This window comes from Solanum dulcamara, chromosome 7, assembly GCF_947179165.1.
Source record: "Solanum dulcamara chromosome 7, daSolDulc1.2, whole genome shotgun sequence".
Lineage (NCBI taxonomy): Eukaryota > Viridiplantae > Streptophyta > Magnoliopsida > Solanales > Solanaceae > Solanum > Solanum dulcamara.
The window spans coordinates 40,360,648-40,432,736 of NC_077243.1; positions in this window are offsets into that span (position 1 = coordinate 40,360,648).

Genomic DNA, 72,089 nt, shown 5'->3' on the forward strand with positions numbered 1-72,089 from the left:
TGGTCCGTAGTGATCGACTTGAATATGAAAATTTGGGGGTATCAGGGGTGTGTCCACCACAAAGAGTACCACGGACCATGGTCTTTGTCATGAATCCCACCTCTGAAATCCTGAATTTGAGGACTTACACCATGGCAGCCAAGACGAACCATATGGAGTAACACAGTCTGGGAACTTGGTCCTTCGTGCAAAAGTTGAGATTTTTCTGTGGAACTTTTTTTAAACCTCGTTTTATGACTTTTCAATTTCTGGGGTCTTACAATATCTCCCCTTTGGGAACATTCCTCCTCGAATGGGATTTAAACTAGCATGAATAAAATAGGAAAGGAATATAGCAGCCCAACATTAATGCAAAACATCTCAAAAATGCGTAAAATATGAAATCTTCAATCTCAAGCTAAACATGACTTTTAAAACTCATTTCATGAACATGAATGCACAGAAAAACATATGAGTAAATGAAACACGTGATTTGGGTTGGTTGGATCATGAAGAAACTAAATACCTCAACTAGGCACGAAAGGAAAGAGATGAGAATATCAGAACACCATATTGGCTTCGGCCTCCCATGTAGCACCATCAACCTCTTGATTCCTCCAAACACTTTAACTGAAGCTATTTCTTTGTTTCTCAACTTTCTAACTGGCCGGTCCAAAATCTCAATCGGAACCTCTTCATAAGAAAGACTCTCCTTAACCTCAATGTTGTCCAATGGCACAATAGTGCTAGGATCACTAACAAACTTTCTCAATAGTGACACATGGAACACCGGATGCACCGATGCCAAATCTGAGGGCAAATCCAATTCATAAGACACCTTACCAACTCACCATAAAATCTGATATGGGCCAACATAGCGGTTTCTAAGCTTTCCTTTCTTACCAAAATGCATCACACCCTTCACGGGTGAAATCTTCAAGTAAACCCAATCATTAACCTCAGATTCAAGTTCCCTTCTTCTCATATCTGAATAGGGATTTTATCGGCTTTGGGCCATTTTCAATCTTTCTCTAATGAGTCTAACCTTGTCTATAGCCTCAAACACCGACTCAGATCCTATCAAAGAAAATTTACCTACCTCAAATCAACCGATAAGGGATCTACACTGCCTACCATACAAAGCTTCAAATGGAGCCATTTCAATGCTTTAGTGATAAGTGTTATTATAAGAAAACTCTATCAATGATAAATGATCATCCCAATTTCCTTTAAAATCGATGACACATGCTCTCAACATATCCTCTAATATATGAATAGTATGCTCAGCCTGACTATCCATTTGTGGGTGAAAGGCTATATTAAGCTTCAATTAGGTACCAAGACAATTTTGGAAGGATATCCAAAACTGAGTACTTCGATCCGAAATAATAGACAACAGAACACCATGAATCTTAACCAACTCTCGAGTGTACAATATATCATAGTCCTTGGTTGAATATGAAGTCTTAACAGGAAGAAAATGAGCCGACTTAGTCATTCGGTCAATAACCACTCAAATAGATTCATGTTGCCTTCAATTTGCTCAGCGTAAGTCATAAACCTAGAGATATACATCTCTTTGATTAGCATAACTGTTTGGGTCTCTTTCATAACTAATTTTGAAACTCCTGAAATAAACTTGCTCATTCAGGCTCGAGAGTCGGCTACCAAAGATGAAGCATATTTGGACAACTTTGTGAATTTGAGGACGTACTCCCTCCCACTCATGTTCCCTTGCTTGAGGTTGATAAATTAAAACACCTTAGCCTTGCCCAACTCAAATGGAAAGAAGTAGTCAAGAAATACCACTTTGAACTCTTCCCAACCTATGGGACCATCTTCAACCCTTTTGGCTATCCATTGGTTATACCAAACTTTAGAGACACCCTCGAGTTGGTAGGCTACCAATTCCTCCTTTTCCTCCAAGGACACACCCATGATACTAACAATCTTGCACAATTCATCCACAAAGTCTTAGGGATCCTCATCAACCTTGGATCCATGAAACTCGGAAGGGTTCATCATTATGAAGTCTCTTACCCTTAAAGCCGGAGTAGTCACATTTGGAGGAGCCACCACCCCTCGATTCACTTGGATAGTCACAACTTGGGCCCATATTTGAAAAGCTACTCAAAACTCCACATTTGACACCTGATCATTCACGAAGTCATTTGGAGAATATTGCTCCTCATCAACAACTTTTCTTCGAATGGGGTATCTTTGTGGAGGCATGATTCTATACTCATAAAGAGAAAATGATAGAGAAGGAAACCTTAGAGTTAAACTCTATAGCATGATAAGAGCATGAAAGAAGTGAAGTGTTTCCTAAGATGCCTCATAGCCTCCTACTCATAGATGTGGTTCTCTTCACACCGATGAATACGACTCTACTTAACGCGGTATGTTATTCTCCCTAAGACACCTAAACGTTATGCTCTAATTCCAAGTTTGTCATAACCCGACCTAGGGCCTAGTTGTAACATGATGATTAGAATCCCAAAGGAATCCAACCAAGCCTCTTAGCATAACATACATGAGCATATATAAGGAGAATGGAAATAAAGATTGAATTATAATATGGAAGAAATATCTCAAATAGGGCGTAAGTCGTAAGAAGAATAAAATGACAAACTTAGACGGCATAGTATCTAACATGTCTCTACTACTACACAGGGGCATGAGACAATCTCCTAGCTCACCCAAAATAAAATGTAAGGAAATTCATAAAATCATAAGATAAAGCAAATGTCTCATCTTCAAAACATAAGGACTCACCACAAGAAGCTACTAGCTCAACTCTAACCACGAGCAAGAGGAGGATGAATGTCATCGCTGGCCCCTACATTATGATATAATGTAGGCAAAAAGTATGCGTTAGTACATCAAATGCACTTAGTATATGAGAAGATGCATGAACAAGAATCATAAGGCATAATCAATATGGCTCATGGATGCAAGACCAATGTCATTAAAGTATGAATAAAGATGAAGATATTAGAATATTTACCTCATTGGTCAATGCATCAAAAAAATCTCGTAATCATCATAAACTCATAACTCAACTGAAATTGTATGGGATAGGACCTTTAACCAACATATAAGATCATTAGAGATAATATATGGAATCTGATGACTACTGCATCGAGACAGGAGAGGCTACCTTGCCAAGGTATACTCTTTTAACTGGCTGTGTAGATCCATTAGCTTCTCCATATTCGCATATGTAAACCTATGCGGGTAATATAGTTTAGGACTAAAGGTTTCTACTAGGATTCTCTTGGGTAACTAACTACGTTATCAGACCAAACCCCACCTAAAATTCCTCTCGGAGCTTAGTCAATATCCAAACAGAATTCAAAAACATGATCCTAGACATCATAAGGAAAAATAATTACTTATCAATCCATATTTATAAACATCATAAGAATATCTCATCTAACATCATCATAGTAAAAACATAGGATTATCTCATCTTTCATATAACTCATGCAATGTGGGTGTAGTCCTTCCATCATTACATATCTTTGATCATAAACATCTTTAGGGATTTAACTTGCCCTATCTTTAATTTTTTTTGAAACATCATAGAATCATCATTCATAAACTTCTTTGCATAAAGCATCTTTAATTCATAGAATAAATCTTTCATAGAATATAACTTGAAAATCATGATCATATCTCATAAATGATACTTGAAACTAGCATATAGCATGAGTCATTAGAATTCAACTTAAAATTATACAATATGATGTGAATTATGCATAATTAGACTTATATCATTGAATAATATCATAATTATGAAGACTAATGCAAATCATGAAATTAAGACTTTTAATTGGAGGAATCATAAGAGGATTGAGAAGAATTTATTGGGATTCCATGGGTGAAAGGTACCCATGGATAAAGTTCCACATACCTTAACCTTGATTAGCCTTAGATTGTAGAGATTGAAGGCTTAACCTTGAAGAACCCTATTGAATTTTTTTGAGAGAGAAGAAAACCTTAAAAGAAAACTTAGGAGAAAAGACTGTGGGGTTTTTGGAAGTTATGGAGAGAATGAGATAGTTAGAATGTTTTAGAGTAGTTAATAAGTAGAAATCTAGTCCTAAAAACCGTCCATGTACATTAATAAAATATAGGTAATGACTAAAATAACCTTAACTTGAAATTGATTTTGGGTACCTGGATGGAACATCACTACGGACAATGTTGGGCAATATGGTCCGTAACCCTGGTCCATGATGATAGACTTAAATTTGCAAATCTGGGGGTCTCAGGGGTATGTCCACCATGAAGGGTACCATGGCTCGTGGTGCTGACCGCGGAAGATGGTACCTGTCATGAAGGCCACCTTTGAAATCCTAAATTTGAGGACTTCCACTACGGGAGCCAAGATGGAACATACTAACATGGTCTGTGTACCTGGACCATGGTGAGAGACATGAATCTAGAAATCTGGGGGTCTCAGAAGGATATCCACTATGAAGGACACCACGACTCGTGGTGCTCACCACAGACCATAGTCCCTGTCATAAATCCCACTTCTAAAATCTTGAATTTGAGGACTTCCACCACGGAAGCCAAGACGTACCATACTGAATACCACGGTCTATGAACCTTGTCCCTGGTGCAAAAGTTAAGATTTTTCCTTGGAACTTCTTTTGAACCTTGTTTTATGACTTTTTAACTTTCGGGGTCTTACAATTATGAGTCGTAAATATGTCTTGTAACAAAAGATCAGAGACTTATTTCTTAGGTCTTTATTAGATTCTGCAAGATGAGTCATTCCTAAGACTCGTCATTGCTTCTACGAATCATACGATCAAGTCATAAAAGTGCCTGATCAAAAATTTAATGAGGGGCAGTTTGGTATTTTGTATATATTCTAATAATGTGTGTGGACATTTTTAAGAAATAGATTCATTACGAATTGTATCCTAAATACCCCTAAAACTCCTTTACTCCCTCATTATTCCCCAAACAAATTCTAGACTTATTTCCCAAAGTTCCTCAAGAGTTCATCAAGTTTTTATTAGGGTTTCTTTAGGATCAATTCTCCTTTCTCAAATTCAAGTTTAATTTTAATCAAGGTATGTGTGGATTGATTCATGAGTCCCTTCCACTCATGGAGTCCAAGGTTTATTTCAAAATTTCATGAAATCTCATTATTTTTAAATTTCAATTTTGATGAATTGTGTTGGGCTGATTCAATTTTATTTTAAATCATTATTTATGATCATTATAAGTATGTTTCTATGTAAATTACATGATTTCAAGTTGAATTATGAATGTCCATGCATGAAGCTATTTTCTATGATGAATTATATAAATTATGATTATGGAGTCCTATGTTTTCAAGGTATTCTTATGGTTTTCATTTAAATTGATTAGGTATATAATTTTTACTCTAAATTTAAGTATGAATTATAATCATGAATTGTAAGTATGTTCAAGTTATGATTTTCATGCAAGATATGAAGGTAGGTGACTTAGGATCCTATGTGGTGACCTAGGACCTAATGATATGAATTATTCAAGTATAATTTGTAATGTGGAAGGCCAATACTCGCATTGCACTTATGTTATGAAATGAGCTACTCTATGGATTTCAAACCTATGATCAAGCTCATGATATATGTTAACTATGAATATTTTTGCTATGATACGTATTCCGTGACATTTGACTTAGCACCGAGTGGACTTGAGGTGGGGGCCCTACCAAAAGCCTTAGTAGAAGCCTCATGTCTCTTAAAATATGTGCCATCATAGGTTTACTTATGGATTAGCTAGTGGATGCCCATATAGCATATGTACATGACCCGCCTAGCAGGGTAGAGTTTACCTTGGCAAGTAGATTCTCCTTTTTCTTCGTTGTATGAGGAGACAACGAAATTCTATGTTATAGATCTCATGGTCATATTGTCGATTATGGTTCCTATCCCACATATGTATATGAGCATTATGTTATTTTATGATCTTCAACTACGTCTTTAGCACTTTGATCATTATGGTATTCCTCGTGACTTTACTTATCCTCTTTATTATGTATGCTCTTGATCATTGTATTTTATGATTTATATTATATTTCATGCTCACATACTTAGTGCATTCAAAATTACTAACGCATATTGTTGCCTACATTATCTCATAATGTAGGGGTTGAGGTTGAGGATCATATCCATTCACGTGGTTAGTTGAGCTTTCTTACCGAACGAGTTATAGTGAGTCCTCATCTATTGATGACCAGTTGTGAGAAGTTGTTTTCTTACTTCCAAATACATTTATTTATTTTATATTGAGGGTGATCTAGGGACATGTCTTAGACCCCGCCAATATTCATGATTAGAGACATTAGTTGGACAAATGTTTGAGTCTATGTTGTCAAGTTACATTCTTTGTTTGTGATTCATATTCTAGACTCTCTTATGATATTTTCGCATTTATTCTAACTTATGTATGCTCTATGATATGGAAAGAGGTTGGTTAGAGATCTTTGGGGTTTCGATCACCATGTTACGACTAGGCCCTAAGTGGATTGTGACAAACTTGGTATCAAAGCACAAGGTTGAATATGTCCTAGGGTGTCAAACATGCCGGACAAGTAGAGTCTTATTCATGATTTTGAAGCGCACCACACCTATCAATATGAGGCTATAATATGTTTTAGAAATCCTCACTTCTTTCATGATCTATGTTGTGCTATAGAGTGTGTTCTAAAACTTTCTTTCCCTAACATTTGTTCTTTGCAATTTTCAGAAAAATGCCTCCAAAACTACCATTATTGCTAAGAGCAAACAATACTAATGAGACCCAAGCTCCTCCGGCTCCTCAAGAAAATGACCCTTTGCCCAAGCAAGTTTTACATGTGGAGTTCTAGACTACTTTTACCATGCTAGCCCAAGTAGAGGCCAACCAAGAGATTTTGGCTCCTCATAATATTCCTACTCCGTTTTTTAGAGTGAGAAAATTTGCATGAATGAACCCTCTAGAGTTTCATGGCTCAAAAGTTAATGAGTATCCCCAAGAGTTTATTAATGAGGTCTACAAAATAGTAAGTATCATGGGGGTAACTTTGGAAGAGAAAGCGGATATGGTGGCTTACCAACTCAAGATTGTTGCTCAAGTTTGGTACACTCAATAGAAGTTAGAGAGGGCAGATGAAGGTCCTATTGAATGGGAAGCCTTGAAACTTGCTTTCCTTGATCGTTTTTTTCCTCTTGAGATAAGGGAAGCTAAAGTATTGTAGTTTACTAATCTTCAACAAGACAATATAAGAATGAGGGACTATGCCCTCAAGTTTACTAAGATATCCAAGTATGCTCCTTCATTAGTTGCCGATCCATATTACTGAATAAGTCAATTCATATCAGAGGTATCCGACTTGGTTGCTAAGGAATGTCATATCGCTAAGCTTGTTAAGGAGATGGACATATCTCAGCTTATAACGTTTACCAAACAAATTAAATTAGAAAAGCTCAAGCAAATAAGAGTGAGGGATTCTAAGAGGGACTGATATGAAATGGGTTCTCAAATGCTAGGACCGATAGTTGTAGTAGTGGCCGCTCTCAGTAAGGCCAAGGTTTGGGGAAGAAGTTTGCAAATAATAGGGTGCCATACCCTAAATTTCAAGGAGGTGGAGGCATGAATGCTAGTATCCCTTATTTCCCTAAATGTGCAAAGTATGGAAAGAATCATGGAGGTAAATGCTTGATGGGAACGGGTGCTTGTTATAATGTGGCAAGATGGGCCATAAGAAATTTGAGTGTGTGCATGTTGCTAACAAAGGTAGATAAGGTCGTCCTCAAGGAGGACAAGTGAAAAAAGGCACCCATGCTCAACCTAAGGGTGGCCAATGCAACAACTGATTATATGCTCTTCATACTAGGCTAGATGTGGATGAGACTCCCGATGTGGTCATAGATATGTTACGGGTCTTTAACTTTGATGTTTATGCATTACTTGATCTGGGTGCCAACTTGTCTTTTGTTACTCCTTACCTTTTTCAGTTTATACCCTCGTTGGTGATTCAATATTAGCTTAGAGAGCTTATAGAAATTATCCCATGATGGTCTTGCACAAAATTATTCCATGTGATCTTTTTGAACTTGACATGACTGATTTTGACATCATTATTAGTATGGATCGGTTACATGCCGCTTATGCATCTATATGTTGCAGGACCCATATGGTTAAGTTTCACTTTCCTAATGAGCCTATTCTTGAATAGAAGGGGAATGATTCAGTTGTTAAGGATCGATTCATCTTATGTCTTAAGGCCTGGAAAATAATTTCCAAAGGGTGCATTTATCATGTTGTGCGAGCTAGGGATGTTGATTCCGAAACTCCTACTCTTGAGTCAGTCCCTATAGTTAATAAATTTCCCGTTGTGTTTTCCGATGACTTACCCGCTATTCCTCCAGAAAGGGAATTGACTTTGGAATAGATTTCCTTCCCAATACCCAACCTATTTTTATTCTTCATTACCGTATGGCTCCGGCAGAACTTAAGGAGTTGAAAGAGAAATTGAAAGATTGGTTGGATAAGGGTTTTATAAGTCCTAGTATTTCACTATAGGGTGCTCTCATATAGTTTGTTAGGAAGAAATATGGGTCATTCTGAATGTGTATAAACTATCGGCAATTGAATAAGGTCACCATAAAGAACAAGTATCCAATTTCAAGGATAGATGACTTATTTGACTAATTACAAGGAGCAAGTTACTTCTCTAAAATTGATATACATTCTGATTATCATCAACTAAGGGTAAGGGAGTGTGATATTCCCAAGACGACATTTAAAAAAATATATGGTTATTTTGAATTTATAGTAATGTCATTTGTTTTGACTAATGCTCCTGCTATCTTTATGGATTTGATAAATCGTATTTTTAAGTCATACTTAGACATGTTTGTAGTGGTGTTCATTGATGACATCTTGATTTACTCTTGAAATGAGGAAGATCATATGGGTCACTTTAAGAATTGTGTTGCAAACATTGAGAGATAAGCAACTATTTTTCAAATTTAGTAAGTGTGAGTTTTGGTTAAGGGAAGTTGCATTTCTTGGCGATCTGGTGTCCGGTGATGGGATTAAGGTTGATCCAAAGAAAATAAAGGCGGTAAAGAATTGTCCTAGACCATTATCTCCTTCAGATATTAGAATTTTTTTGGGCCTAGCTGGATACTATAGAAGATTTGTTGAAGGATTTTCTTCTATTGCTTCTCCTTTGATGAAGTTGACCTAAAAAAGGTGAAATTTCAATGGTCTTACGAATGTGAAAAGAGTTTTCAAACGTTGAAGGATCATCTTACGTAGACTCCTATTTTGACATTGCCCGAAGGTTTGGATGGGTTTGTGGTTTATTGTGATGCTTTATGTATTGTTTTGAGTTGTATTTTGATGCAACATGGTAAGGTTATAGCTTATGCTTCTAGACAACTTAAGGTACATGAAAGGAACTACCTAACCCATGATCTTAAACTTGCGGCAGTTGTGTTTGCTTTTAAAATATGGCATCATTATCTTTATAGGATACATGTTAATGTGTTTACTAACCACAAAATCTTGAAATATGTGTTTAGACAAAGGAACTTGAACCTTAGGCAAAGGAGGTGGCTTGAACTTTTAAAAGATTACAACATGAGTGTATTTTACCATCTAGGTAAGGCAAATATTGTAGCTGATGCTCTTAGTCGGTTGTCCATGGATAGTGTTGCATATGTTTAGGAAGGTAAGAGGGAGTTGGTTAAATATGTCCATAGATTGGCACATTTAGGTGTGCATTTGGTTGACTCCAATAATGGAGGTGTTCTTGTATATAATGGGTCGAAATCATCTCTTGTGATGGACGTTAAGGCCAAATAAGAGCATGATCCGGTGTTGGTTGAATTGAAGAAGTCGGTTTCCGAAAAATCCATTGAATCTTTCTCCCAAGAGGGAGATAGGGTACTACGTTACCAAGGTCGTTTGTGTGTTTCTAATGTTGATGGACTAAGAGAGTTGATATTGAATGAGGCCTATAGTTCTCAGTATTCAATTCATCCGGGATCTATCAAGATGTATCATAATTTGAGGGACGTCTATTGGTGGAATGACATGAAGAAGGACATATCTGAGTTTGTGGCTAAGTGTCCAAATTGTCAACAAGTTAAAGTTGAGCATCAAAACCGGGAGTTTAGCTTAAGACATTGAGACTCCTACTTGGAAGTGGGAGGATGTGAATATGGACTTTGTAATGGTTTTGCCTCGTACTAGAAGGCAATATGATTCTATTTGTATCGTTGTGGACCGAATGACTAAATTAGCACAGTTTCTACCGGTTAAGATTTCGTATGGTGTCAAAGACTATTCTAAGTTGTACATTCATGAACTTGTGAAACTTCATGGTATTCCTTTGTTGACTATATCGGATAAAGATACTCAATTCACTTTACATTTTTGGAAGTCATTTCAAAAAGGTCTTGAAACTAGAGTTAAGCTAAGTACCACTTTCCATCCTCAAACCGATGTACAATCAAAAAGAACGATTCAAACTTTGGAGGATATGTTAAATGCGTGTGGGATTGATCTTAAAGAAAGTTGCAATGAGCATTTGCCATTGATTGAATTTGCCTATAATAATAGTTATCACTCTAGCATCCAAATGACTCCTTTTGAAGCCTTATATGGAAGAAGATGTAGATGCCCGGTGGGATGGTTTGAAGTGGGTGAGATGACATTGATTATTCCAGATTTGGTAGTTGATGCTATGGCAAAAGTAAGGCTCATAAGAGAAAGATTAAAGACGGCTCAAAGTCATCAAAAGTCCTATTCGGACACTAGAAGGAGAGAGCTCTAATTTGATGTGGATGATTGGGTGTATTTGAAGGTTTCACCTATGAATGGTGTAATGCATTTTGGTAAGAAAGGAAAGTTGAATCCTAGATATGTAGGACCCTATAGAATAGTGAAATGTGTTGGTAAAGTGGCATATGAGTTAGACTAGCCGTTTGAGTTTGGTATGGTTCATTCGGTATTTCATGTGTCAATGTTGAGGAAATTTGTGGGTGATTCAAAATCTATTGTGCCATTGAAAATAGTGAACATTGAGGAGAATTTGACTTATGAGGAATTTCCAGTGGAAATCTTAGACTGACAAGTGAAAAGACTAAGGAACAAAAATGTTGCATCTGTCAAGATGTTGTGGAGAAATCAACAAGAAGAGAGTGCTACATGGGAAGAGGAAGGTCCACACATCTGACAAAGATAAGGAGGCCAGGGTTGAAGATATGAAATTATCTCTTAATCCTTATAACAAATAATTCCTTAAATATATTCTCTTAATTTTATAGTGTATAAAATCTGAAGTAAGACATAATCTTCTTTTACCCCCATCTTTTATTATATTGTAAAGAATAATATTGTTTGTTTTAATTTTTATTAAGTAGGTAATGAGATTGTCCCAACTCTTTACTCTTCAATATAATAGATATTTGTTAATACAAATACTATTTATTATTTCAATATATTTTATAGTAGAATTTTCAAATACAATATAAGAAAATACCGCCGATATTAGTTATTTGATTTGATGTATTTGTTTGATATAGTGTTAAAATAAACATGAGAGCATATCAATTTTTAATTTAATTATGGAAGTTTGGAAAATTTGTAATTATTTAATTTTATAAAAATATAGAAATAGAAATGAAGTTTCTGTTGAAATGAAGTTTGTTATAAAGTGTGATCCTCATTTTTATTCTATGTCATGCTCTAAGTGTTTATGATTAACTTTTGTGAATAATTAAATTCTATTAATATAATTTAATATTATAATAATTTAGGCCTACAAGCAGGCCTTTCCACGTTGTAAAAGAAAATAGGAGGGGAAAGAAGAAGAAGCATACACCCCAGATGATGATGATGATAATTAAGAATTAATCAAAGAGAAAAGACATAAAGTGAGACCTGAAGTTGTTTCAAATTTTTCAAAAGACACCTAAAGTTTGTGGGGTCCTATTACCCCATGAAACTATTTCAAAATACAATAAATAAATACTTTTTACCCATTTTCACAACAAGTGTGTTTTCATGTTTGATAGGCGTGTGGAGGAGTAAAAATACAACTCCAAACCAGTGTAAAAATGTCATGTGGCACTGCCAATATGAATTTTCTTCTTTAATAAAAGACTCACTTCCGATCTTCTCCAAAACCTCCATTGATAGATGTTGAAGAGATTTTCATCTACAACCAAAAAAAATAAAATCTCCTTCCTCAACGAAATTTTCATCTAGCTTTACTAGCTTCATTTTTTTTATTTTTTTATTTAAAAGTTATGAAATTAACTAATTTGCAATTCTTAAAAGTGCAATTGCAAACAAATTTCAACACTAGATCAATAAAAAAAATCCAAACTTAAATCAGTCTTAAACCAACACTATATACACATGAATAATAGAAAGTAGAAGAAGCAAATAATAACAAATCACTACAAATATGATTTTTCAAAATATCTTCTATCAAGATGCTTCAATCAATGTATCTTCCACTTCTTCAATCCATACATCTTGAATACTACAATATAACAAGAACATTTTTTAAAATCAAAATTTTTATTCAAATCAAGAAGCCATTAACATTGTAATGACCCTGAAGGTCATTTTTGATATTTTCAATTAAATTATCATTTTACCCCTCCCATTAGTTCTCCTGAGTCACTTTTGGTTGGGTCTAAACGTTAGTTTTTGGAAATCTTGTGAAAGTTTGAGGTGTTGCTTGAGAAATGGGTTTTGAAGGCTTAAGTTGTCAAATTTAAATTTTGGAGTTATTTAGAGTTTTGAGTCTCAGAATGAAATTCCATCAGTTCCAAAATATGAAAATTGATCTAGGACAGTTGTCGGAATCATATTTAGAGTTAAAACGTGGAATCTAGGTCTGAAATTGGAAATGGAGTTAAAGTTGATCCAAGTTTGACTTTGGTCAACATTTGGGGTTTGGGTGCTTGGATTGGATTTTTGATAGTTTCAATAGTTTCGGGAGGTGATTCTAATGCTAAAAATAGCTTCATTAAATTTTTTAGAGGTCTCGAAGGTATTTTAAGTATTTCAAGTGCCGAAACTAGTTTAGTTGCAACTTATCAGATTCTGAGTCAAGGAGACCTCAAATTCGAATTTCGATGATTTCATTGAGTTTAGAACATCAAATTTAGTAGGGTTACATATATAGTTTGTGTATATGTGATTCTGAACAAAAATCAAGGGTTCGATTGGAGGCTTGAGTTGTGACTTAGCTTATTTTGCTGGGGCTGATGTAGGGTCAGCTTCAGTGGACCAGATTCGCTTTAGCGAACCTTCGCTTAAGAAAGACTTATCACTTAAGCGAAGGGACTTAGTTTCACAAACCAGGTTCACGAAAGTGAACCTCCGCTAAAGCGAACGGACTCACATATGCGGGGTTCATGAAAGCGAGCCAGGTTTGTGAAAAGCGAAGGTCCAGTCACTTAAGCGATATCTAAGAGGGTTTAGGCGAGGTTTAAGATATTTTCACCATTTTTAATATTTTCAAGCTCGGTTTAGGAAATTGTTTCAAAAGTTTCTACGACAAAACTATTGGGTAATGTATTTCTAATACTTTTCCTTAATTTCCATTGAATAATTTTATATTTTAACTTCAAATTATGGATTTCAAATTGGAGATTTTGGATTTTCTTGAACATGAACGTTTGAAAGAGAAGTGGGGATTTTGAACTCATTTTAGACTCATTTTAAAGGATTTCACTAGTAGATTTCTGATTCCTTGAGGAATATTTTCATCTAAAATTAATCAGATTCTGAGTTCGATTTACGATATGAGATTTTTGACCATTTTACCCTTCTTATCCAAATTGCTTGATTTTAGTATTAATAGTTTCGAAATATGATTATGAGTCTATATTTGATTAGATTGTGATAATTTGGAGTATCGTCGAAGGGAAAAATTTTGAGTTTGGATTGTTCATGACTTTTGTCTTAGGCAAGTGGAATTCTAACCTTATTAAATATGTTGAACCTTGTATTTTCCTATGTGAGGGTTTTAGTTTGTATTGGGTCATTAGATTAACTTAATTATATGAGTTGAAGTGTGATAGTAGAATTTGAATAGGGGTAATTGCCTAAGTGTTGTGAATTATGGGACATTGATCTATTGTGTGATTGTGGATTACATGGCATCTTCTGTGAATATTTATCCTGTTTCACTCATTACATGTACATCTATGATGGCTGAGGAATGATATGAGTAAGTTACAAGATGTTGGGACTGAGTTTTCTACTGGTCGAGGTTTCTTTCGACGCCCGAGGTCTCTTCCGACAAATATTATGGCCGAGGTCTCTTCTGGCAGATATTGGTCAATGTATTTCCGATGGATACATGGTCTATGTAAAGTCCCCACGGGTTTCGGTCTGAGGTGATTAGTGGGTATGTATCTTTAGACAGGCATGCATCACGATATTTGACATTGGATCGCATCTATTTCATTCTATGATTGATCATGATTTGATACTTCATGTATTTGCCTGAGTATTTTGGTGGGAATGTATTTGTAGTTTTTATTTGTGGACTATCTAGAATTCTGGTATAATTGTAATATAAACTGTATAGATTGGGTTGTCTGAGTGCAGGTGTGTAGTTGTGGAGGATTGTGGTTGGGATGTCGGGAGTACTTTTGTTCCACATTACTTTACTTAGGGTTTAGTTTCCATTTTTCTAAGTACCATGTTATTGGTGCTCACCCCTTTCTTCTACATTTATGTAGGATCTTAGTCCGGCACCTCTTGCTCTTAGTACTTCTTGATCAGGCCAAGCTCCTGGATGCTTGAGAGGTAGCATCTTGTCCTCTTCCGCAAACTCTCATTGTTCATTTACCTTATATTTTGTTGTACTTGAGAACTGAGACGTATATACTTGTATCATTTTTTTGTTATTGAAATAGTGGCTTGTACATGTGACACCAAGTCTTGGGTAGTTAGAATCTAATTTTCTCGCTTATCCTTATCTATATCATATTAGACTTTACTTTTTTTCTTTCATTTTTGCTTATTTAGAATTGTTCAGACTCTTTGTCTTACTCGTCTTGGTGGGTTAGGGTTTTGATCATCAAATAGAGAGAGTAGAGTGAAAATCCAAAAGGGTTTAGGGTTAAATAGAGCGGGTTGGAATTAAAATGTGAATGGGTCAGAATTTTATCCAATTTTTAATTTTTAATGGGTTGGAAAAAAAGTAATTATAATATTAATTGGGAGTGAGACACGTGCTCAATCATTGAGAATACAAGTTGTGCAAAAAATGTGTATTTATTGTGATTTGAAATGTTCAATAGGATAATAAAACGTACACAAAATTAAGGTGTCTTTTTGAAAGTTGAGGACAACTTCAGATGTCATTTTATGTCTTTTCTCTTAATCAAATTCTGTAACGATTTATCCCCGTCATTAGGAATAGGCCAACGGAGAAGGATTTCGGTCTAGATAACTTCGAGTAATAACTTTAGAAAAACTTTTCCTAGGCCAGACTTGTACGAATTCAAATTCAAGTTAAGTTTAGAGATCATGTGAATGATAGGAGGTAAAATCTCTAATTTGATTGGATAGGCTAATAGCCAAGATGATAGAAGCATTTACAGCTTCACATAATTGCATTCGAGTGAGTAAAACTCCCGAAATTAAATTTAGCATGAAGGGTATATTTTAATACATCTTGGGAAGAGGGTATGTTGTGAAATGGAGGCTTGGAGTTCAAACTCTGAGATCTATTTTTTTGTGCAACCCACCAGAGCAGCCCTCGCTAGAGCAAGATGGTCAAGTCAGAGCGGGCAGACGTGACTTAAGTTGGGGAAAAACCCCAGAAAGGTTCCTTTTATGGAAAAACAGTTCCTAACACTTCAAGAGGAGACCTAGGTGATTTTTATCAATTTCCCACGAATTTCCATGCTTAAGGTAAGGATTTTATTCTCTAAATTCATTCTTTGATTCCTAGAACCTAGAAACTATAGTTGGTAATCATTGAGGGAGGGTTTGAACTGAAAATTAATGATGGGAAAAAGTCTTAGGGTAGGATTAGGATCATGAGTTTTTCCTAGAATGAGAATTGTGTTGATCCTTTATATGTATTTACTATTTCTAGACCAAGAACGAGAAGAACGAACCTGAAAAGGGAAGGCTCTTACATTATAAAGTTGTTGAAGCTTGAATTTGAGGTAGGTGATGGTCTAGTTTCCATATGTATTTCATATGCTTCTTAAATTTCTTCATGATACGCACATGTGTATATGAATAGGAAAATATGCTAGATTATGTGGGAAATGATCACTTGCTGGCCTATTTTTTTGATAAACCTGTTCTTGGTGATATAATATTGTAAATATTGAATGTATTTGTGATTGTGGTATGTTTGGATAAGGTGCCACATTCCAACACATAATTCGATCGAGTGTCACGTTTCGATATATAATTGGATTGGGTGTCATGTTTCGATACATATTTGGACTGGGTATCATATTTCGACATAAAGTTGATTGTTTGTAGGTCCCTTGAGAGGACCCTTGTCTGAAGTTATAGCATGTGGAAGATATTGAGTTGTGATATTGCTGAATATGGTTGATCTTGAGATTAGTTTACTTATTCTGTATATGTATATTCCTATTGTGTTGAATTTACTTGTCTATGATCCTCTTACTGTCCAACCGCGTGATCCTACTAGTACACTATTATTTTTGTCTACTGATACTACTCTTTCTCTGACTTTTGTTGAGTAAAGGATATATTCAGCCTGCTGCAGAGAGACCTCGTTTAGAAGAGTAGAAGCTTGTTCAAATTCCAAGGGTGAGCTATTCTGTCTTGTTACTGTGGAATTTCTTATTGTCTAAGTCCTTTGTTTGAGACTCAGATGTTTAGAAAATCGTTTAATATTATGACTTTTTTGGGAGTGTTTCCCTTTTCTTTTATTAACATTTGGTTAGAGTTTTGGTATGGACAACTTTTAGTTCCTAGGATATTTCTACATTTTATTTAATATTTAAGTTGTTTTGCTATTGGAACTCAGTATTATTTTGGTTTTTATCTCATAAGTTTGATGGTTTGGGTTGTTCAATTGGTTCTCTCATTAGAGGGTTAGTGTGGATGCCAGTCACGACTGGTCAGGTTTGTGAAAAAGTTGATATTAGAGCCTAGTTCGTTGATCTCATCGTACCAAAATGAGTCTACTAGCATCTTATAGAATGGTACAGAGATGTCTGTACTTTTTTTAAGAGGCTACAGGACTTTAGGAAAAGTTTCATTGTCTTCTATCCTTCATGGTATAAATTGATTTCAATTGTTATCTGATAATCCAAATTGGTATATAACCTCTTTCACTCTCTTGTACATAAATGGTCAACACTCACTATAATGGTGTAAGGCTCATATCTCCAGTGGAGCTAGAAAAAGAACCAGTCATTTGAAGGCGTGTCAAAGGAAGAGGAAAATGAGGGAAATGAGGCAGGGGCAGAGAACCCTCCTGCTCCCCATAATGAGTTAGAGGGAAAGGTAGAGGTTGGATAGGAAGAATAGCATGCTGAACATGAGGAGGATACCCAGACTAGGGCTACTGGTATTCCCTCTCCGGACCCCATACTAGCCCAGTAGATCATGGCATTATTGAGTGGGTTGGCCAATACTGGAGCCATTCCCACTATGCCCACAATACCAGCTCATATTGCTGGTCCTGTTACTACTACAACTCAGCTAGAAGATGAGATGGTAGGCATTGATGCCTTCTTTCAACCACATATGGGTCCAGTAATGATCGTTACTGAGCATGAAATGCTCACCAAGTTCCTCAAACTTAAACCTCTAGTCTTTCATGGTACTGAGAATGAAGATGCTTATGAGTTTATTCTTGATTGCTATAAGAGGTTACACAAGCTAGGTATAGTACATCAGCATGGAGTGGAGTTTGTGACATTTTAGCTGCAGGGTGAAGCCAAGCAATGGTGGAGGGCTTATGTAGAGTGTCGTTCGCATGTGTTGCCCCTACTCACTTGAATTCAATTCTATGCTCTGTTTCTAGAAAAGTATGTTCCTCATATTTTGAGGGACAGAAAGAAAGATGATTTTATGGCTCTTGAGAAGGGATGGTTATCAGTGTCTCCTTATGCAACCAAGTTTCATGCATTGTCAAGGTATGCTACTCAGTAGGTTACTATAGAGGAGAAGAGTATCAGGTTGTTCGTGAAGAGGTTGAATCCCGAGTTACAAGTATGATCCGTCCATATGACTTCATCTAGCAGGAGTTTTAATGAAGTCACGGACTTTGTTAAGAAGGTTGAAGGTGTGAGAAGATATGGGCAAGCTAAGATTTGGCTAAGATTCCCAAGAGCACACGTAACTTTCGGGGATCCTATTCTAAATGGTCAAGCAGGCCGGTGATTGCAGCCCATCCAATTTAGTCAGCGTTGCCTGCTTCTACTGGGAGTTTTTCAAGTACTCCAAAACAGCATCTGGCCCATGAAGGTCAGGAAGCGTCATTCCCAGGTAGTTGCCCATCTTTTGATCATGGCTATTTTAATTGTGGACAGCCTACCCATATACAGAGGGAGTGTCCTCAGCCCCGGGATAGTTTCAGCACCCCAGAAGGCCTGAGCAGTAGTACCTGAAGTTGGGGGGAGCAATGACAAAGGACATCCAAAGGGTGGGCTAGGAGAAAATTAAAGAGGTTGTGGGGGCCGAGGAAATGGTAGTGCAGGTCAAGGAGCAGCCCAGCCAAGTAGGGAGGTGGCACATTAGGATGACCGGGCTCAATTTTATGCATTCTTAGGCAAGACTGAGGAAGAGGTGTCTGACGTAGTGATCACATGTACTATTCTTATTTGTGACCGGATGGGTACTATTTTGTTTGATCTAGGTTCTACTTATTCTTATGTGTCTGTGAAATATGCCTTGGGATTTGATACACTGTGTGATATACTAGATACCCTTCTACATTTTTCTACCCTTATTGGAGAGTCAGTCATAGTCACCCATGTATATCGTGCTTGTTCTATTGTGTTTAAGAGATACTAGACTTGGGTTGACTTGGTGATTTTAAACATGACAACTTTTGATGTGATCTTAGTCATGACTTGGTTGTCCCCTTATTTTGCTCTACTTAATTGCAATGAAAATAATGTGGCTCTACAGATCCCGGGGAGGGAAAGGTTATAATGGGAAGGGGGTACAAGCCTAAGCCAGCTAAGGTCCTATCCTTTCTCCAGGCTAGAAAAATATTGGGGGTAGGGTTGTTTGGCTTATTTGGCCCATATCCGGAATATAGATGTAGAGTCTCCTACTACTGAATCTATACTAGTAATATGTGAATTTCCAAAAAATTTCCCTTCAGACTTTCCTGGCATGCCTTCTGATCGATATACAGATTTCTACATCGACTTAGAGCCGGGTACTCATCCAATTTCCATTCCTCTCTACCGTATTTCTCTGGTAGAGTTGAGAGAGCTTAAAGCTCAAATTTAAGAGCTTCTTCACAATGGGTTCATTCGTCCTAGTGCTTCACCTTGGGGTGCTCCGATATTATTTGTCAAAAAAAATAATGGTAGTATGAGAATGTGCATTGACTACCGATAACTAAATAAGGTTGCCATCAGAAATAAATACCCTTTGCCTCATATTGATGACCTTTTTGATCAGTTGCAAGGTGCTTCATTCTTCTCCAAGATTGATCTCATGTCTGGGTATCATCAGTTGAAAATTAGGCCCGTGGATGTGCCCAAAACAACTTTTAAAACTAGGTACAAGCATTATGAATTTTGGGTGATGTCCTTTGGGTTGACCAATGCACCTGTAGCCTTCATGAGTTTGATGAATGAGGTGTTCAAGCCGTTCCTGAATTCATTTGTAATAATGTTTATAGATGATATATTAGTATATTCAAAGAGTGAACATGATCATGCAGACCATCTCAGAGTTGTCTTAGGTATTTTGGGAAGACAAAGGTTGTATGTAAAATTGTCTAAGTGTGAGTTTTGGCTGCCTTCAGTTGCCTTTTTGGGTCATGTTATTTCAAAAGAAGGGGTAATGGTGGATCCACAAAAGATTGAAGCAGTTAAGAACTGGGCTCAGCCTAGTTCTATGACTGAGGTTAGAAGTTTTATGGGAATGACCAATTATTATCATCGGTTCATGAAGAACTTTGCTTCTATTGTTACTCCCTTGACCCAGTTGACTTAAAAGGAAGTGTCATTCGAGTGGACTAACAAGTGTGAAGAGAGCTTATAAAAGCTCAAGACTATTCTAGCCACAACACCAATTTTGACCCTACCGGTCGAAGGTAAGAACTTCATTGTTTATTGTGATGCTTCACATTCAGGTTTGAATGTTGTGTTGATGCAAGATAAGAATGTTATAGCATAGGCTTCGCGATAGTTGAAGGTGCATGAGAGGAACTACCAGACTCATGACTTGGAGTTGGCAGTGGTAGTGTTTGCATTGAAAACCATGAGACATTATTTGGATGGCATCATATGTGAGGTGTTTACTGATCACCGCAACTTATAACATGTGTTCACCTAGAAGGATTTGAATTAGAGATAGAAAAGGTGGATGGAGTTTCTTAAAGACTATAATGTCACTATCTAGATAAGGCTAATATGGTGGCAGATGCATTGAGCCAAAAACTGATTAGCATGGGCAGTCTAGCCTATTTGGGAGACCTTAAGAAGCCCCTAGCTAGAGAAATTCAGGCTTTGGAGGCCAGATTCATGAGGCTAGGATCTTAGAGAAAGGAGGGATTATGGCCGAAGTTGATCTAAGGCCCACTTTTATAGAAGCGATCAATACCAAGCAATTTAAAGATGGTAACTTAAATGAAATTAGAGGAAAATTGTTGATGGGCAAGGCTAAAGACTCAACATTGATGCAGGTGGAGTGCTTCACTTTAGAGGAAGAATTTGTGTTCCCCGAGTAGATGGACTAATTTAGAAGATCTTATTTGAATCTCATGGTTCACGATACTCTATTCACCTGGGAGTGAATAAGATGTATCAATACTTGAAATGGTTATATTGGTGGCCTGGTATGAAGAAAGACATAACTGAATATGTAGCCAATATCAGAACTGCCAACAGGTGAAATATGAGCACCAAAGACCTGCAAGTTTGCTTCAAAGAATGTTCATTCCTGAATGGAAGTGGGAGAGAATAGCCATGGACTTCGTGATGGGACTTTCCAAGACTTTGGGAAAGTATAACTCCATTTGGGTGGTGGTTGATAGGTTAACAAATTCAAGACACTTTATCACGGTTAGATTGGACTACAATGCATCACAGCTGGCCAGGATTATGTGAAAGAGCTAGTAAGGCTGCAAGGGGTGCCCCTTTCTATCATTTGAGACTATGGTATGCAATTTACTTCCAAATTTTGAGAAACGTTACATGAAGAGTTGGGCACTCAACTCACTTTCAGCACCACTTTCTATCTATAGAAATATGGGCAATCAGAGAGGACTATCTAAGTGCCACAAGACATATAAAGGGCATGTGTGATCGATTTTAGGGGATATTGGGATAAGTTTTTGCCTCTATGTGAGTTCTCCTACTATAATAGCTACCACTCCAGTATTGATATGGAACCATTTGAAGCCCTGTATGGGAGGGGATGCAGGTCTCCCATAGGGTGGTTTGAAGCTGAAGAAGTGGAGCCATTGGGGGTAGACTTGGAGAGGGATGCTTAGGATAAGGTAAGAAGCATCCAAGCTAACCTTCTAGCAGATCAAAGTCATCAAAAAGAGTATGTTGACCGAAAGGTAAGGAATATGACATTCGAGGCTGGTGAGCAAGTACTTATAAAAGTATCACCCATTAAAAGGGTGATGAGATTTGGCAAGAAGGGAAAACTTAGCCCTCTCTATATTGACCTTTTGAAATTCTTGACAGTATAGAGCTAGTAACATACAGATTGGCCTTACTACCTAGCTTGTCTAGGGTACACCCGGTATTTCATGTGTCTATACTGAAAAAGTATCATGGAGATAGGGACTACATCATTAAATGGGACTCGGTGTTATTAGACAAGGAACTTCAGTATGAGGAGGAGCCAATTGCAATTCTTGATCGTGATGTCCAAAACTTGAGGACTAAATAGATCAATATTGTTAAAGTGCAATGGAAACATCGTTAAGTAGAGAAATCTATTTGGAAAACTGAGAAAGACATGTGAGACAAGTATCCTCAACTGTTCAACGAAATAAGTACTACTCTATCCTTACTTTTGCCCTGTTTTCCCTAGTTAGTCATCCGGGACGAGTGATGGGTAAATTGGTATCTATTGTAATGAATTGTCCCCGTCATTAGGAATAGGCCAATGGAGAAGGATTTCGAGCCAGAAAACTTCTAGTAGTAACTTCAGAAAAACTTAGCCTAGGTCAGACTTTGAAAAAACTTAACTTACGCTAGAGCAAAATTTCTCCGACTAGAGCGGGATAGTCCTACCAAAGTGGGGCAGACGTGAATTAAGTCGGGGAAAAACCCCAGAATGGCCCTTTTCTGCAAAAATAGTTCCTAAGACTTCAAGAGGTGACTTAGGGCAATTTTTATCAATTTTCCATGGATTTCCATGCTTAAGGTAAGGAGTTTACTCCCTAAATACATTCTTTAATTTCTAGAACCTAGAAACTATGATTGGTAATCATTGGGGGAGGATTTGAACTGAAAACTAATGGTGGAAAATAGCCCTAGGGTGGGGTTAGGATCATCGGTTTGGCCTACGATGAGAATTGTTTTACTTTTCATGATAGTTAGGACATTGTGTTGATCCTTTATATGTATTTATTGTTTCTACACCAAGAACGAGAAGAACGAACCCAAAAAAGGAAGGCTCTTGCATTGTAAAGTTTTTGAAGCTTGAATTTGAGGTAGATGATGGTCTAGTTTCCCGTATGTGTTTCATATGCTTCTTAAATTGCTTCATGATATGCATATGTGTATATGAATAGGGAACATGCTAGATTATATTGGAAATGATCGCTTGCTAGTCTGTTTTTGTGATAAATCTTTTCTTGGTGATATAATATTGTAAATACTGAATGTATCTATGATTGCGGTATGTTTGGATCAGGTGCCATGTTTCGACACATAATTGGATCGAGTATCACGTTTCGACACATAATTGGATCAGGCGTCATGTTCCAACACATATTTGGACCCGGTGTCACGTTCGAACACTAAGTTAATTATTTGTAGGTCCCTTGAGAGGACCTTTGTGTGAAGTTATAGCATGTGGAATATATTGAGTTGTGATATTGCTGAATATGGTTGAACTTGAGATTAGTTGATTTATTCTGTATATGTATATGCCTATTGTGTTGAATTTACTTGTCTATGATCCTCTTACCGGCCAACCACGTGATCCTACCAGTACACTGTTGTTTTTGTGTACTGATACTACTGTTGCTCTGCCTTTTGTTGAGTATAGGACATATTAAGCCGGCTGCGGAGAGACCTCGTTTAGAAGAGTAGAAGCTAGTTCAAAGTCCAAGGGTGAGCTATTCTGTCATGCTGCCGTGGACTTTCTCATTGTCTAAGTCCTTCGCCCGGGACTCAGATATTCAGACAATCGTTTAATATTATTACTTCTTTTGGGAGTGTTTCCATTTTCTTTTATTGACATTTGGTTAGAGTTTTGGTACGAATGACTTTTAGTTCCTAGGATGTTTCCGCATTTCGTTTGATATTTAAATTGTTTTACTGAATTTATGGGAACTCAGTCTTATTCTGATTTTATCTCATAAGTTTGATAATTTGGATTGTTCAAATGGTTCTCCCACTGAAAGATTAGTGTCGGTACCAGTCACGGCGGATCGGAGTCATGACAAATTCTCAGTTGAAATTTTTGGAGGTAGGATTTTTGAGATTCGTACGAATTTCTCTTGGCTCTTCGGACTTGTTTAAGGTCACTGCTTCCGAATTTTTCAACTATCTATGAATACATTGTTGCCTAGTCGTGATTAGAGATGTGCTTATTTCGGTAGATACCGAATTATTATACTGAAATTTAAAATTTTGATATCATAATTTCAATATTATAATATTTGATACGATACTTAATATGTATTTTATAAATATTTAATATTTGATACGATATTCAATATTTCTATAAAAAATTAAATATCAAATATTGTATTGAGGTATTTAATTATTATATATGTAACTCTACACTAATACTAATAAATATATAAACCAGTATTAATATAAAAGTACATATCACATCTTATTTAATGTCATTTTGTATCTAACGGAGGATTGTCTTTGCACTGTTGACATATTGTCACGCCTCATTTTCTTGTGAAGACAAATTTCGACATGTGACAACTTTTTTAGGATGTAAAAATAGTGAAAAGTCGTTATCTAACAAATTAAGAGCATGTTTGAATTAATTTAGTTTAAGTGTTTTAAAGTCAAAATAACTTTTAAACACTTTTAAGGTAAAATGTTAAAAATAACCCAAAAGTCATAAGTTAGAATTTCCTTATAAGTCAAAAACAAAAGTTAATCCAAACAGACTCAAAGATGTTGTTAGGGCACCATACTAAATTAAATTACAGATAACTCTATTTATTAGAACATGTTTGGATTGACTTTTGACTTATGATTTACAAGCCAAAATTCATAAGGATTTCTAACTAATGACTTTTGGCTTATTTTTATTATTTTGGCTTGAAAATAAGTGTTTATAAGTACTTTTAACTTTACTCAAACACTTCAAAATCTTTTAAAAGTTATTTTGACTAAACAACATATAAAGTAAGTCAATCCAAACAAGCAAGTACTTAGTCTACGTTACCACAAATTGGGTAAAGACTCAAATTACCTATAAAGAAAAAGTTTTAAAAACTTTTCTAGTTGCACAAATATGGTTCCCACCAAATTCATTACTATATGGGAATTATTTGACGAAACAAAGAGTTATCGATTTTATTAAGCCAAAAATAAATAAGTAATTAAACATCTAAACATGTTTTGTAGGTGATAAAACAAAGGATTATCGATTTTTTAAGCCAAAAATAAAGAAGTGATTAAACAAGTAAACTTGTTTATTTTAAAGCAAATAAGTGAAATCTAAGCGTGTGAAATCAAATTTTCTAGAACACTTAGACCAATTATTTATTTCAAGAACAAAAAAAGAGAATACATACTTGTTTGCATCGAATAAAATGCTTAAAACAAATTCACACATCTATCTATCTATCTATATATATATATATATAGATATATAATAAAGGAGAGTAGTTTGCAATATGATTAAATCAAGTGCAAACTATTGAAAAGCCACTTGACAATTTTAAGACAAAGTTAATAACAAATATTGTAATAAAAAATTTGAATTAAAAGACTAATAATATTTGAATTTGATAATACATTAGATTTTTGAAAAGAAGGAAAAAAACAATTAGTTTAAAAATAAAAATACTAAATAGAAGAGTCCTAAATGAACTCTTACTTTTTAGAACTTTTATTATTTCACAAAAAAAATTCAAATATTATAAATATATTTAATTTGAATATTAAATATATTTAAATTTAAATTTGGGAGTATATATAACTTCAAAAAATACAATTCAATTAGAGAATTAAAGATACAATTTATGTTCAATAATAACTTACAGAAATACGTATTTATAAAAATTCATGACAGACTATTTCATAAGCTTATCCTTAAGTTATTATAAAATATATTTGATCACATTTGATTTAACTATTAAACAAAAATAAAGATATGATATCAATAATAATAATAATTTTTAATGATGATGATGAAAATGAAGAAAGAAAGAAAAGAAGAATAAACGAGTAAAAAAATAAAGAAAGAATAGAAGAAGAAAGGAGAAAAAAAAAAAGAAGAAGAAACGAGAAAAAAAGGGGGAATATGTTGGAAAAAGATTGGTCTCTTTTTATTAGTTATTGTTAACTATAAAAATATTTGGATTGTATTTAAAAAATTAAAAATCAGGAAGAGCAATAAACTGATTTTATTTTAACAAATAGATGTGGTTATGGGTGTTCACGGGTCGGTTATTAGTCAAAACAAAAATTAAACTAATTTAATCGGTTTAAAATTATTAAAATTAAACCAAACCAATTAAAATATACATCTATCATTTTGATTGTTATCGGTTTGGATTTCGGTTTGGTTCAGTTATTCGATTATTAACCATCCACAAAAATCAAAGAAAATATTCATTCAAAGGAGAAGAGAAAATAATAATTCATTAAAAAAAGATTGTCTTCGTGCCATTTTGGATCGTATATTTCTTATACAGAACTTTAATTATTTTTAACTTATTGCATATATTGTTAGCTAATCCAATATACTAATGTAACGACTGAGCCCATAGTTACCTAAAATATATCTGTGGTAAAGATATACGAATCTCATTCAACATAAGCTTAGGATCAATACCTTGGTATGTGAGTGCATTAGTTGTGAATTAAGGCTGTGCTATGCTCCTATCTCAAAGTTGAGCTGAAAGTGTCTTTCCGATTTAGTTTTGAACTTGAGTTTAAACTAAGGTCAACTTCAAATGACCATATCTCTTAGCCTATAATGAATTAGGTGGCCTGTGAACTATAGAATTAAAGTCTTTGAGTCTTGTTTCCAACTCCACCGAGTTTGTGTCATTTGGAGATCGGAGTAAAATTTTATGTCCATTTTGCTGGACACTGTTTGGGTCAGGCCGCTAGAGCGGGATTGAGGCCACTGTAGAGGGATTGAGGCCGCTGTAGCGGGATCCGACGGGCCAAAACTTAAAAGTGGCATATTTTTATTATCTCCTTCTTCCCCTAAGTGCTAAAATAGATGAGGGTTACCCTAGAAACCCCCAAGAAGCTATTCTAGGCTTGGAGAGAAGGGGAGAAGAGATTTCTAATGCAAGGAAGGCTATAACCCACGGATTCAGGCCCGTATCCATAGATTCTCCTTTTAAAAGTCAAGGATCATGCTATAATCCTTCTACAATTACTTGGCGCCCAGGTAGGCTAGGTTTTTCTAATTGATTAGTTCTAAATCTGTTCCCACTCATTCCATATTGTAGTTGACAGGAGATTTCATGCCTAGGCCTTCGGGTATGGAGTTTGGATGGCTGAATGTATTGTTATTGTTGTTTAGGATAGGAATGTACCATGTGGGTATGATTATATGTGACTAGTGATGATAGTCTAGTTCTTGATTGATAATTGTAATACTGCTTGTTGATATGATTGATGATTCTTGTAAAGATTACGGTGAAGAAAATTATCGGGTTAAAGTGAGATCTTAAGGCTTGTGATAATCAAGGAGGGCCCACAACAATATAGGGGCTATATACATATATTTATATGCGTGAGTTCATATTGATGTTTCTATGTGAATTATCTGAATAATGTGAATCATGAAGTAAGGGGAGTTAGTATTGATAAATCTATTGAATGAGCCTATTAATTATCCGTGGTTATAGGTTATGGTTAATCTATATCATAGAGAGACTCCCAATAGTGATTGAATAAGGTTATGATGTCTTCTATGTATTTAATTGTTATGGTTGAATGTTTGATATATTTTTGTAATGGGTCTACAATTCCATGACTGTGAAATCCATAATCTTGAAGTTGCTCTACCAAAAGTGATACCTTAAATAAAGAAGGCTTGACAAAATATTGTTAATGAAGGGAAAGATAGAATGTAATTAATGAAATGACTATTGTGAACAATTACATGCAATGAACCTATTACTTGATTGTGTAAGTATGTAAACTATTCATTGTAGACTGTGATTGTGATATTGGATCAAGTGTCATGTACCGACACATATATTGGATCAGGTGTCACGTTATGATATATAAATATAGGATCGGGTGTCATATTCTGACACATATATGATTTGGGTATGGGTTCCATGAGAGAACCAAGGTGTAACTATCATCTGTGAATTTATCTTCACTATATGTGTGATGATAGAAAATCTGATCGTATTATAATTGAGCATGCCCATCCTGTGTAATAACTGATATGAAAGGACCTAAGGTCCTACTGTTATCATGTTGACTGTTGTAATTGAGATTTACCTTGTGAAACTATACATTTCTCCTGAAATGGTAAATTGATAATGTGTTCTTGTATATGCTTGATTGGATTATGTTATGGGTGCTAGATACATCCGCATAGTAGGTATGAGGTTGTGGGTAAATAAGTGGAAAGAAGTTAGTGTGTTGTTAAGGGAGATTTATGACTTAATGTCAATTATTGTTGATGTCCTGTGGGCACTTGGGTTAAAAAGAGGATTGGGAGGTTTTTGAAGATTCTGCCTATGGGTAGGTGTAATATCCCCTAAAAACGTTGTATACGATGTTTCAATTTTTGCCTAAATATGATACAGCCTCTGTATTTTGGTCATAACTTTTCATAGAAATATCCAAATTGGGTGATTCAAATTTCTGAGTAACCACAAGATCATTACCTACAACTTTTATGAAGACCATATTTTAAGATTCGGAGGTTAAGTAGGTCAAATAAATTAATCTTTGTAAGGTAGGATGCTGTTACGGAAATGAGTGTTTATAGAAGAAAAATCATATATCACTGTAGGTTTATCCAAATTGGTTGATTCTTGAACGATATGAAACTATACTTCCATATCTACAATTCTTATGAAGACACCAAATCCTAATAAGGAATTTATCTTATTCAAACGCAGCTCCCAAAAAGAGTATTCTGTCAAAGATAACTCATTTCACCTACCATAGAAAGATCTAGATACATTTGACATCACTCATGACATAAATTGTCCTCCATTTAACATCATCCATGACATCAATATATTCCACTAAATTTTCAGATTTTTATTTATAATTATTTTATTTATTGTTAGGTCATCTTTTCCACCTATATATACCCACCTTATTTCCTCATTTTATTCATCAAGCTTTCTCAAGCAAATCTTCTCTCTATACACATTCTCAAATATAGTTTTAGTTCTTAGTAGTGAAGAAATACTATTCCGGTGATTCATATATTCCGGGTAGTACACAAAACGTTCCGGCAAGGAGAGAAGCTAGGACTCAAGAGTGTTCATTAAGTCTTCCGGTACCAACTAAAGCTTCGGTTTCCAGGTATGTAAGGTTTCAATGAGAGTATTCCTTCCACTCTCATGTCTAAATTATTTTGATTATATGATAAATTATATTTATTTTCTCTAAGCTCTACTCTAAGTTATGTGGGTATTTATCCATGGGTTCTTCCACCCATGTAGTCCAAAAACTCTTTCAATTAAGTCTCTTGATTTCAAGTAATATTTTCTTATGGAAATTCTTAATTTTACTTAATAATATGAATCATGGTTAAACTAATGATTATTGCTCTATTTTGATGCAACATAATTTCATATGTATGAATTGATGGTTTACAAGTAATTCTTTTATTTATCTATTTAAAGGTTCTTGAAATTCATGGTGGGTTGTTTAAAGCATGATTTTTAATTAATGGATTTCAAAGTATTTATATTTACATACATATTTGCAAGTTGAAGTGATTTGAACCCACCTAGTTTTACTATATTTTTAATAAAGTTTGACTTGAAAGCTTTGACTCCAAATAAATGTTTATGAAAGAAATATTTATGATAAAAAAGGGAGTCTTATGAAATGAAAGAATGATGAAATGATATGAATGATGAATTCTTTATGCAATAAGGACAATTCTTGCATATTTGAATTATCAAATGTTTTAATGAGCTATTCTACCGAATATGATGTTTGAATTCTCAAGTTATATGCTATAAATATTTTGAAGTATTAAACTATTCCGTGGGATTGACTTAGCATCGAATGAGGCATTGAGGTGGGATTCGGTAAGGGAATCCTAGTAGCAACCCCTTGTCTCATTAACTATGTGCCAACATAGGAGCCCTTGTAGGCTTAGGCTAATGGATCCATAAATAGCCCTTAAAGTTAAAGTTAAAGAAATGAATGAAGTTGACGGAGTTCTACCTGGCAAGTAGTCTCCCCGGCCAACGTAGGGGGTTATGTTGGATTCCATGTAATAGCTCGCATGGTCTTAAATGTCGGTTATGGTTAGCTTCCCACAAAATGAATGTTTTAAAGGATATCCATATGATTTATTATGCATGTATTATATTATGTTCCATATTACATAAATGTTATAATATTTTCTCAATGTTCATGCATCCTTACATACTTAGTACATTCAAAGTACTAACGCATACTCTTTTGCCTACATGATATCACCATGTAGGAATCGGTGCTCCTCCTCGTTCTCCTCCACGTGGCTAGTTGATATTCCATTGAAGACTACTTTTGGTGAGTTCCCATGTTCCGGGAATAATACTCCTTTGTCTTTCTAGCTTATGATATGTTAAGATATTTTATTATGGCATTTCTTCTATTATGATTGAGGGTGAGCTAGGAACTTGTCTTAGCCCCATTAAATCTAATAGTTAGAGGTATTGTTGGACATATGTAAGTTGAAGATTTATTATTATGATTTCCGCTTGTCTATTTATCATCATTACCTATGAAAGGCTAAAAGAATGCTAAGAGGCTTGTTTGAGGTACTTTCGGGTTCCTCATTCGCCATGTCACATCTAGGCCCTAGGCTTGGGTCGTGACAAACTTGGTATCAGAGCCCGAGGTTTTTAATGATCCTTGGAGTCCAACATACCGCGTCGAATAGGGTCTTGTTCATGGTTGTGAAGCGCGCCACAATTATGAATAAGAGACTATGAGGCATTTAGGAAAATTTTCACTTCTTTCAAATTCATGTCGTGCCTTAGAGTGTCCTAAGCTTTCCTTTAACTAACGACCCATTTTGTGTTCTCTAGATAATGACTCGTGGAAGACCACCTCAAAGAGCAAGGGTTGACAATGAGGACCAAACTCCTCCGATTCCTAATGCCCTACATCATGAGGATGGGGTAACCCATGCCGAGTTTCGCAGTGTTATTACTTTGTTAGCTCAAGTCGTAGCTAACCAAGGGAATCTAGGTGTTCCTCTTCCCCAAATGCAAAATCCAGCCTCTAGGATTCGGGATTTCCAAAGGATGAATCCGCCCGAGTTCGATGGTTCTAAACTAGATGAGGACCCTATGGAGTTCATTAATGAGGTGTACCGGATTGTGGCTATCATGGGTGTGCCACCAAATGAGAAGGCCGAGCTAGTGGCCTATCAACTCAAAAGTGTGGCTCGAGTGTGGTACGAATAATGGATTGTTAAGAGGGATGAAGAAATAGGGTCGATAGGATGGGAAGAGTTCAAATGTGCCTTCCTAGACTGCTTCTTCCTATTGGAGCTAAGGGAGGCCAAAATCCAAGAGTTCATCAACCTCCGTCAAGGAAGTATGAGTGTGAGGGAGTATGCTCTCAAATTCACTAAGTTGTCAAAGTATGATCCCTTCATGGTCTCTGACCCAAGAGCTAGAATGAGCAAGTTTATTTCCGGTGTCTCAAGCTTGGTGTCCAAGGAGTGCAAAACGGCCATGTTGATCAAGGAGATGGATATCTCTCGGTAAATGACTTACGCAGAACAAATTGAAGAAGAGAAGCTTAGAGAGAGATCAAGGGGGTTCAAAAAGGCTAGAGTGGATGGTGGAGGGTTTAACCCTCAAAGGTCCGATTATGGTAACAATCGCAAAGGCCAAGGTGGGCAACGATTTATGGGGCAAGGTTCCACCAATACTCCTCCTCCAAGGTTCAACAAGGACAAGAGTGGTAAACCAATGATTCCAAGAGAGAATGTTGCTACTCAAACTTTCCCTGCTTGCAAGAAGTGTGGAAGGACTCACAAAGGGGAATGCTTAGCTGGCTCCAATGCATGCTTTAAGTGTGGCAAGCTGGGCCACCATGCTAAGGATTGTAGAGATGGTGGTGGTAGGACTCAAGGCCAAATTGCTCATGGTCAACAAGTCCAAGGAGGTGTCCAACGCACCAACCGCTTTTACGCCTTGCATGGGAGACAAGAGGTTGAGGATGCACCCAATGTCATTACCGGTATGTTAAAGGTCTTTTCTTTTGATGTGTATGCACTATTAGATCCGGGTGCAAATTTATCTTTTGTTACTCCATTCCTTGCTAATAGATTTGATGTTTTACCTGAAATGTTATTAGAGCCTTATTTGGTGTCTACCCCTGTTGGTGAGTCAGTTATTGCTAGAAAGGTCTATAGGGGTTGCCTTGTGTCTATCTTGCATAAAGTTATTCCTTGTGATCTCATTGAGCTTGATATGATAGATTTCGATGTCATTCTTAGGATGGATTGGTTACATGCATCTTATGCTTCCATAGATTGTAGGAATCGTCGAGTCAAGTTCCAATTTCCAAATGAGCCTGTTATTGAATAACAGGGTCGTGATTCGGTGGTTAAGGGTCAGTTTATTTCTTATCTTAAGGCTCGCAAAATGATTTCTAAGGGATGTATTTACCATATTGTGAGGGTTAGGGATGTCAACTCCAAAAGTCCTTCTCTTGAGTCAGTTCCTATAGTCAATGAATTCCCCGATGTCTTTCCTGATGACCTTCCCGGTGTCCCTCCCGAAAGGGAAGTTGATTTTGGTATTGATATCCTCCCCGATACCCAACCTATCTCTATTCCTCCTTACCGCATGGCCCCAGCAGAATTGAAAGAGCTGAAGGAACAATTAAAGGACTTGTTAGAGAAGGGGTTCATAAGACTAAGTATTTCGCCATGGGGTGCTCCCGTTCTATTTGTAAGAAAGAAGGATGGGTCACTTCGAATGTGCATAGACTATCGGCAATTAAATAAGATGACCATTAAGAACAAGTACCCACTCCCTAGAATAGATGACTTGTTTGATCAATTACAAGGGGCAAGTCACTTCTCCAAGATCGACCTTCGGTCCGGCTACCACCAACTACGGGTAAGGGAGTGTGACATTCCCAAAATAGCCTTCCGAACAAGGTATGGTCACTATGAGTTTGTGGTGATGAGTTTTGGGTTGACGAATGCACCGGCGGTGTTTATGGACTTGATGAATAGGGTGTTCAAACCTTACCTTAATACCTTTGTAGTAGTCTTCATCGATGATATTTTAATTTACTCTCGGGGTGAGGAAGAACATAAAAATCACTTGAGAGTTGTGCTTCAAACATTGAGGGATAAACAATTATTTGCAAAATTTAGTAAGTGTGAATTTTGGTTAAAGGAGGTAGCATTTCTTGGTCACGTAGTGTCCGGTGACGGAATCAAGGTTGATCCTAAGAAAATAGAGGCAGTCAAAAATTGGCCTAGACCATTATCTCCTTCAGACATTAGGAGCTTCTTAGGTCTAGCCGGGTACTATAGACGGTTCGTCAAAGGCTTTTCTTCCATCTCATCTCCTATGACAAAATTGACCCAAAAGAAATCCAAATTCATATGGACAGATGAGTGTGAGAAGAGTTTCCAGACCTTAAAAGATCGACTTACCTCTGCTCCTATTTTGACTCTCCCAGAAGGATTAGAAGGGTTTGTAGTTTATTGTGATGCTTCAAAGATTGGTTTAGGTTGTGTCTTAATGCAAAAAGGCAAGGTAATAGCCTATGCTTCTAGGCAATTAAAGGTGCATGAGCGCAACTACCCTACCCATGACCTTGAATTGGCGGCTGTTGTTTTTGCTCTGAAGATTTGGAGGCATTACCTCTATGGGGTGCATGTGGATGTCTATACTGATCATAAGAGTCTTCAATATGTGTTTACCCAAAAGGACCTTAATCTAAGGCAAAGGAGGTGGCTAGAACTCCTTAAGGACTATGACATGAGTGTGCACTATCATCCGGGTAAAGCCAATGTGGTTGCTGATGCACTTAGTAGAATATCTATGGGGAGTGTGGCCCATGTGGATGAAAGGAAGAGGGAGTTGGTGAAAGATGTTCACCGATTGGCTAGATTAGGGGTGAAGTTGGGTAGTATTAATGATGGGGGTATGGTTGTTCAAAATAGTTCTGAATCCTCTTTGGTGGTGGATGTTAAATCAAAGCAAGATCTTGACCCAAAGTTTATCGAGTTAAAGAAGTTGGTAAAGGAAAAGAAGATAGAAGTCTTTTCCCAAGGGGGAGATGGGGTTCTATACTACCAAGGTCGGATATGTGTTCCAGATGTTGATGGCCTAAGGAGTTTGATCTTGATGGAGGCTCATAATTCTAGATACTCCATTCATCTCGGTTCAACAAAAATGTACCGAGACTTAAAGGAGTTGTATTGGTGGGTTGGCATGAAGAAGGACATAGCAAGGTTTGTGTCCGAATGTACAAATTGTCAACAAGTGAAGGCCGAACATCAAAGACCGGGTGGCCTAGCCCAAGACATTGAAATCCCAACTTGGAAATGGGAAAATGTAAATATGGATTTTGTAGTGGGTTTGCCTCATACCCGGAAACGTCATGACTCGATTTGGGTAATTATTGATAGAATGACTAAGTCAGCTCACTTCTTACCAGTTAAAACTTCCTATAGTGCCGAAGACTATGCCAAGTTGTATATTCGGGAGTTGGTGAGGTTGCATGGTGTGCCATTTTCCATTATTTCAGATCGTGGTACCCAATTCACTTCTCAGTTCTGGAGATCATTTCAAAAAGGCCTCGGTACTAAGGTAAAGTTGAGCACAACATTCTATCCTCAAACGGATGGGCAAGCCGAAAGGACGATTCAAACACTAGAGGATATGTTAAGGGCTTGTGTGTTGGAGTTTAAAGGGAATTGGGATGATCATCTACCTCTCATCGAGTTTGCCTATAATAATAGTTACCACTCAAGTATTGAGATGGCACCGTTTGAGGCTTTGTATGGGAGACGATGTAGATCACCGGTAGGTTGGTTCGAAGTAGGTGAGATGACCTTGTTGGGCCCCGATTTGGTACTTGATGCTTTAGAGAAGGTGAAGATCATTAGAGAAAGGTTGAAGACGGCTCAAAGTCGTCAAAAGTCCTATTCTGACACTAGAAGAAGGGATGTTGAGTTTAATGTGGATGATTGGGTGTATCTGAAGGTTTCACCCATGAAAGGTGTGGTTCGATTTGGTAAGAAAGGGAAATTGAGCCCTAGATATGTAGGGCCTTATAGAATCGTGAGACGTGTTGGTAAGGTTGCATATGAGTTGGAATTACCATTGGAAATGGCCATGGTTCATCCGGTGTTTCACGTGTCTATGTTGAAAAAACATGTGGGTGATTCTAGTTCCATTGTACCTATGGCAGTAGTGAATATTGAAGAAAACTTGACCTATGAAGAAGTTCCTGTGGAAATTTTGGACCGGCAAGTTAAGAGATTGAGGAACAAAGAAATTGCATCTGTTAAAGTCCTTTGGAGGAATCAACAAATAGAAAGTGCAACATGGGAAGCGGAAGCGGATATGATTAAGAGATACCCTCATCTTTTCCCCTCTACCCAAACCTAAGGTATTAAGTTGTCCTTGCTCAATTACTTGAAATCCTTACATCTCAACTTTTCTTGTCATATGCTTGCAAAATTATGAAATATATTTTAAATTACACTGTTGCATTAATGATAAGTTGTTTGTTAATACTCTACTCTACTCAAGCTAAGTCTTTTCTCATTCGAGGACGAATGTTCCCAAGGGGGAGATAATGTAATATCCCCTAAAAACGTTGTATACGATGTTTCAATTTTTGCCTAAATATGATACAGCCTCTGTATTTTGGTCATAACTTTTCATAGAAATATCCAAATTGAGTGATTCAAATTTCTGAGTAACCACAAGATCATTACCTACAACTTTTATGAAGACCATATTTTAAGATTCGGAGTTTAAGTAGGTCAAATAAATTAATCTTTGTAAGGTAGGATGCTGTTACGAAAATGAGTATTTATAGAAGAAAAATCATATATCACTGTAGGTTTATCCAAATTGGTTGATTCTTGAACTATATGAAACTAGACTTCCATATCTACAATTCTTATGAAGACACCAAATCCTAATAAGGAATTTATCTTATTCAAACGCAGCTCCCAAAAAGATTATTCTGTCAAAGATAACTCATTTCACCTACCATAGAAAGATCTAGATACATTTGACATCACTCATGACATAAATTGTCCTCCATTTAACATCATCCATGACATCAATATATTTCACTAAATTTTCAGATTTTTATTTATAATTATTTTATTTATTGTTAGGTCATCTTTTCCACCTATAAATACCCACCTTATTTCCTCATTTTATTCATCAAGCTTTCTCAAGCAAATCTTCTCTCTATACACATTCTCAAATATAGTTTTAGTTCTTAGTAGTGAAGAAATACTATTCCGGTGATTCATATATTCCGGGTAGTACACAAAACGTTCCGGCAAGGAGAGAAGCTAGGACTCAAGAGTGTTCATTAAGTCTTCCGGTACCAACTAAAGCTTCGGTTTCCAGGTATGTAAGGTTTCAATGAGAGTATTCCTTCCACTCTCATGTCTAAATTATTTTGATTATATGATAAATTATATTTATTTTCTCTAAGCTCTACTCTAAGTTATGTGGGTATTTATCCATGGGTTCTTCCACCCATGTAGTCCAAAAACTCTTTCAATTAAGTCTCTTGATTTCAAGTAATATTTTCTTATGGTAATTCTTAATTTTACTTAATAATATGAATCATGGTTAAGCTAATGATTATTGCTCTATTTTGATGCAACATAATTTCATATGTATGAATTGATGGTTTACAAGTAATTCTTTTATTTATCTATTTAAAGGTTCTTGAAATTCATGGTGGGTTGTTTAAAGCATGATTTTTAATTAATGGATTTCAAAGTATTTATATTTACATACATATTTGCAAGTTGAAGTGATTTGAACCCACCTAGTTTTACTATATTTTTAATAAAGTTTGACTTGAAAGCTTTGACTCCAAATAAATGTTTATGAAAGAAATATTTATGATCAAAAAGGGAGTCTTATGAAATGAAAGAATGATGAAATGATATGAATGATGAATTCTTTATGCAATAAGAACAATTCTTGCATATTTGAATTATCAAATATTTTAATGAGCTATTCTACCGAATATGATGTTTGAATTCTCAAGTTATATGCTATAAATATTTTGAAGTATTAAACTATTCCGTGGGATTGACTTAGCACCGAATGAGGCATTGAGGTGGGATTCGGTAAGGGAATCCTAGTAGCAACCCCTTGTCTCATTAACTATGTGCCAACATAGGAGCCCTTGTAGGCTTAGGCTAATGGATCCATAAATAGCCCTTAAAGTTAAAGTTAAAGAAATGAATGAAGTTGACAGAGTTCTACCTGGCAAGTAGTCTCCCCGGCCAACGTAGGGGGTTATGTTGGATTCCATGTAATAGCCCGCATGGTCTTAAATGTCGGTTATGGTTAGCTTCCCACAAAATGAATGTTTTAAAGGATATCCATATGATTTATTATGCATGTATTACATTATGTTCCATATTACATAAATGTTATAATATTTTCTCAATGTTCATGCATCCTTACATACTTAGTACATTCAAAGTACTAACGCATACTCTTTTGCCTACATGATATCACCATGTAGGGATCGGTGCTCCTCCTCGTTCTCCTCCACGTGGCTAGTTGATATTCCATTGAAGACTACTTTTGGTGAGTTCCCATGTTCCGGGAACAATACTCCTTTATCTTTCTAGCTTATGATATGTTAAGATATTTTATTATGGCATTTCTTCTATTATGATTGAGGGTGAGCTAGGAACTTGTCTTAGCCCCATTAAATCTAATAGTTAGAGGTATTGTTGGACATATGTAAGTTGAAGATTTATTATTATGATTTCCGCTTGTCTATTTATCATCATTACCTATGAAAGGCTAAAAGAATGCTAAGAGGCTTGTTTGAGGTACTTTCGGGTTCCTCATTCGCCATGTCACATCTAGGCCCTAGGCTTGGGTCGTGACAGTAGGCCGGCCTAGAGGGAAGAATCCTGCTATGGCGAGGCCATTAGAGTGGGATAGGTCCCACTATGGCAGAACAGTAGCAGTTAGGAGGTGAGCTTTAGTCCCCCAAATAGTTTCCTCTTCCAAGTGATATATTAATTATTCTAAGGCCATGTGATGGTGTGAAACTAAATATAGTAGATGGGTTAGACAGAGCTAATACTGGCTCGTAGTTTAGAAACTTCTCTATATGATAGAAGGGCTAGGCCTTGATCTGTATTAGCATTGACAACGGACCAATTAGAAAGGGTGAAATTTAGGCTTGAACGACTCTAATGAGGTTAATGGGAATGATAAGAGTTTTGCATAAGGTTTGGTGGGGAATCTCTTCAGAGCATGTTTCCTTCTTGTCGATTCCTTTATATTATGCGGCAGGTATCGGGTTAACCGATGATGCCTACCTGCATGTGTTATTTATTGATACTACTCTTGCTATGCCACTTGGCATAGTCTGGTTATAGGGTCAGTGATGTTTCATAGGTGAAGAAGAAGATTAGTCTCCAACAGCTTCTACTTTTCCTTCCTTATGGTGGAAGCTGTGTCTTGTTTTTATTTATACTTTGTATCTTTTGAAGATCTTGTACCTGATTAGACTAGTATCCTTGGGGGTGTTAAAGTATTTTCTTGTAATCAAATTGGAGTTTAAAATTTTTATGTATGGTGTTTTCACTACTATTTTTGGCTATTAATGATTTTTTATCAAACTTTTGCATGTATTTTTGTAAGGATTCTCCTATCTAGTTGTTAGAGTAGGTGCTTGCACAGCCCAGTGGGTTGAGTCATGATAAATTTGTATTAGAGCTCAAGTTACCGGTCTCCCAGTACAAGAGCAAGTGTGGAATAGACTCCTGTGGATTGATGTGTTGACATCCACATCTAATCTTTGGGAAGCTATGAAGCATTCTAGGAAGTTGTTTCATTTTTTTCTCCCTTTTCTTGCAGTTTGTCGCTTGTCGCTTGTGGTATGTGTTGAATCCAATTGGTATCTCCGAATTCCAATTGGTATCTCAATAAAGTAAACTTGATGTCGTTGTCACGGCTAAATGGACACAAGTAAAAATAAATTGGAACCAAGAAGGTTCCAATTGGTATCTGGCCTTACAGGTTGTGTAAGTGCATGGATGATCAATTGAATATCATCCATGAAGTGAACTAATTAAATAAATTGACTTGCTTGTGTAATGTAGCCTTGAATTGTGGTTATATGCAGAGTGTTACCTGAATAACTGCCAAGGTGTGAAGTGTACTTACCTTAATGATATGATGTGATTATGTGCATAGTGGTGCCTAAAATATCTGCTAGTAGGTGAAGTATACTTGCCTGAATGCTTGAAATTATGTGAGATATGATTGCTTAGGTTTCTGTAAACTTATCATCAGAAAGAGAGTCATAATTTAATTATGTGTAATGGTTTAATGATAAACCAGAATACGATTAATGAATAAATTTTTAATGTGTTAAATGACATACTCAAGTGAGGAAATACAAGCATGGACTTACCGTTGGTAAAGATGGTAAGGGAAAAGAGTAATTTATGACTGTAAAGTAAATATGATTTTAGGACACTCAAAATTGGTTGGGAACCTTGTGAGAAAAGGTATATTGTTGCATAATAATGGAAATTGTTGTTATGAAAGACCTCCTTAACATGTTTCATAACTAGTTTTAAATAATGTGACCCTGAATTTTGGTCTATGCAGTGCTTGGGTTGATCTTGGAATTATGTTAAAGGCCTTAATACGATCTCATATGTTTACTAAATTTAGACTTGAGTTTGGAAGTTCGGGTTATCTCATACTTGTGATCATGATTATTTTAACTGTTGGATTTAGTTTATGCGAACTCAATGCTTTAGTTATTGCTAAATTGTGTGTCTATTTGTCATAATTATTTTAACTATGTGATGGAGTTTATGAAAACTCAATATTTTAGTCTTTTCTAAAAATGGTGTCTAGTTAGCATGAGGTTATTGGTTTAATGTGGATGATGAATAAATATTTGTGGTGCACATGTTGGTTTATGATAAGATAATGGGGAGAAATTCTTATGTGTATAATGTTGGGTTCAATCTTGGGGTGAATTTTGCTGAACCTATCTAAGAGAGAATTAATCTCTGGCTAAATTGTCACCCTGGAAGTCAATAGTGATCTCAAGAAGCAGGGAAGAAGGGGAAAAATCCATCAGAAAATTGTTCCCGAAAGACTGATTTCGTAATGGCCGCCACAGCAGGATGATCCTGCCAGAGCGGGAACCGGCCCGTCAAAGTGGGACAGGGCGAGATAGAATCTCATCCCTATCTTCCTGTTTTACCTTGTCCCACCCTTCTACTCTAGAATGAGTAATAGTTAATTCTCTTATTTGAGTAGTTAAATCTATACCTATTGTGTAGTATAGAAGGGTATTTAATGAGAATTTGTATAACTAAGCTATGGATCACGAGTCGCGGGCAGAAATTTGGTTGTATTAGTGGTTTAATTTGAAGTGACTTGGGTAAGAAGGTGGTGTCATGATTGGAGAGACATTGATTGTGATATTGTTGCATACAGACAGGTGAAGTTGTAATGGACACAGTAGCGTGTACAGAGATATAAAGTATGTGGATATTGGTGATAAACCTTAAGGGTTGGCAACATAGGTGATGATTTTATTTCCCGTAGGTATTTCGTGTACTCGTTAAATTGCTTCATGATATTCATATGTGTGTATGAATAGGGAAATATGCTAGAATATATGTGAAATGATCACCTGTTAGCTTGTTTTGTGATGAACCTGTTCTTGGTGATATAATGTTAAAATACTGAATGTAATTATGGTTGTCTGTATGTTGGAATCGGGTGTCATGTTCTGGAATATATTTGGATCTGGTGTCATGTTCCGTGTAACATCCCCTAAAAATGTTATATATGGGGTTCCAATTCTCGATGAAAATGATATTGGTTTTGTATTTTGGGTATAACTTTTAATAGGATGGTGTAAATTATGTGATTCAAATTTTTGAGTAACTCCAACATCATTACCTATAATTTTTGTGAGATCATATCTTAAGATTTGGAGGCTAAGTAGGTCAAATAAATTAATCTTTGCAAGACCTGGTGTTGTGATGAAATGGAGTATTTGTAGAAGAAAATTCATATCTCACTATAGGATGCTCCAAATCAATTGATTCTAGAACTAAATGGAAGGAAACTTCTAGATATACAATTCGTATGAAGACACCAAATCCTAATTAGGAAGTTATCTTATTCAAATATAGCTCCAAAAAAGGGTATTCCATAAAAAGAAGATTCATCTCACCAACCATAGAAGATCTAGATCCATTTGACATTACTCATGACATCAATAGTCCTCCATTTGACATCACCCATGACATCACAATCCTCCATTAAATTTTTAAATTTTTCTTTATAATTATTTTAATTATTGTTAGGTCCCTCCTTCACACCTATAAATACCCACCTTATTTCATCATTTTGTTCATCAAGCTTTCTCAAGCAACTCTTCTCTCTATACACTTCTTTAATCATTTTCAAAATATAGTTTTAGTTCTTAGTAGTGTAGAAATACTATTCTGGTGATTCATATACTTCGGGTAGTACATAAAATGCTCTGGCAAGGAGAAAATGCTAGGATTCAAGAGTGTTCATTAAGTCCTTCGATTCTAAGTAAAGCTTCAAATTCCAGGTATGTAAGGCTTCAATGAGAATATTCATTCCGCTCTCATGCCCTAAATTATTTTGATTATATGATAAATTATGTTTATTTACCCAATTCTTTTCAAGCTTTACTCTAAGGTATGTGGGTATTGATTTATGGATTCTTTCATCCATGAAGCCCAAATAAATTATCAAAGTCTTCAATTTAATTCAAGTATGAAACTTTATGGGTTTTCATATCATGATTCTAAATGCATATATTATTAAGTATTTGAAGTTTAATTACCTATCTTATATTATCATATGTAAGGCTTCAATAAGAGTATTCATTCCACTCTCATGCCTAACTTATTTTGATTATATGATAAATTATGTTTATTTATCCAATTCTTTTCAAGATTTACTCTAAGGTATGTGGATGTTTATCCATGGATTCTTCCACCCACGTAGTCCAAAACTCTTTCAACTAAATATCTTGATTTTAAGTAAAACTTTCTTATGGGTAATTCTTATTTCTACTTAATAGCATGAATCATCATTAAACTGTTAATTATTGGTCTATTTTGATGCAAAATGATTTCATATGTACGAATTGATGGCTTTCAAGTAATTTATCTATTTATCTCTTTAAAGGTTCTTGAAATTCATGGTGGGTTGTTTAAAACATGATTCTTAATTAATAAATTTCAAAGTATTTTTGCATAATTTTATTTACATACATGTTTGAAAGTTGAAGTGATTTAAAACCACCTAGTTTTACTATATTTTCAATGAAGTTTGACTTGAAAGCTTTGACTCCAAATAAATATTTATGAAAGCAATGTCTATGATCAAAAGGGAGTCTTATGAAATAAAAAAATAATGAAATGCTATGAATGATAGATTTTTTATGGTATAAGTACAATTCTTCCATATTTGAATCACTAAAGGTTTTAATGAGCTAATCTACCAAGTAAGATGTTTTGAATTCTCAAGCTATATGTTATGAATATTTTGAGGTATTAAACTATTATGTGGATTGACTTAGCACCGAATGGGCCATTGAGATGGGATTCGGTAAGAAAATCCTAGTATAAACCCCTTATCTCATTAACTATGTGACAACATAGGAGCCCTTGTAGGCTTAGGCTAATGGATCTATAAAAGCCCTTAAAGTTAAAGTTAAAGAAATAAATGAAGTTGACAGAGTTCTACCGAGCAAGTAGTCTCCTCGGCCAATGTAGGGGGTTATATTGGATTCCATGTAATAGCTCTCATGGTCCTAAATGTCGGTTATGGTCATATTACCACAAAATGAATGTCTTAAAGGATATCTATATGATTGATTATGCATGCATTGCATTATGTTTCATATTACATAAATGTTTTAATATTTCCTCAATGTTCATGCATGCCTACATACTTAATACATTCAAAGTACTAATGCATACTCTTTTGCCTACATGATATCACCATATAGGGACCGTTGCTCCTCCTCATTCTTCTCCATATGGCTAGTTGAGATTTTGTTTGAAGGCTACTTTTGGTGAGTTCCCATATTTCGGGAACAATACTCCTTTATCTTTCTAGCTTATGATATGTTGAGACCTCTAGACACTTACTATGGCAATTCATTCTATTTTGATTGAGGGTGAGCTAAGGACTTGTATTAGCCCCGGTAAATCTAAAAGTTAGACGTATTGTTGGACATATGTAAGTTGAAAATTTACTATTATGGTTTTCACTTGTTTTTTTTATCATTACCTATAAAAGGCTAAATAGATGCTAAGAGACTTGTTTAAGGTACTTCCGGGTTTCTCATTCACTGTGTCACGTCTAAGCCCTAGGCTTGGGTCGTGACATTTCGACACAAACCTTGGACCGAGTGTCACGTTTCGATAAAAATAGGTGTTTATAGGTCCCATGAGAGGACCTTTATTGAAAATGCCTAATAATTGATAGGGGTGGAAATCTTATGGTATGACTTAATAGTCCCATTGTGATAGTGAATTGCTTGACTTGTCGTTTTCTCATTATGTGTGAACATGTCGAATTGCATTTGTTATTGTATCATGTGATGGGATGGAGAGTGTGATGACGAGATTATTACTGGCGAATGTGATTGATGCTTGATTATTGATTGTGAATGAGCATCCTTATAAACTCAATTATCATCTATTAATTCTTGTGTTTGATTCGTGAGATACCTTGTGGTTACTCCTTTTTGAGTAGGGATGATGTGCTACTTATAGCATTGGTTAGGGTGTAAGTAACTGGGTAAAACATTTCCTAATATGAGAGTTGATAAGGTTTCAGTTAGCATAGAATCCAATGAACCTTATGAATTGGGTGATTTAGAAATATTTGACAGTCTTGAGGTATAGTGTTTGAGAAAAATTTAAGGTGGTATCATGATATACGAGGGACGTAGTATCCCATAGAAACCTTCGAAATAGATTTGGAGTTGGTAAAATTTTGGGTGTAGTGTTTGATATAAAAAAAGTTAGTCTGGGATATAATTATCCTGAAGTTGTAATGGTTTCTCATTATTCGATTCGAAAAACTCTTATATCGACTCGTGACCTCTCCTCTGTGTCATTGTTCGAAGATGAAAGAGGGGTAAATTTATATCTATTATAACGATCGAGCCCGTCATTACCTAAAATATATATGCAGTAAAGGTATACAAATCTCAATAATCATAAGGTTAGGATCAATACCTTGGAATGTGAGTGCATTAGTTGTGAATTAAGGTCGTGCTATGCTCCTATCTCAAAGTTGAGCTGAAAGTATCTTTCCGATTTAGTTTTGAACTTGAGTTTGAACTAAAGTCAACTTTAAATGACCATATCTCTCAGCATACAATGACATAGGTGTCCCGCGACCTATCAAATTTAAAGATCTTTGAGTCTTCTTTTCAATGCCATTGAGTTTGTGTCATTCGGAGTTTGGAGTAAAATGTTATACCTATTTTATTGGACACTATTTGTGTCATGCCGCTTGAGAGGGATTGACGCCGCTGTAGCAGAATCCAAAGGGATAGAACTTAAAAATGGCATATTTTTATTATCTCCTTCTTCCCTTAACTGCTAAAATAGATTAGGGTTACCCTAGAAACCCCCAAGAAGCTATTTTAGAGTTGGAGAGAAGGGGAGAAGAGATTTATAATGCAAGGGAGGATACAACCCACGGATTCGGGCTCACATCCATAGATTCTCCTTCCAAAAGTCAAGGATCATGCTATAATCCTTCTACAATTGCTTGGCGCCCAGGTAGGATAGGTTTTTCTAATTGATTAGTTGTAAATTTATTCCCACGCATTCTATACTGTAGTTGACAGGAGATTTCATGCCTAGGCCTTTGGGTACGGGGTTTGGATGGCTGAATGTATTGTTATTGTTGTTTAGGATAGAAATATACCATGTTGGTATGATTATACTTTGACTAGTGATGATAGTCTAGTTCTTGGTTGATAACTGTAATACTGTTTGTTGATATGATTGATAGTTCTTGTGTAGATTAAGGTGAAGGGAATTGTCAGGTTAGAGTGAGATCTTAAGGCTTGTGATAATCAAGGAGGGTCCATAGCAATATAGGGGCTATATACATATATTTATATGTATGAGTTCATATTGATGGTTCTGTGTGAATTATTCGAATAATATGAATCATGAAGTAAGGGGAGGAGGTAATTGAGTTAGTATTGATAAATCTCTTGAATGAACCTATTAATTATCTTTGGTTATAGGTTATAGTTAGTCTATATCTTAGAGAGACTCTCAATAGTGATTGAGTAAGGTTATGGCGTCTTACATGTATTTAATTGTTATGGTTGAATGGTTGATATGTTATTGTAATGGGTCTACAATCCCAGAACTGTGAAATTCATAATCTTGAATTTTCTCTACCAAAAGTGATGCTTAAATAAAGAAGGCTTGATAAAATATTGTTAATGAAGGGAAAGATAGAATGTAACTAATGAAATGACTATTTTGAATAATTACATGCAATGAATCTGTTACTTGATTGTGTAAGTATGTGAACTATTCATTGTGGACTGTGATTGTGGTTGTGATTGTGATATTGGATCGGGTGTTATGTACCAACACATACATTGGATTGGGTGTCATATTCCGACACATAAATATAAGATCAGGTGTCACATTCTAACAGGCATATAGGATCGGGTGTTACGTTCCGACATATATATAGGATGGGGTGTCACGTTCCGACACATATATAGGATCGGGTGTCACATTTCAACACTTATATAATTGGGTATGGGTTTTATAAGAAAATCAATAAGTGATGATCATCTATGAATTGGTCTTGACTATATGTGTGATGATAGAGAAACTCATCATATTATAATTGAGCATGCCCATCTGATATGAAAGGACTGAAGATCCTAGTATTATCATGTTGACTGTTGTAATTGAGATTTACCTTGTGAAACTGTACATTTCTCCTAAAATGGTAAATTGATAATGTGTTCATGTATATGCTTGATTGGATTATGTTATGGGTATTATATGCATCCTCATAATAGGTATGAGGGTGTGGGTAAATCAGTGGAAAGCAGTCAGTGTGTTGTTAAGGGAGAATAATGACTTAAAGTTATTGTTGATGTCTTGTGGATACCTGGGCTCAAAAGGGTATTGGGAGGTTTTTGGATATTCTGCCTCTGGACAGCCCCCCTTGCGGGAGGAATCCCACTATGGCGAGGCCGCCAAGGCAGGATAGGTCTTGCCATGGAGGAACAGTAGCGGTTAGGAGGTGAGCTTTAGTCCTCTAAATGTTTTCCTCTTCCAAGTGAGATGTTAATTATCCTAAGACCATTTGATGGTGTGAAACTAAATATAGTAGACGGTTTGATAGAAGGGCTAGGCCTTCATCTGTATTAGAGTTGACAGCGGACCAATTAGAAAGGGTGAAATTTAGGCTTGAACGACTCTAATGAGGTTAATGGGAATGATAAGACTTTTGCATAAGGTTTGGTGGGGGAATCTCTTAAGAGCATGTTTCCTTCTTGTCGATTCCTTTATATTATGCGCTGGGTATTGGGTTGACTGATTATGCCTACCAGTATGTGTTATTTGCACTGATACTACTCTTTCTATGTCATTTGGTATAGTCTGGTTGTAGGGTCAGTTATGTTTCATAGGTGAAGACGAAAATGAGTCTCCAACAACTTCTACTCTTCCTTTCTTATGGTGGGAGCTGTGTCTTGCTTTTATTTATACTCTGTATCTTTAGAAGCTCTCGTACCTACTTAGACTAGTATCCCTATGGGTGTTAACGTGTTTTCTTGTAATCAAATTGGAGTTTTAAAATTTTTATTTATGGTGTTTTCACTACCAATTTTGGCTATTAATGGCTTTTTGTCAAATTTCCACATGTATTTTTGTAAGGGTTCTCCTATCTAGGTGTTAGAGTAGGTGCTTGCACGGCCCGGTAGGTTGGATCATGATAATTAAGCAACATAAACTTACTGAATAATGCATAAGCTAATGATATTGCTGTACAAAATAAAAGACGTATCAAACCTTAATATTTTAAATTTGTGTGCTGTATTTTTTGTAAAAAAAAATCATAAAAAATAATATATTATGTATATATAATTATAAAAGAGTACGTATATAATTCTTCAGTTCGATTAATTTATTTCTTTTTTTTTTGAAACAAAACAAAACCAAATCATATATTATCGGTTTTTAAAAATGTAAAACCAAATCAAACTAAACAAAATAAAAAATCAGTTTATTTGATCGGTTTAGTTTGATTTTATGGTTTGGATCGGTTTTTACCCTAGATGTGATATTTGAATTTAAACTTAAATGAAATTTGAGTTGGAATGAAATTCTACCTTCTTAACCTCTTCTTATATATATGTTCCTACAATTATATCTAATATTAATTTTTTGTCTTTTATATATAGATGATCATTAGCTATACTGGTGAATTTATTTACTTCATCTCTCATTTTCTAAAGTTTTTTTTCTGTTTTAATATTTTAATTTTCATATGCATATGAGTGATGGTCATAGAATAGGCTAAATTATTTTTCTATTATATCCAGACCTGAAATCAAGTAAGTCATATCTCTTATTCTAATTTTTTTTTCATTTAGTTTTTGGATAACGATAAATATATTTGATTACAATAAAGTCTTTATATTGTAAATAATATAATAATAAAAAATATGTAACGCAAAAGTTGTATCGTTAATTACATAATTATTTTCACTCATATAGATTTTGATTAGAGATAGAGGAAGGGAGGAGGGGGGAGGGGATATTAACCGTCTAATATCTTTAGATTTTGAATAATATAATTAAAATATATGAAGAATAAAAGTCTTTTCTTTTTACGATTACATGAATAATTTTTTCGTATAAATTGAATTAGAGGTCAGGGTATTACGGTCATGGGGTGGTGGAGGTGTCACGACCCTGACTCGACGTGATTGACATCCACACTAACCCTCCTGTGGGAGAATCATTAATATAGTCCAACTATCACATAATTCAAGATACAAAGAGTGTAAAGATATGAAATCGACTTAATTTAAGAGAAATAAGGCTAAGTTCCCATAAATTCAGTAAAGTTAAGTCAACAACTCAAAACATACGAAAATACCTAGGAACTGAAAGTCAATCATACCAAAACTCTAAACAAGTCATCAAGTCTAGGAAAAAGGGAATGCAATCCCAAATATAGTCATTAAGAGTAAACCAGTATTAAACATCTAAGTCTCGAAAGAAGGACTAGAAGTAAATAGAGTCGATGACAGCCTGAAATAAAACAACCCACCCTTGAACTCGAACAATTGTCACTCCTCTAAGTGAGGTCTCTCAGTAGTCAGCTGAATAAGCCCTTTACTCAACAAAGACAAAGCAAGTGTAGTATCAGTACACAAAATCAACAGGGTACTAGTAGGATCATGCGGCTAGCCAGTAAGCGGATCATGGACAAGTAAGCTCAACATAGTAAGCACATATATACAGAATAAGCTTAATCATCTTCATATCAGTCGTTACTCAGCAAGATCACAATTCAACAATCACAATGTCATACAACTTCACATAAGGGTCTTCTCATGGGACCTGCAACACTTAATTTATGTCGGAACGTGACACCCTATCCAATTATGCAAATCAATCACAAATTATCAACAATAGACCACATTATAAAACCCAGAACAGGTTCATCATAAAACAGGCCAGTAAGTGATCATTTCACATATTCGATAGTGTACTTCCCTATTCATATACACATGCATACAATGAAGCAATTTTACAAGTACATGAAACACATACGGGAAACAAAACCATCACCTACCTTGAATTCGAGCTTCAACAACTCTAAGGTGCAAGTATTTTCCCTTTTAGGGTTCGTTCCGCTTGTTCTTGGTCTAAAAATAGTAAATATATATAAAGGATCAACAAAATGGCCTAACTAACATGAATAATAACACAATTCTCATCCTAGGCCAAACCCATGATCCTAACCTCTATTCTAGGGCTGCTTTCCACCGTTAGTTTTTAAGCTAAAACCCTCTCTCAAGATTACACACCATAGATTATGGGTTCTATGTATCAATTTACAAGTTAAGGGAGTAAATTACTTACCTTTGGTACAAATTGGAATGGAAACTAGAAGAAAATCGCCCTAGGCCGTTTCTGGTCTTTTAAGAACGAAGTGAGAATGAAATAAACCGTTCTGGAGTTTATTTAAAATTGAAGAGATGCATGTGAACTATTAAATAAAAAGTAATTTTTTATAGCAAACAAAATAAATATATCTATTTTATATTAATAAAAAGAGCTCTTGATTATATAAAACCAAGTGATAAACTAATAACAATTAATATTAGTGATCTAATAAATTAAAATAGTGAACAATGTGAAAACAAAAAATATGAAACATAAAAATTATTTGACTTACGTGATTCGTCGTCTCTATATAATATTTGATGATTGAAGGGATAGAGCGGTACATTTCATTAAGGAGCAATATAATAATTGCACTTTTAAAAGTAATACTCCCTTCTTATTTTATGTGGCACCCTTTGACTTGACACAATTTTAAAAAAAAACATAAAATAAAATATAAGATAAAATTTTATATATATATATATATATATATATATATATATATATATATATATATATATATATATATATATATATATATTTAGAAAGTGTTTAACTTAAATATTAAATTATAAACACTTCTAACACAATAGAATATTTTGGAGTCTTTTTCTAATCTATATTTCATTTATTTTATCATGTATAACAAAATTATCTATTCTAATTTCTATATTTTGATATAAGAGAAAAGAAAACTCAACGGATTATTCTTTGAACACAAAAAAATAATTTAAAAATTCAAAGTTAAATTAGAGAAAAGTGAAGTAATTAAAATACAATAGAAAAAATGTAAACGGGGGGTGGGGGTGGGGGGGATGAACTATTTTTGATAATATAACGATGTAATTAGATAATATACATATTATTATTTATGAATTTTAAACGGGAGAAATGGGAGAAAAGTAGAATAAAAATTTAAATAATTTTTGACAATCAAAAATCTTTATATTATAAATAATATAATAAGAAAAAATATTAAACGCAAAAGTTTTATTGTTAATTACATAATTATTTTCACTCATATAGATTTTGATTAGAGGTAGGGTAAGGGAGGGGGTGGGGGGAGTAATTGACAATCTAGTATGTTTAGATTTTGAATAATATAGTTTAAAAATATGAAGAATAAACGTCTTTTCTTTTTACAATTACATGATAATTTTTTCGTATAAATTGGATTAGAGGCCGGAATATCAGAGTCATGGGGTGGGGGATCGTGGGGGTGGAGGTGTGGGGAGAGTAAAATATTTTTTTAAAACAAATAAAAAAAAATTGAGGGTGGGGAGTGGGGTGTAGGGGTGAGCGCAGACTTTTGAAAAAAAGGAATTCATAGGCAGAAGAGTTCTTTACTATTTTCTAAACTTATCATTTTCAAATATTATAAAAATTTTAATAGATTTAATTTAAATATTAAATTAAATTAAATAAAAAAACTTATAATAATAATGATAGAAATAATAATAATAATTAATAATAGCAATAGGAATAGTAATAATAATAATAATAATAATAATAATAATAATAATAATAATAATAATAATAATAATAATAATAATAATAATAATAATAATAATAATAATAATAATAATAATAATAATAATAATAATAATAATAATTAGTTGTAGTAGTAGTAGTAAAAATAATTATTTAAAAAATACAAAAATAACAAACAAACCGAAGAAAGCAAAAAAAAAAAAGAAAGATAAATGAGGAAAGAGAAAAAACGTAGGGTGAGGGGGGCGGGGGTGAATCTTATTAATTTCAAAATTTTCTTTTAATTTAAATATATATCATATAAAAAAATTATTGTATTTATAAAATCAAGGATAAGGAAGAGTAAATCAAAATTGATGAGTTTAAATTTAAGAGTAATTTGAATTCTAATAGAGTTCTACTTCTTAAACTCTCTTATACATATACTCATGATAAAGTGATTTATTATGTTAAGCTTACTTCTCTTTTTTTGTTATTGATCATTAGCTTTATTGGTGAATTTATTTACTGCGTTCTTCATTTTCTATAAACCTTTTTTATTCAACATTTTCATTGTTTATATGCAGGTGAGTAATGGTCGTATTACATGCTAATTTTTTTGATACGATATGTGAGCTTCAATTAGAGTAAGTACTATTTTTCAATCTAATTTTGTTCATTTATTTTTTGATAAAAATAAATACATTCGAGAGTAGATTCGTGAATTTGAATATATTTATGTGAATATATTTATAAATGTGTATATAAATAAATATTATTATATCATATTTTTTAATCTTTCTCTTAAGCATGAAAGAGACTTTCTGGTGTGTACTACGTCACATTCATATTTTAACTCATTTTTAGAAGGATTATAAAATAGATTTTCAAGTATTTAAATATTCAATTATTTTCTTTTTTTCTTCATTTTACTCGAAAATCTACATTTATTTATAATAATTTTTTTTATATTGATTATGCGTATCCTCTATTTTATATCAACAAGTGGTATTTTTTCATTCCTTCTTGAGTAGTTCCGTAGGAAGAAATAAAATAAAAAAATTAAAAGACTACATAAAATAGCTTTAAGAGTATAGATGTGAGTAAGCCACAATGATGAATGTTACATCACAACCTAAAAGATAAATTTATAATATTGTAACTTAGAGTATAATTAAACATGATGTACACAAGTTACATAATTTTTTTTTTATCAACGAATGAATTTATTATTTTACGTTTTTCTTTAAAATTTATAGTCAAGAAATTTTTGTGCATTATGATTTTTTAAAAAAAAATCTTACTACAAATTCTTTTAATTTACGGAATTTGAATAAAAAAAATAAAATTTTAAAAATTAATATGAAATAAAATTATATTCGATAAAGGTGAAAGTGTTTAATTTAAATGTTAGACCATAACCACGTCTAACAGATTAGATTATCTGGACTCTTCTTATAATATGTATATTTCATTTTATCATTTGTGTTATGCATAACAAAACTTATCAATTTTAATTTCACGTTATATAAAATTTATCTATTATAGAGTGTACGTAGATAAGTAGCAAATCAATATATCTATTATATTTGCAGTAATGTAATTGTAAACAACAAATTTTCGAGTCGACAAAAATAAATAATCAAGACCGGAAAATTGGAGTAACAAAGTGTAATATTTGATTTCAAAATGTAGTGTGGGTTACAATCTCTATGATAATCTTCTGATTCTTCAAATAATATGAAACACGTTGACCTTGAATTTGATTTAGAGTCAAATGCTTGAATAACTTGATCTTGAATCTTCGTCTTCAAATTTGAATTTGAATTATTCGTCACGAACACTTGTATGGTTATGGCGAACAGTAAATATGAACAAGTAACTTGATCTTGATCTTCTTGATATTCTTCTTCGTTCTTGATCTTGAACTTGAACTTGAATTTGATTACTTGAACTTTGTAGCTTTGTAGAGAATTTGCGGTCTTTGATCCACGAGCTCTCTTCTTGCTTCTTGTTCTTCAAAAACCCCCCTTCTGAGAATAATGAGGACCCCTATTTATAATTGTAGGGAGTGGTATGAGGGTGCGATTTGATTGGTTGGTTTGAACTGACCAATCAGATTTCTTTGGTGAAGAGCTTTAATTTGATTGGTCAGAACATGTCACATATACATGTGGCATTATTCTAGTGGCTCATTTAATTTGACTTAGTTTGCCACATAACTTTGCCATGTGGCATGATTTTAGTGGTTTATTTAATTTGACTTAGTTTGCCACATAACTTTGACATGTGGCATGATTTTAGTGGCTTATTTAATTTGACTTTGGATTGCCACCTAACTTTGGCACATGACATAATTCTAGTGGCTTATTTAATTTGACTTGGATTGCCACATAATTTTGACACGTGCCATGAGAGTGGGCCTCTAGGATGAGATGATATCAGGCTTAACAAAGTGGGGTCATCTTTATAGCCCAAATCAATGGATTTGGATTTTTAATTAAATCCACATTTATTGGACTTAAATAATTGGCCCAATTTTATTAATCCAAAATATTTATTTGGACTAATATATCTTGAATTTAATATAAATTGAATCATTCTATAAATTTATATTTAATAAATTTTAAATGATTACAAATGCCCCCTACTTCAAGTCTTGTCGAGATATTTTATCTTTTGAAGACTAGGCTTGAAGTATTAATCGTAGGATAATGACATGCCATGTATTTGGAGATGCACCATGAATTCATACAATATTGATGCACCCTTTCATCATTGATGGAGTAGAGATAGCAAATTAGTTCTATCCAATTAGGATTAGGAAAGAGAAAACAAAATTGATTTTTTTTGGGTCACGTTACCAGTTTTGTTTTTGCTGCACGTTACCAGCCCCCCTTTTTTTCCCATCAACTAGGCTAGAGGGAAAAAAAATAAAAATAGATTTGCTTGTTGTGCAAGATTCCACCACTAATTAGTATTCACTTAGGAGTCAATTTTGTAGAAGCCTAATTCAAGTTTGAGTCTAGTTACAATAGGTGTTAATAAACCTCTATAAATAGACGCCTGACCTTCATTGTTTTGCATCAATGTGGCTTGACAATCAGCGCCGTGGTACTTTCTTCTTCTCTTTTCTTTGATTTTCACCAACCTTTTCCACATCTTGACATGTCTGTTGTAGAAAATTCATATCTTATTGTAGAAACGTTGAAATCACGAACGGTTTGATTTTCCAGGAACTAGTATTCTTAGTCTACAATATATTCAAAATTTTGAATTATATATCTTGGTAGCCGTTCTGTATGATTTTTTGAAGTTAGCTCTAGATTCTGCCATGTTAAAATCTTCAGATTTGTATGGCTTTACTAGAACTTTCATATCTTGATGTAGGAACATCGTTACCGAAAATGATTGAGATTGCTAGAAATTAGACTTCAAGGGCATTATCAAGTCTAGCTTGGTTAGTCTAGTGTGACTTCCTTGACTTGACAGGTAGTAGTTTTTTTTTGTTATCTACTTGCATATTTGGAGGATTTAAAGACTTCAACATGCACATTTGGTATGATTTAAAGACTTCAATCATATTATTGAAGAATCTCATTTTTTTGACTTCGTAGCCATGCATTATTTTATTTTATTTTATCTTTTTTTTTTAATCATTTGAACCAAAGGTGTTGCATTGTTGGAAGTAATTTCACATTATTCGTGGCAAAGACTTTACACCGTTTGACCCGAAGGTGCCCCATTGTTCGAGCCAAAGTCTTTACACTATCTAAGACAAATAGTTTACATGATTTGTGGCAAAAACTTTATACCATCTGAGGCAAAGGCATTCCATAGTCCAAGCCAAAGACTTTACACCGTATGAGGCAAAGACTTTACTTGATTTGTGGCAAAGACTTTACACCGTCCGAGTCAAAGGCATTCCATAGTCCGAGATAAAGACTTTACACCATCTAAGGCAAAGACTTTTATATAATTTGTGGCAAAGACTTTACACCGTCTGAGTCAAAAGCATTCCATAGTCTGAGCTAAAGACTTTACACCGTCTAAGACAAAGACTTTACATGATTTGTGGCAAAGCTTTACACCATCTGATTCAAAGGCATTCCATAGTCCGAGCTAAAGACTTTACACCGTCTAAGGAAAAGACTTTACATAATTTGTGGCAAAGACTTTACGCCGTCTGAGTCAAAGGTATTTCATAGTCCGAGCTAAAGACTTTACACCATCTAAGGCAAAGACTTTACATGATTTGTGGCAATGACTTTACACTGTATGAGTCAAAGGCATTCCATAGTCCGAGCTAAGGACTTTATACCGTCTAAGGCAAAGACTTTACATAATTTGTGGCAAAGACTTTATGCCGTCTGAGTCAAAGGCATTCCATAGTCCGAGCTAAAGACTTTACACCGTCTAAGAAAAAGACTTTACATGATTTGTGGCAAAGACTTTACACCGTCTGAGTCAAAGGCATTCCATAGTCCGAGCTAAAGACTTTACACCGTCTAAGGCAAAGACTTTACATGATTTGTGGCAAATACTTTACACCATCTGAGTCAAAGGCATTCCATAGTCCGAGCTAAAGACTTTATACCGTCTAAGGCAAAGACTTTACATGATTTGTGGCAAAGACTTTACACCGTCTGAGTCAAAGGTATTCCATAGTTTGAGCTAAAGACTTTACACCGTCTAAGGCAAAGACTTTACATGATTTGTGGCAAAGACTTTACACCGTCTGAGTCAAAGGCATTCCATAGTCCGAGCTAAAGACTTTACACCGTCTAAGGCGAAGACTTTACATAATTTGTGGCAAAGACTTTACACCATCTGAGTCAAAGCATTCCATAGTCCAAGCTAAAAACTTTACACCGTCTAAGGCAAAGACTTTACATGATTTATGGCAAAGACTTTACAACGTCTGAGTCAAAGGCATTCCATAGTCCGAACTAAAGACTTTACACCATCTAAGACAAAGACTTTACATAATTTGTGGCAAAGACTTTACACTGTTTGAGTCAAAGGCATCCCATAGTCCAAGTCAAAGGCTTTACACCGTCTAAGGCAAAGACTTTACCTGATTTGTAAAGACTTTCTACTATCTAGATCAGAAATAGGTCTTGCTCAAAGAATATAATCGTTCATTATTGAAATTCATGACCATGATTATTGAATTACTAATTTAAGCGCTAATAAAACACTTTTTTTTTACAGATTGAATCATGGTTTACTTTAGAGATTTGACTTCCTCTTCTTCAGAATTGTGATACCTTTTGTGTTTCGATAGTACAAGAGATATATCATTGTATGAGAGCACCAAGCTAGGAGAGACTTAATTTATCATAAACCAACCTTCTTAATCTAAAACATATCCAAAATGTATAGCTCAAGTCCCTCAGGATCGTTCTAAACAAACTTCAAAAATGAACTTCACATGAAGAAAAGCTAACAAATTCATATTCGCATGATCTTATTAAAAAAATACTCATATCTCAGCGTAGAGAAGCTGAAAAGAAGGTTCATAGAACTACACTGTGTACAATAATCACAGCTAATAGCTTTATGGATTTATATAAATACTTATTTGAAGTCAATCAAAATTTTGTCTTGATTGGCCTTCTCTAATTCAAACATTATATGACAATCTACGAAAACATTGTGATGCTCAAATAATGGCGTGCTTCATTTCTTTTGAACTTATGAGACTAAACTTAGGATGTAACTCATGGATTACGGTGAAGAGGGTCAAGAGAGACTATGAGTTCTTTGGATACTCATATGACTGAACTCAGAATGTAATTCCAAGCACCTACGTACCTCAGTGAAGAGGATCAAGTCATAACGTAGTTCTGAAAGAGTGATTTTTTTTGGTGTCCTAACTTTTGCCTAGGCCGCCTCTTTCGAGATTTTCAACCTAGGGGATATTTTTTTATAGGGTGCCGTGCACAGTTTATACTCTTGCGGGCTAAGAGTAACATGCAGTTTATACTCATACCTTAAGGAGTGTGTTTCTTTTCTTCAGGGATAGTATCTCTTTATGAACTTTTCGTTAATGGGGCCAATGCACAATCCTTTTGAGTCAACCAGTTTGAAAGCGCCACTTGAGTATACTTCTTGTACCACATATGGTCCATCCCATTTAACGGAGAACTTGCTTCCAGACCGATGAGAAGTAATAATGGGCCTTCTTACAACAAGAACTTGATCACCCACTTGGAAGCATCTAAGACGAACCTTCTTATTAAAAGATCGAGCTAGATGAGCTTGAAAATATTCCAGACGTTGTTGGGCCTCTAGTCCTTTTTCATCAAGAGCCTCCAATTCTTCAAGGCGTAACCGAGCATTTTCTTCATCAGTGAGCCCTTCTTGAATGGCAAGGCACAATGATGGGATTTGACGTTCAAGTGGAAGAACTGCTTCAACTCCATAAATAAGAGAATAGGGAGTCGCCTGTGTTGGCGTGCGATACGCAGTCCTATATGACCAAAGAGCCTCTTTCATTCTTTCATGCCAATCTCTCTTAGACTTGGAAACAATTTTTTTCAACAAGTTGCAGAGTATCTTGTTAAATGCTTCAGCGAGACCATTAGCAGCCGCATAATACATAGAGGAATTGCGTTGCTTGAAGCCAAAAAGATCACATATCTTCGTCATTAACTTGTTATCAAATGGCTTGCCATTATCTGTCAATATGTATTGAGGAATACCAAAATGGTAGATAATATTGACTCGAATGAAGTTGACGATATTCTATTTCTTTACTTCTCTAAGAGAAACAGCTTCTACCCATTTTGAGAAGTAGTCAGTTGCAGCCAGGATGTACAAATGTCCACTAGAGGACTTAGGCAATGGTCCAACAACATCCAAACCCCAAGCTTCAAATGGCAATGAGGCAATAGTTGGGTGCAATACTTCTAGGGGTTGATGTATAAAATTCACATGGATTTGGCAAGCTTTACATCTTCGGACGTAATCCAGGCAATCTTTTATCATGGTTTGCCAATAATATCCCATTCTTTTTATGTGAAAATAAAGTTTTGGTCCAGATTGATGCGCTCTATATATTCTAGAATGTGCTTCTTGCATAGCTTGAGTAGATTCATCTGCCTCCAAACATCGTAAGAGAACTCCATCGAACGACCGCTTGTAAAGTATATTTTTATAATAAAGAAAACGAGGGGCTCGTCGTTGGATTTCCGTTCTTCTTCGAAGGTTTTCTAGTAATATTCCATAACACAAATAATCTATTATTGGTTGTCGCCAATCATCAATTTCAGCTTCCGAAGTGGCGATAACTTATCGAAATTCTTCTTCATGCTCATCTGGAGGCGGAGTTATCCATCTTTGGCAAACCACAACTTGCATTTCATCAGGAGATACTAATGCAGAAGCTAAAGCTGCCAATGCATCAACCTTTTTATTTTCTTTTCTTGGGACATGTTGAATAGTCACCTCTCCAAGCCACCCGATCATCTTTTGAGCGTGATTGCAGTATGGGATTAACTCAGGCTTCTTTACTTCATAATTACCCAAGACTTGATTGATCACTTACTTGGAATCCCCAAAAACTTGTAGTTGCAATTGTTTCATATCAATGGCCATCTCAAGCCCAAGTAAGAGTGCTTGATATTCAGCAACATTATTGGAGCAGTTTTGTGTTAGAGTGAAGGAGTATGGCAAAACTTTTCTATGGGAAGTGATAAATACCACTCCAGTACTGGCTCCTTCACGATGTGCAACACCATCAAAATACATCTTCCAAGGTGGCTGAATTTCCACTAGCATTGCGTCTTCATCAGGTAATTTATCAGATAACTCCCAATCATTCAAAATTGGATGATTGGCCAAGAAATCTGCTAGCACTTTTCCTTTTACTACCTTCTGAGATATATACACAATTTCAAATTGTTGAAACTGGAGGTACCACCTTGCTAGTCTATCACTTAAGACAGGCTTGGATATGACAAACTTGATAGGATTCGCTTTAGAGACAAGTTGCACAATATGAGCTTGGAAGTAATGCTTTATCTTCTGAATCGAGAATACGAGTGCCAGACATAACTTCTCAATAGGTGAATACTTGAGCATGTACCCATTCTTGTCCCGAGCATGTACCTGTTCTTCCATTGTTCTATAATTTCCTTGGCGCTTGTATTTCTTCTTCATTGGTCCCAATCGATCAAACACTGAAGTTTTTGGAGTTGATTCTATTAGTCGATCAAATGTAGAAACGTTAGGAGTCATGCCACTAAGTCGATCTAACATAAAAGGCTTCTTGTTGAACATCATCGGTTCTTCCACAGGGTTAATGTAGTTGATGCTCATCCTTTTTATAGAGATTTGGACTAGTGATGGTTGTTTGTAACCCAAGCCTTCGCGTGATTGCTTGACATCATACCCTCTCTGTATCATTATCCTTTGAGTTGGATTTAGGCCATGATTTGCCTTTTCAATAATTTCATTTGAAAGCTTTCCTACTTTAGCAGCTTCATTGGGATTGTATCTCGCTTTCACCAACAACTTATATGCATTCGGGTCAAAACCCTCATTTGTACGCTTTTTAGAAAGTGATTCATGTGAATCATGATTCGATGGTCTGACAAATCCTTATATCATTTTTGAAGGTGATTTGATTGCATCAATTTGCTTGATAGGGAATGTCAACTTGCTACTTTGCAACTCAGAGGGTGGGATCTTGACTTTGTTTGTCTTTGGGACATAGTGAGAAATAGGAATCATTCTCTTACTTGAAGATGCCTCACTTATCTTAAGTACTTTACTCATGTCTGAAAGCATTTTACTCTTTTCAATCATGACCCTCGCATTATCAGGTGCTACATCAACCTTTTTTATAATGTCAGCAGGTATCGCATTATCAACTTTGCCTTCTTTTGAAGCATGATTCTTTAAGTAGAATTTTGCATCAACAAAGTGCGCTTCTGTCTCGATGAAGGTTCATCATCAGCAACTACCTTCTTTTCAACCCCATCTTCAAAGTATTTGAAATATTGATGGTAGGTGGACGACACCACTTTGTTCTCATGTATCCATGGCCTTCCTAACAAGATATTATACGAGGTCTTTGAGTCAATAACATGCATCCATGCACTTGAACGCATATCTCCCATCGTTATATCTAATTTGACAGCACTAATGGCTCTCTGCCCCCCATAGTTAAATCCTTGAATCATTAGACGATTTTCAGACAGTTTATTTATCGGGATTCCAAGTTCCTTCACAGTACGAATAGAGAGAATATTGACCCTAGATCCATCATCCACCATGATTCTATTTACTTTATATCCAAGCACAAAACCTACCATATATAAAGGACGATTATGCAACACTTCACCCAATAAAAGATCATCATTAGTGAATGTAAACTTTGCATCACAAGTGTCCACTTCTTCAGAGTCAGGCTTTATAGGGCCTTCATGTGATGGAGGTAATGGTGGTGATGATCTTTCTCCCATTGTCTCTTCTCTATCAATGTTACAACATGAGGCCTTGGCGTCACAATGAGAAATCTTTTTACGAAACCAACTTGGCAAGAATTCCTCTAATGTCACCGGAGGACGTTGCTTTTGATAGTAATTTCCCCCCAACTCTTGACTTCTTTACATTCTTCTCTACCCTTTGAGTTTTAGGTAGTTTCTTCATCTTTGCTCTAGTCACTTACTTACTTAGTTCTCTTTGCAAGCTTATTTTACAACGTCTTCATCGTGTCACTAAAATCCATCCTTCATTATCAGTATAAGCACCGTAAGATTGGTTTTCCTGTAGAGATTTATCTTCCCTTATTACTTCATTCATCAAAGGAACAAGCGATGATGCGTTAACATCTATTGGTTTAAAGTCACCAAATTTAATCATCTTTGGTAGTGATGTGGCTAGGTCATCACCATTATCATGTATTTCAACAAAGTTGCAAAGAACTATGGGGTCGAGTGAACCAAAAGTGACAGAGACTTGATTTGAACTCTCCTTCTCATCTTCAAGTAATATCTTTCCTTCACGGGCTAAGTCCATGATCTTTTCCTTAAAGATAAAATACTTTTTGATAGGATGGCTCATTAAACGGTGATATTTGCAGTAATTTGGATCATTAGTCCTCCCAACCTCATCTTGATGCTTTATTTAAGGTAGCTCAAAGAGTTTTAATGCCAGAAGCTCTTCAAAATTTGCTGGAACATCTGAGTCCAAGAAAGGATACTCTTTTGCCTGCATTTCCTTTAAAGTCAGCTTTCTACCAGCGTTATTCTGAAAAGTCGTGGTCTTCACCCTTTGATTCTTTCTTAGATTTGTAGCCACTATCAAAGGTACGGCATTAACATTCATCGACTCCTTATTTCCAAACTTAGGTGCCGATTTTCCTCCTTTCTTTACCTCCATTTTGTCTTTTCCCTTGCGAGACCCATAAATAAGTGGTCCTTCAATACCGCTTGCATATATGCTCAACTCCATATCATGAGCACGTGTGGCTAGTTCCTCAAATAATTTGGGTTTAATATCCTGTAGGATATAACGAAGTCCCCAACGCATTTCTTTAATACACATTTCTATTCCAGAAGTTTCACTAAGCCTATCCTTACAATTGAGGCTTGCATTTCTCCATCGATTGATGAACTCAATGACGGGTTCATCTTCCCATTGACGTGTATTTGTGAGTTCAACCATGCTCACAGTATGCCTTGTGCTATAGAAACGATTGAGAAATTCATGCTCAAGTTGTTTCTAACTATCAATAGAGCTTGCCTCGAGATCCGTATACTAGTCAAAGACATTTCCTTGTAAGGAGCGCATAAATTGCTTGACCAGATAATCTCCATATGTTCCAGCATTATTGCAAGTTTCAACAAAATGAGTAATGTATTGCTTTAGATTTCCTTTTCCGTCAAATTGTTGAAATTTTGGAGGTTGATAACCTGCAGGAATCTTTAAAACATCAATTCTTGAAGTGTATGGCTTTGCATACGTAAATGATGACTTTGAAGACACGTCATACTTATCTTTGATGGTTCTCATAATGAAGTCCTTCAGTTGATGAATGGGAATTCCTCCTTCGGCAGATACTTGCAGCTCATCACCCACATTTATTTGCTTTGTAACTGAATCTTCCTTTTCTTGTATCATTGGACATTTTCCAGGTGCATGACTTGAGTTGCCCTCCATAACGTTCTCAACTCTGTCCGTCAACTTGACAATTCGATTATCTTGATCTTGCACATATTTTGTTACACATTCAGTTGCCTTTGTCAAACTTGCCAGTTGTTCTTCAACAGTTGTTGTGTTAGTCATCATCGCTTGGATGACCATTATGGATGATGGAGCAAAGCATGGATTTTTTCTCAAACTGAAATTTATCTGAAATAAGTTACGTAGAGTGACTGGGGCAGATCTAGTGATCAGGACATCATCTTCATTTTGAATAGTGCAATTCCTTGTGTTAAAAGGACTAAGTCGAGCTAACGTCCTTTCAGCAATATCAGTTATATTCTCTCCTTCTTCTAATTCATTCGGAAAGAATCTTGCCCCCTTTGAAGATGAAGGATCAAAAATAGGAACCGATGCGGACGACACTTGGAGTGCTTGTTGTCCTATCAAGTTTGCTCTGTTCCTAGTGATGGGTCCCAAACTTCCCATAGTCGCATCCAGTATGTTCTCCACCTCAGAGGAGAACTTGGAATCAGTAGCCTTAGCAATAATAGCTCTGGAGTCAAACTTCTTAGATTCAATTTTAAGTATTCTTAAAGTTTGATGATCAATGTAAAGAGATGAGAGGTAGAGATTGTTCCACTGGGCATGCTAAAATTTGTAAACAACAAATTTTCGAGCAGAGAAAAACAAATAATCAAGACCAGAAAATTGGAGTAACAAAGTGTAATATTTGATTTCAAAATGTAGTGTGGGTTGCAATCTCTATGATAATCCTCTGATTCTTCAAATAATATGAAACACGTTGACCTTGAATTTGATTTAGAGTCAAATGCTTGAATAACTTGATCTTGAATCTTCGTCTTCAAATTTGAATTTGAATTATTCGTCACGAACACTTGTATGGTTATGGCGAACAGTAAATATGAACAAGTAACTTGATCTTGATCTTCTTGATATTCTTCTTCGTTCTTGATCTTGAACTTGAACTTGAATTTGATTACTTGAACTTTGTAGCTTTGTAGAGAATTTGCGGTCTTTGATCCACGAGCTCTCTTCTTGCTTCTTGTTCTTCAAAAACCCCCCTTCTGAGAATAATGAGGACCCCTATTTATAGTTGTAGGGAGTGGTATGAGGGTGCGATTTGATTGGTTGGTTTGAACTGACCAATCAGATTTCTTTGGTGAAGAGCTTTAATTTGATTGGTCAGAACATGTCACATATACATGTGGCATTATTCTAGTGGCTCATTTAATTTGACTTAGTTTGCCACATAACTTTGCCATGTGGCATGATTTTAGTGGTTTATTTAATTTGACTTAGTTTGCCACATAACTTTGACATGTGGCATGATTTTAGTGGCTTATTTAATTTGACTTTGGATTGCCACCTAACTTTGGCACATGACATAATTCTAGTGGCTTATTTAAGACTTGGATTGCCACATAATTTTGACACGTGGCATGAGAGTGGGCCCCTAGGATGAGATGATATCGGGCTTAACAAAGTGGGGTCATCTTTATAGCCCAAATCAATGGATTTGGATTTTTAATTAAATCCACATTTATTGGACTTAAATAATTGGCCCAATTTTATTAATCCAAAATATTTATTTGGACTAATATATCTTGAATTTAATATAAATTGAATCATTCTATAAATTTATATTTAATAAATTTTAAATGATTATAGTAATATTATAATTTTAAATCAATTATTAACCAATAACTCTATTTTATTTTTGTAATAATACGAATTTATAATTTAAAATAAAATATGATGGATAAATATAACTAATGAAAAAATGAGCAATAGAATAAAAGTTCAAAAATAAATTTAATTTCAAGAAAATATATTTTATTTTAAATAAATAATAAGTGAGGATATAGGTAAAGTGACAAGAATTTAAAAGAATTCATAGTAATGTAAGGATACTAGTTAATTAATAATTCAATAACTATTAAATCGGGGAAAAATCAAAAAACAAGTTATAACTTATGGTGTAAAAAATTGAGGAGAACGACTTTCTTTTAGATGAGAAAGGTTTTTTTTTTTTAAAAAAAATAACGAGCAAAGTCTTAAATTGTGTATACCACATAACTAAAATCTCAATAAATAACAACACATTAAAATATAAAAGTCTAAATAACATAAATATAAATACAACATTCTACATATTAAGATAAAAAAAGAAGCAAACTCAACTGCTTATGACATGTAATATAAAAATTTTTATTTAAAATTAGACTAGCAAAGAGTAATCAAAATACACTAGAAAAAAACCAAAGAAGGGAAAAGGGGAAAGTAGGTGGGGGAGAATATATATATATTAATGTCCATAAAATTTAAATTGAAGAGATGTGAATAATAAAATAAAAATTAACAACTTACTAGTAAACAAAATAAATATATCTATTTAATATTAATGAGAAGAACATTTGACAATTATATTAAGTGAAGTAATAAATAAATAAAAATCAATATTAATAATCTAATAATTTTAAATAGTGGACAATGTAATAAGAAAATGAATCATAAAGATTATTTGATAATCACGTAATTCATTGTCTCTATGCATTATTCACATATAGAATTGATTATGGGGGAGGTTGAGGGACACGGGAAGAGGGAGGGGAGTACATTTCATTGAAGAATAATACGATAGTTGAACTTTTATAAGGTAATATGATTTAACATGTTCGGATAAGATATCACAATCTAAAACGATTAGAAATAATAGTTAATATTATCCACGCATCGCGCGAATACGTATACTAGTATACATACAAAGGAAATAATTTGCGCACAACTACATGCATGTAGAAAAATAAACAAAGAAAAAATTGACTTACTAAAACGCTTCAAAATTTTCGGTAATAACTAAATTACAATATTAGGTGTTAAACATGCTAAATGATTTACATATAAATTAAGGTTAGGAGAAATCTAAGATTGGGAGTGATCGTTTAATCCCATGCCAAGTCTCAAAAAAACTTCTACAGTCAAAAGTGTGATGACTATTCGGGCTATAGATATATCGTACCGATCACCTCTTTAATTGATTAAAAGAAGGGTCAAGGAGTTATTTTATTTTAACGGGATCATCTCGTGCACCATAAATAATATTTTTTCAACTCAAATTAATGATTGCTCATTGTTATGATCCAAAAATCGAGGTCATGATGACACACATCCCAAACCCCATCCCGATGTGTAAGCCTAAAAGTAAATCATACAAGAGTCCCAAAGGGGAGTCAGACCACAAATAAACACAATAAAAAGAACAATAGCGAAATTATCCCAAAACCTAATGTCATAAGTTTAAGAGCATCTAATACAAATTTGAGTCTGAATATACAATATTATTCTCCGAATATAGTAAAGACAGGAAATGAAAGATGGAACTGACAGCGATCTGGATCCCAAGATCTCACCACTGGTCCGATGATGGTATATCCACTAGAACTCAACTGCCGCGCTAGATACCCTGGCTAGAATCTGCATAAAAAAAGACACAGAGGTAGGGGTGAGTACAATTCACATGTACTCAATAGGTTTAACCGACTAAGTATAAGGAATTAATCAAACCTATGAAATAAACTAAGTAATGATTCCACCTGCACAAAAAAAAGTCCCACTCCGGCTACGCTGTCGCTAATTTATATAGAACGACGCGATTAAAGTAAACACATACATACAGTTCAATATCACAATTAATTAGATAGGTCAAGTATCACAGATATCAATGCGATGCAATGCAATATGATGATACGATGATATGATGATACGGTGGAATCAAGGCTGTCGCACAACCTATCGTATACACCCGCCAAGCTATGTTACCAAGAAGGACCCATGGGAGTCTCGCAGACCATATACCTTGTCACAATCTCAATGTATCAACTACCTCACCACCCATCTCGTGACCAAGGACTCATGATACTAATATCTCATCCGATTGCCACCTAACTCGTGGTCAAGGATATATAAAAAGGTGTCACATTTTCTTTCTCAAAAAGAATTTCCACAGTTTTCAACTTTCCAATGGTCAATGATATGATAAACGAGGATGAATGCATTCACAACATATAATACATGATGGTAGTATTCAACTCAATGTGTAGTATAAGGTTCAAAATTCTCAAAACTTGACCTAAACATGATATTCACCTTCAATAGACAGTAATGGGAAAGAAATACCTTAATTTTAGTGTTCACCCCTTTTCAAAAATGTTTCAGTACTCAGGTATGCTCGAAACCCCAACTCAACCCCTCAAATGGGCATTACAAGTCAAATAGTCTCCTCAGGCCACTCTCACAGGAAAATCATGAATCACATATACTCAAAGCAGATAAGATAGCAAATAAGGCCACCACACGGGATACACAACACAAATAAGCCTCCACACGTGCATCATAATATAAATAAGCCACCACACAGGCATCTCAAAGTAAATTAACAGTCCCAAATTATACTACAACCCCATCTTGAAGTCTATAATATAAGAATGACTAATTATCCCATCCCAGACTTAAAGAAGAATAGCCAAACCTATCTCAATTACCGAAACCACAAACGAACGCTCCTACCGAATGAGAAATCCTCGAATTTAATACCTGAAATGACAACCCACTATCAAGAATGAAACATACACGTCATAAGGAGTCCAATGACATGCATTGATAGATTTCAGAACCGGAGGTAGAATAGTCCAAAAATTGATTAGTTTCAAAAAGGGTCGAATCTGGAAATTTCTTTTAAAACTGCCTTATACTCATTGAGGGGAACTTGTGGGTGAAAAAACCATAAAAATAGGACAAGAAACTAGGTAGAAATCAATAAAAACCGAATTGAAATTTAAGAACAAAACCCCCAATAATTTTCATTTAAAACTAGACTTTCTTCAAGGATTTAAGAAGAAAAATTCGTGAATAAAAGAGGTGAGATTGAAAATGAAACTTACCCACAAGAAATTCTTCCACAAACCCAAAATTGCCTACTCAAAGCTCAAATCGATAAATATGGTGGGATTTCAAAAATTGAGACTAATTTCACGGCATAACACTTTTCAGGAACGAATTGTTCATCGCGATTTGAGCCACTTACTCTCGCGATCGGGAGGAAAAGACTCATCGTGATCGCATGGCTAGTGTCCCGATCGCGTAGAATAAAGTTTGAGCAAGTCGCAATTGCAATGAACACTTTGGGATCTTGAGGAACAAGATGTCCTACACTAGAAACCAAATCACAGCAGATTGCTAAGTCCAAAAATGCTCTCGGTTGGACCCTCGAAAATTATTTGAGGTCCAATAAAAATAAACTATATATGCTATTACACTAAATTCAATATTTCAAACTCAATTGAATCATCAGATTTCGGAAAGGAAGCCATTTTGACCAAATTACCCTCCTAGACCCGCCTTTTGGCCTAAAACTCAACTTTTAGCCTAAAAATTCAAAATGTCGATTAAGGTCTCGGGGCTCTAAGTCAATGTTCAACTAGACCAAATTCGTTCCAGATGCAACGGAACTGAAAAAATTCTCATCCAATGCTCGAATCTCAAAATATTGACCAAAGACAACCCAACTCATTTAAAATCACACTTTCCAACTTAAGACCTCCAATTCACTTATCAACCGTAAAACTAATTTCGATGACTCTCCTAGACCAATTTTCATATTTCAAAACTAATGAAATCGACAAAATTCTATTCTGAAACTCGAAACTCCGAATGGATCAAAACTCATTTTTAGAACCACTTAAGCCTTAAAACTCAAAAACTCACAATAAGACTCAAAAAATTCCAACTATCCAAATTGATCAAATAACACTCGAGGACACTAAAAAGAGGGGTAAAATGGAAATTTTTATAAATTTTTTGAAAATGACCCTCAAGGTCATTACACTCATATTATTCAACGAGTATAGACTATCACTTTTTGATACTTTACTGATGTCCCGCTTAGGTCGATGACTCTAGTTTAGTTCTACTTTGCGTGTTAACTCCTCCACTCCCATGATTGAACTCCAAACAATATCATTTCTTCATTTCCGTGTATATGTAAAATACATTTAGGGAGGCGAGGATATGTGTGTTCTTAATATTTAACTAATCAAAAGAAAATTTAAGAGATAAAGGAATAAAAACTCTTAATCAATGTAAACACATGAGAAGGAAGACATTTTTTTAAAAAAAGAGTTTTTAGCCATCTTATTGAACCACAAAATTTGAAATAAATTTATATCCCATCTTTTCAAAATTATTTAATTAGGTCTTCAACTGTGAGTTTGTCTCTACAAAAAATATTTATGAAATCAGCCTATAACCCAAATACTAATTAATTCCCATCTTGTCACGATCTGAAACCTCAATTCATGATTGGCGCAACTACTAAGTCCCATCAGTAGGTAAGCCAACCCTTAATCCAGAATAAAAGTGACAGGCGTAGGGATCGAAAGTGCCACCAAGGATGAAATACAAGGAAATCAAATGAAATAACAATGGAAATAACATAACCTTCATATATATATATATATATATATATATATATATATATATATATATATATACACACACAATGAATGAGGACAAAAGATATAAAAGGTCCATCCCAAAACCTAGTGGACATTGGTAAAAAAACGACTATAAAAGACTGAGTACAATGCTAGACATGCACAAACAGACATAATGTCTCAAAAATACAAAAGAAAAGTCAAAATATATAGAAGAAAATGAGTCGACTACGGATGCTAGTAATCTCACTCTCAATCCTCGAATACTAGCTGTAACTACACGAGAATCAACGACGATGACCAGAACTCAAATCTGCATCTAGAAAGAGATATATAGAATGCAGTATAAGTACCAAAATAATGAGTACCAATAGGAATCAAAGGTCAACCGAGCTCGAGATTGTAGAAGCACAATAAAATGCGAGTAGAAGGGAACAATAATAGTAAAGCAAATCATAAATGAGATAAGTAGAATCTAAAGCAAATACCAGAGTAAATCAAACTAACTATAACCTAACTGGACGCCATAAGCTCAAAAGGTGTATATAAATAAAAAGGTAAATGAAATAGCTCGACCGGAGCCCCACAAGCTCGATGAGGACATACAAAAGAAAAACTATTTACGAAGAGTACTAGAAGTAACCAAGAATCACCAACTAAAACTCAAACAAGTGATACCCTGAGAATCCTTGTCAGGGTAGCCCACAACCTAAGCATAGCCTTTCCCGAAATATAACATCAGCATAGCCAGGCCTAGCTTCTCTCAAAATCTGACATTGAGATAGCCATAACAAAACCTAGACTCTCTTAAAATCAGATGTTGGGATAGCCACAACTAAACCTAGCAACTTACAATAATTGATATCGGGATAGCCACAATGAAACCTAGCCTCTCCCGTAATATGACGTTGGGATAGACACAAAAAAACCTAGCCTCTCCTAACATTTAACGTCATAATAGACACAAAAAAACCTAGCCTCTCTCAAAATTTAAAGTCGAGATAGCACAATGAAACCTAGCCTCTTTCGAAATCTGACGTCGGGAACTCGAGATAGCCACAACAAAATCTAGTCTCTTCCAAAATCTGACGCCGAGATAGCCTTAATGAAACCTAGCCTTTCCAGGAATATGACTTTGGTATAGCCACAATGAAACCTAGCCTCTCCCAAAATATGAATTAGGGATAGCCACATGAAAACTTAGCCTCTATCCGAATCTAATATTGGGATAGCTACAACTGAGGATCGATCTTTCTCAATATATGACATCAGGAAGATCCACTGCATTATGATAACTAGAGTCCTAAACAAGGCTAAGAACCCACATTTACCATAATTAACCCATTTTCAATGCTAAATAGGTTTTTGAAGGACAAGGTCCAACCCAAAGGATCACATCTAGCCCTATCCTGATCCAAGCCAAGCCTAAGTCGAAAGGCATACACTAGCCAAACCTAGGATAAGGCCCTAAATGAGTCCAAAAAGTCAATCCCAACCCATTCATAGACCATGGGGAACAAGAGTATCAATAATAGGCAAGAATAAGTAATGGTTTTCTCAAAAATACCCTAAATAAGGCTAAGTAAATACAATAAGGATAAAAACAAGGATCATTCTAATAAACCCAACCCAATGATAGAAAATTATCATACTAAAATAACCAATGAGCCAAGTCTATGATCAATAATCCTTAACCTACCTCAATGACGATCACACGTGCTCTTAATCCTCTAGATTGGGGTATTTTCTTTTCTGAGCAACCTCTAAATGATTCTATCCTATCAAATCAGTGATCTAGGCGTTAATAAGTCCGATTTGATACCCATAATAATATAAAAATTCTCGATCCCAAATTGAGTCAATAATGTGATCGTGTGACCCATGCATGGTGTCACTAAATTGACTCTATCAATAGGTCCCAAATAACTCAAGAAACTTATGCCCCAAAGTTGGGCACAATCCTGCTCAAATCACGCCCAAAAATGCCCTAGGCCATACTAACTCAAGAACACCCAATTCAAGAATAGAACGTAGAAATTAATGATAACTTACGTGTTTCGAAGTGAGAATAATGACCCTAACAACATTCCCTTTCTATTCCCAGCTCAAACACAAGAATCCCAAAAATAATATCCTCAAATCAAGCACACAAGGTTTCTTCTTGTCTATAAAAAATGAGAGAGAAGAGAGAGATATAACTATCAAAGTTTGCTGCTCTGGCACACCCAAGGATGAAAGAACAACATTGTCGATGCAAAGAAGGGCCCACAAGCGCGGTGGTCAATGGGACCCTCCAGCTTTGCAGAAATGACCCATATTCCGCTGGAGCAAGATCACTAAAGCGATCAATCTCTGCAGGAGAAAGTCTCTACTAACATTACCACCCATAGCTAGTGCGGATAATTTATCGTCAAAGCTGTTCTGTCGAAGAGAGCCAGTATCCATAGGAGCAACGAAATCAACAACTTCTATACTAGAAGACTTTGAACAAAATCTTAATTCTCAAATAGACCCTCAGGATTTGTTCAGAGTCTCACAAATGCAAACAAAATATTCTAGATATTTTAGACTCAACGAAACTATCTAAACTTCTAACAGAGGTTGTTTCAATGAAAAGTAGGAGCCACCCATAAGCTGCATTTTAGCTAAAAATATAAGGTAGCTCGAAATGAGCATGAAAACCTTAGGATCCAAACCAAATGTTCCTCTATACTAAAATCGACGTTTTGTAGCAAACAAAAACATCAGAATCAGACTCCAAGATCATTATCTAAAATTTTGACCAAAGTCAAATATCTCAACTTAAGAAGTTCCAAGACATGAAAACTTGCATCAAAACCAAATGAACTACCCGGTGACAATTCTGTACGTCTCAACAAGTTGTAAATGACATAGAGCAAGCTCTAAATGCCAAAAATATGAAAAATAGAGTAAGAGACCTTGAGGGTCATTATTTATTATTTCATCCACTACTAATATGAATATAGTCCTCAAAAGTAAAGAGTTAAGAAGTACCTGAAGGATCAAACATGTGGGGATACTAGGCTTTCAAGTCATGCTTGGTATCCTAAGTAGCCGCCCAGACTTAGTGTCTCCACTGGAACTTATCTGCAAGAATATCCTTCAAACACAACCGCCTGATATCTCTGGCTGAAATAGCTACTGGATTCTTCACAAAGGTCAAATGGTCATCCAACCAGACTAAATTCGACCAAAGCACATGTGACTCAATAGAAATGTATCAACATAGAATCAACACAAGATATATTGGATGAACAACTGAAAAAGGTAGGAGGCAAAGCTAATCATAAGAAACATCTCCAATTGCCCGAAGGATCTCACATGGACCAATGTACTTGGGCTAAGCTTTCCTCGCATCACATATCTCATCCCTCCCTTCAAAGGCAACGCTTAGAGGAAAACATGATCACATGCACCAAAGCTCAAGTGATGAAGCCTATAATTAACTTTTTTTATGCCTGCTCTAAGCTTCCCGTAGTTTATCCTGAATCACATGAACTCTAACTAATGCCTCTTGAGACAAGTATATACCATGAGACCTAGACTATGAAGCCTCAAATCGACCAATTGAAGATCGACAATGCCTAGTATATAATGCCTTAAATGGAGCCATCTGAATACTCGAATGAGAATTGTTATTATAAGTAAACCCCACCAAGGAAAAAAACTGATCACACTGACATACAAATTCCAACACTATAGGTTGAA